The sequence below is a fragment of the Ctenocephalides felis genome, unplaced genomic scaffold, assembly GCF_003426905.1.
Source record: "Ctenocephalides felis isolate EL2017-DRISC unplaced genomic scaffold, ASM342690v1 CF-g0.4_SCAFFOLD_01886, whole genome shotgun sequence".
Classification (NCBI taxonomy): Eukaryota; Metazoa; Arthropoda; class Insecta; order Siphonaptera; family Pulicidae; genus Ctenocephalides; species Ctenocephalides felis.
In genome coordinates this window covers 67,963,800-68,035,888 of record NW_020538040.1, presented here as the reverse complement: position 1 = coordinate 68,035,888, position 72,089 = coordinate 67,963,800, and the positions used below count along the sequence as shown (strand labels likewise).

General features: G+C 30.3%; 3 protein-coding genes across 4 annotated transcripts; all 3 read right to left on the bottom strand.

Moving 5' to 3' along the window:
• Positions 1–58,197: 58,197 nt before the first annotated feature.
• Positions 58,198–60,049, bottom strand: LOC113378140 (tubulin alpha-1 chain-like). Its single transcript, XM_026618663.1, has 3 exons — positions 59,921–60,049; positions 59,569–59,788; positions 58,198–59,500 (listed from the first exon to the last, which is right to left on the bottom strand). The coding sequence occupies exons 1-3, from the start codon at positions 59,921–59,923 to the stop codon at positions 58,374–58,376; spliced, it is 1,350 nt and encodes a 449-aa protein (XP_026474448.1). The 5' UTR covers positions 59,924–60,049; the 3' UTR covers positions 58,198–58,373.
• Positions 60,050–61,706: 1,657 nt separating this feature from the next.
• LOC113378000 (glycoprotein-N-acetylgalactosamine 3-beta-galactosyltransferase 1-like) lies at positions 61,707–64,447 on the bottom strand. 2 transcript variants are annotated; one of them, XM_026618485.1, is made up of 4 exons: positions 63,516–64,447; positions 62,353–62,546; positions 62,165–62,278; positions 61,707–62,052 (listed from the first exon to the last, which is right to left on the bottom strand). In XM_026618485.1, exons 1-4 carry the CDS (start codon positions 64,240–64,242, stop codon positions 61,915–61,917), a joined length of 1,173 nt encoding a protein of 390 aa, XP_026474270.1. In that variant the 5' UTR covers positions 64,243–64,447; the 3' UTR covers positions 61,707–61,914. The 2 variants fall into 2 exon arrangements, with proteins under 2 accessions (XP_026474270.1, XP_026474271.1); XM_026618486.1 differs by lacking the exon at positions 61,707–62,052 and having other exon boundaries at positions 62,169–62,274.
• Positions 64,448–66,187: 1,740 nt separating this feature from the next.
• LOC113377887 lies at positions 66,188–69,643 on the bottom strand. The gene is made up of 7 exons (XM_026618334.1): positions 69,462–69,643; positions 68,479–68,696; positions 68,288–68,364; positions 67,787–68,048; positions 67,314–67,663; positions 66,989–67,142; positions 66,188–66,491 (listed from the first exon to the last, which is right to left on the bottom strand). The coding sequence occupies exons 1-7, from the start codon at positions 69,470–69,472 to the stop codon at positions 66,268–66,270; spliced, it is 1,296 nt and encodes a 431-aa protein (XP_026474119.1). The 5' UTR covers positions 69,473–69,643; the 3' UTR covers positions 66,188–66,267.
• Between the last annotated feature and the right edge of the window lie 2,446 nt (positions 69,644–72,089).

Genomic DNA, 72,089 nt, shown 5'->3' with positions numbered 1-72,089 from the left:
TTATAATCGTTATTGCAAACATTTTCCTCCCGAATTAAGAAAATACCGCTTCAAGTTTCAAATATGACAAAAATAGCACGTGTGACACTTGCCCTTTTCTTGTATGATTTTATATGACAAATTCATCGTATTTAAGAACAGTATTATAGTATTTTAATGTAGACGTTTTTTTCACGTTTAAATTACCTTCTAATTCACTTTTCTTCCAGATAAGAGGTAAATTAACAAAATTATTGCTGATCAAAAAAAAGTGGCACAACCGTACCAAATCTTTCCTACCTATTTTCGGAGTATGAGACCTTCTCGTATCTGAATTTGAATTTTTGTTAATATTGAATAATTAAAATAACTATTTTAGGATTTAAAATTGAATTGAAATTCTTTGAATTTTAAATCAATTCTTAAAGAATGCAATAAAATCCAAAAAACTGGATTGAAAAAAATCAAGACTTCTAACCGTAAATTTAAGAAAAAATAGAAACTTATATACTTTAAAAATAAAGTTCAATGACATATTTTGAATATCATATAAAGAAAATAATAATAAAATTATTAGTAATTACTTGTAAATAAGAACTTTGAATTGTGGTGCTTTAGGTGAATCGATAAGATAAAGTGGACAGATAAGGTAAAAAATGAAGAAATTCTGAAAAGAATCGAGAAAGTGAAGACTATCCTGAGCATAATCTTTAAAAGGAAAGAAAAGTGAATCGGACCCATTCTGCAAAAAGAATGTCCCCTACAAGATGCAGTCGAAGGTAAAATAGAAGGGCTGGAAGGAAAGGGAAGAAGAAGAATGCAGATGATTGACGAGAAAGGAGTAAAGACAGGAAACAAAAAAACGAAGCACAAGATTAGGAAGCCTGGAGACAGAAGATTGGAAAGCAAAATTTATAAGAATGAATAAAAAGTTATTAATGGTAATAAAATAGTAATGAGAATAATGAACAGGGAAGGAAACACCTGCCTTCGAGCAAACTACTATTATTATTAATTACTTGGAAATAGGTATATGAGTATTCAAAACACTTATGATATTAATGCCAAGTTCAAACTTCTTGTAAAGTGAAACTCCTTTTTGATATAAATTATCAAGCTAAATAGAATTTAAGTTTTAAATATGCTTTAAGAATCTGAATGTATTTATATATGTTAGAACAAACACGAATTATTTAGATTTTAACTAAAGAGTTAAATCCAATAGTTTCTGAAAAAACTCTTTGAATTGTTTCAAATTTAATTTGAATTAATTTACATTCGTACAGTCATTTCTTAATCACCTGACCATTGAAACCGAGTTCGAAATCCCTGAAGCATTATGACGATCCCATGATAAATTTTCATGCACGTGAGAGACATTTTCTCTCCCATGGTTTAATATGTTTGATATTTACAAGCAATATGATTTTACTAGTAGATATTGACTTTTCAATTAACAATTTCATTTCATTTCGAACATTAAATTCTAAATCACATATTGAAACCGAAATATATTTCAGTGTGTAATAGCATTAATCTAATCCGTGGGTAACGTGTCCGGCGGATCATGTGTGCGTGTTTACACGGAAGGCGTGTGAGTTGTGCGTAAGCGCACGCACAGATTTGTCTAGCGCTAGTGCGTATTTGTACGGATGTACTCGTACTCGTAGTACTCGTATAAAGGAGCAAATGCCCGTGCAGAATTTGAAAAAGTAAAATGTACTAGCAAAATCATACCATTTTTTGGTTTCTGGTTTTTTACTCGAAATGGAAATAATAAAATTTTCAAGTATTTTACCATTTTATAATCCTGATTATTTGCGCCAACTTTTGATATAATATGCCAACACACTTTAGTACATTTTTTTTAAAGGAAGGCCTCTCAAAGTTGACCGATTTTAAACATTTTAAATTTATAGTTCAACAAAAAGCCTTAATAAAAATTTGGGCAATTTTGTTAATGTTTTTGTTTGTGGTCCTAGAAATGTTATTTACGGTTACGGTTCCAAAGTTTTTACAAACAAAATTAATGAAAATTAACCACATTAACCCAAAAATGGTCATAATTTTACTAAAGCGCTAGGTTGTACTTAAAAGATCATAATTTGCAAACAAGGTGTGATTATTTTTATATTTTCGAATATTTTCAATAATAAAGTTTTCAAGTATTTTACCATATAACAAACCTGATCAAATGCGCCGACTTTTGATGAAATTTGCCAACACACTTTAGTACATTTGTTTTAAAGGAGGATCGCTCAAAGTCAACCGATTTCAAACATTTTTAAATTCATAGTTCAAGAAAAAGTCCTTATTCTTGAAAACTTTAGGCAATTGTGTTAATGTTTTTGATTGTAGTCCTAGAAATGTTATTCACGGTTATGATTCCAAAGTTTTTATAAACAAAATTAATAAAAATTAACCACAGTAACCAAAAAATGGTCATAAATTCAACAAAGCTCTAGGTTGCTCTTAAAAGCTCATAATTTGCGAACAAGGTATGATTATTTTTATATTTTCGAAATTTTTCAATAATAAATTTTGAAGTATTTTACCATATAACAATCCTGATCAAATGCGCCATCTTTTGTTGAAATTTGCCAACACACTTTAGTACATTTGTTTTAAAGCAGGACTTCTCAAACTCGACCGATTTTAAACTTGGGGCAATTGTGTAAATGTTTTTGATTGCAGTCCTAGAAATGTTATTCACGGTTAAAGAATCTAAAGTTTTAATGATCAAAATTATTAAACATTAACCATAGTAACCGAAAAATGGTCAGAAATTCAACAAAGCTTTAGTTTGCTCTTAAAAGCTCATAATTAGCAAACAAGGTGAGATTTTGTTTTCTAACTTTTTTGAGGAAAGTTTCCGCATCTACTTGACGTCAAGGTCTGGGACATACTGGATAATCCTGATTAACAGCGCCAACACACTTTAAAACATTTTTTTTAAAAAAAGGGTCTCTCAAAGTCGACCGATTTAAAAAAAAATTAAATTCAAGTTCAAGAAAAAGTCTTAATTCTTGAAAACTTGGGGCAATTGTGTTAATGTTTTTGATTGCAGCCGTACAAATGTTATTCACGGTTACGGTTCCAAAGTTTTTACGAACAAAATTAATGAAAATTAACCACAGTAACCCAAAAATGGTCATAATTTTTCTAAAGCTTTAGGTTGCACTTAAAAGCTCATAATTTGCGAACAAGGTGAGATTTTTCTTCTAATTTTTTTCAGGAAGGTTCTCGCTTCGGCTTGACGTCAAGGTCTGGGACACCCATATATGGTACAGAAGAGCATAAATGTCCCTGGGTAAAAAGGTCCACCACCAATATGTTAAAAACAGTAAAGTTAGGAATTTTTTAATAACAATGTAGAGGAAAAAAGAGGTGTAATCAGACATTGGCTCAAATCAAGCAACGTCGCTATCAGAAAATAATCAGCCCAGTCTTAAAATCTTTAACTAAAGTATTCTCTATCGTTGATAGTTTTTTAGCTTTTGAGCACAGCTGTTCAGTTTACGAAACCTTAATATAAGTTTTAAGTATACGTTATTAACTGTTTTATAAGATGAATTATAATTTTAAGTAAGATTTAACAGATAGCTTATATTATTATTTTAACTATAATAGCGTATATGTGGGTGGAGTACAAGGTCCAACTAAGCCTTTATCCTGGCAAAGGTGTAAGCAATAAAAAATAGCAAATAAAAATGTGAATTTAAAACAAAGAAATTTTACAAGAAATAAATTAAATTAAAAGTTACTCCAACTGTGATGATAAACATTTCTGGCAAAAAAACAGATCAAGGCTATATACAGTGTTATCTTTGTAAAATATGTGTTCATAAAATTTATATTTTGCATTGGTTGAATTGGCTATTATTGCATAAAATTCATTTAATATTAAAATAAGACATTGAACCTACTGGCCCTTCCATTTTCTCCGTCTATGGGACAAAAAAACAGGTGATTGTTTTTTAGAAAAACAACGAACAAAACACAATTCTAAAACGATGAATTAGCTGGGATTTTACTGAACATAGTCAGATAGTTGTTTGATTGATATGTGTTATTTGCTGCGATATAATTGGTTATTCACTATAGCATAAAAATGTAATTGGACCTTTGTGCCCCGCCCTACCTTAAACAATTAAATATTTATATAACTGCTATATATATCGTATACACCTTATATAAAACTATGGATATGATTAGTATATCTATATGCACATGTGAATAATAATTTGATATTAATTAGTGAATCGTTTCCTCTCGTACACTTCTCTGAATTTCATTTTTAAGATGTTTCTCCTTTGAAGTTTACGGTTTAATTTAAAAATAATTTGAGAGGGTTTTTCAAATATCTACAACAAGGAAGCGTGCGAAAGTATCCGCATGATGCATACGTAAATTTCGCGAATGCAAAAGGATAAACAATTACGGCAAATGTAAGTGCGTTTAGCCGGCGGCGGCCATCGGCTGGAATCTTGGCCTTTCCGTTTTCGTATTTTGGCTTTAAATTCACTACGTCCGGACATTATCACTTCGAAGAATTTAATTTTCGTCAGTGCTTTTATATTATGCGCATCGGACAGAAGAAAGTAACGAATGTTTTGAAAACACAGTATTGTAACTACGAGGGATAGCTTTGAATTTTTCTTAGCCACTTCAACACTTTTTTGGTCGCTGTATTTTAATTAATGTGGAAGGTTTTTTATTACTGAATTTTGCAGCGATCAGCACTATGTGCTCTATAAGCTGGGATTGCTAACTTAACTCATAATGTCGTATATTCTACGAGAGGCCCACCCCGTGGGCTAACCTTCTTTATATAACTATGTACTACATACATATTAGATTTGTACATTTAATAGTGTTAATTTGCTTGTGATGCAAAAATGTCCATAAAATGCAATTTTTGCAATTGCGATTATATTTGAGATCTATAACCTCAAGGAAAAATTTGATGATTTTAAGGTTAAATCACACACGACAATCCCCTTTAGACTTAGTCTTAGATTAGGTCTAATATAATAGTATCATTTTAATTGTTAAACTGAGAAGATCTCATTGGAGTTCTTCTTAGGCATTGTTCTTAAAAATTGTCAATTTAGCTCATAGGAATCTTTATGTATTTCTGATTGCTGAATAAAACAGAGTTAGAAAAAAAAATATACATCTATCTCCCCAAAACAAAATTTAATTTATTTTATCTTATTCTCCGATGAATAAGATCAAAATTTGGTTTATTCTACAATATAGCTTATAAGATCATACTGTTGAATCCTACTTAAAAAAATAAAAACAAATAAGTTAAGCGTAGGTAATAATCCAAACAGCAAGTCAGCAGGTGGATTAGAGTAAAATTAACAACTTCAAACTTGGAAAAAATGTAAGAAATAAAAACTATTACAGATATTATCATATTCAAGAATAGTGATAAATTATGCACCAGCGCGATGCAAAATACAGCACAAGTTTTATCAAATGATAATTTTATTTTAGCTAACGTCGACTTTTCTCCTTTTTTTGCTTTTCTCCTTTTTTTGTCCTTATTTAATATATATAAAATATTGTATAAATATAAATATATAGGCAATGATGTAAAACTAGAAATTTTTGGGTAGAATACCCCAGGGTAGAAAAACTCATATGTAATTCACTGTATTTACCAATATTTTGAAAAAAAAGCTAACGTCGATTGAAAACTTTTATAATTTTTGTAATAGTTCAGATTACAAACATTTGTAAAAAAAACTTGGTTGTGATAGGTGGTTAATTAGCCATATGTAATGGTTACCGAGAGCAAATGAACATGCATATTTGCATTTTTGCACACTAGCAAAAATACTATGTATCATATTTTGTGAATCTAACTGCATTCTACAATTTTGGAAAACCGCATACAATTATTTGGCGTATTAAATATATTACGTGAAAGCATTCAATTCAGAAGTAAGAAATAAATACTATCTAATTCAATCTGATTCAACAATCTAATTTATTTGATACGAGTAGATGAAGATGTGATACAATGATCAATATTTACTCTAAGTAGTAGAGTGGGTATTAAAAGAGATAGTATATATATATATATATATATATATATATATATATATATATATATATATAATTTACATATACATTTGTTTCACAAAGATACTTTATAATTGATTTGAGAGAAATGTGAAAGAAAGATAACTCGATTTGCACGTACAACGTTGTAGTAAACTATATAAGTACATTTAGGAGTCGGGATAACTGTGAGAGAAGAGATTTGCCTCATATGTTTTTTGCAGATAAATCATATTCAAACCTGTCGCAGCTACATTGCCAACGATAAGATAATCATCCTGCTTTATTTCCATTCACATCTGCGGTGTCTCGTTCGCTCCTGGGCCTGTGGTTAGAGCAGGGGCGGTCATCCGACAGCCCGGGGCACGAAAAACGTACGAATCAACTAGCAGCAAGCGTAAGTGTCAAGACCAATGGTGAATGATATTAATTTCCAGTACCTGAAAATAATCAAAATTATATAAATTTTAATACATTATAGTGAGGTAATTACATTATAATTTTTAGAAATAATTCTTTACTTGCATCAGAAACATAAAACTGAACTTGCAAATTAGCATTAAAAATAAAATGTATCGCAAATGTACTTAAATATTTCATTCACGAAAAACACTTTTATCAAACATACCAAATCAACTGCCAAAATTATAGCACCTATTTATATTTATGAGATAGAAAGTTTCTACTAGGCTGGCTAGCCCGTATGTTAATGATCACGTTGGTTTTATTTCAGAGATCTCAGGTTCGGGAAGTCTGGTGTCAAGCAGTAGTGACATCGGTTTTTACTTGAAAATATAGATATAAGGCAATGCGTTTCCAAGTGAAACCGGCATTGCTTTATCAATAAAATTCATCACTATTACTGAAATTGTATTTAAAAAAATCATCATTTAGAGAACGGACAACTGTGAGAATTGCCATCAATAAGCCCGTCGATGTTAGTTACAGAACCCATAAGATCCAATTGCTGTTCTTTACCAGCAGATAGGAATTTTATTTCTGAAGTATTGAAATGGCAAAATAACTTCTCCCGCCAATAAATAACGTGATTAAAAATAAATTTGCTACAATATAAAATAAAAACATAATCAAAACTATAGCAACATTTCAAACTATCGCTGATTTCTGTCACAAAAATTGCTATACTTATTAAATGTTGTGCCATTTTAGAAATACTTCATAACCTAGTTTTTTCATATAGAAATAAAATAGTAGGCAAATATTCAACACATTGACAATTACAGCTAAATGATATTAAATGCAATGAGCGTTGAACATTTTATGTGGATCAAATAGCATAAAAATTAAAGAAACAATTCAGAAAATACAATTTGGCATTAGGTGTAACATAAATTAAAAAAAAGATATCTTCAAACACAAATACACTTTGGATTTGAGACATGACTTAACATCAAATCTACTGTTTCACAAGTAGAAAATATGCAATTTAAAGAAAAAAATGTTTTTCAATATTTATTATATTAGATTACCGAAGGCAGAGTATTCAGTTTCCTTTTTATGTCTCCTTTTTTCAAGTTATTATACATTTTTCAACATGAAAAGTGGGTGCGTTAGTATTTAAAAGCAAAATTTAGGTTTTCACAATTTAAACTGCTCCATATATAATACTTTTCATTATCATTAACTAGTCATTTGTAACGAATGACTGCTTTTTTGTAAGTAAAAACTTATATTTTTACATAAAAAAAACTTGAAAATCGGCCATGGCAGATTAAATAGTGTTGTAGATTTTTTTTATTCACATTTTTAATTAAAATCTATCACACTTAAGACATTCAGTAATTGTTTTGACTTTATTATATGGATTTTTGAATGAATGGCAACCCAGTAGTTGTCCAATCCTATTATGACTAATTAAATATACTCGAAGCATTTGCTGACATTTTTATTATGTATGCAACTATACCCACGAGAGGCGATTTTCACTGGAGGCTATATTTGAGATCTATAACCTCAAGTGGAAATTTGATATCAAAGTTGCCTGATGACGGGCTTTGGCGGTAGCGGAAATCGAACCAGCAAACCCGGGTTTAGTACCACTAGACCTACGTTCGAACCGATATCGCCACCGGTGCCCCAGTGTTGTAGATATGGCATAATTTCATTAGTTTGTAAAAATATGCGTGCATGTGTATGTGAGCTAAAATTTGACTTTTTAACAAAGTTTTCTTAAAGCGACTGCATCGGTTTGAAATATTTCAAAAGCTCCCGGGACTAAAAGAACTCGACGACAGATCCCGCTGCCATCGTAGGCCTTATGAGTGACCAAGAAGCAAGGATGATAGATCTTTGCATCTTCAAATCGCTCTCTCCCAAACCAAGTGTTCTGATTAGTAAAGTTTGAATTTTAGTCATCGTTCTGCTCCAAGGGTCTTATAAACCTGGTCCAGCAAAAAGCCTGGCAGAAAAGGCCGAGCTCGTTTCGACCGCCGCTGGAGTACTCGGTCGTATCGAACGCGCAATTTTATCCGGGAGTGCTGCAGATGCTGAACGTTATTGTAAGACAGGCTGGTGACATGCGTGTATGTACAAATTATATATTATATTATTTATACAAACATGTTCCGCTCAGAAAATCACATTATTAAGAAATATTGTTTTCAAATATTCATAAAGAATCACAAAGATTATTACAAATTTATTATTTTAAACAAATAATGGCAGAATACAAAGTTCTAATTTGACTTTGATCAATTATATTGTAAAAACCAAACTTATTATATCACAACAAATAACACATATCAAACGAACAACTATCTGACTATGTTTAGTAGAACTCCCAGCTAATTCGTCATTGTCGAAATGCGTTTTTGCTGTTTTTTCAAATATTTGTCTTTTAGTTCTGGCGCGGTAAAATGAAAGGGCCTGGGGCAAACAGGCCCAATGTCTCATTTTTATGTTTGAATTAATTTTACGTAATAATAGCTACATAATTCAACCAAAGCAAAATATAAAATTCACGGATACATTTTTCACAGAGATGAGACTGTATATAATCTCGATCTGGTATATTGTCAAAAATATTTATCAGCAGATTTGAAATAACTATTTATTTATTTTATCTCTTGTAAAATTGTTTCATTTTTAATAAAATTTAATTTTTTTCTTTACTATTTTTTATTGTTTGTATCTTTGCCAGAGTAAAGGTTCAGTTAGTCCTTTTTACTCCACCGACGTGAAAGCTTTTATAGAGGTTATATAAAAAAAAAACTTTTCAATCTAAATTAAGTTTAACAATACAACTTATAAAACAATTAAATAAGTTATACGAAAAATTATATTAAGGTTTCGTAAACTAAACAACGATGCTCACGCCACAACCAGAACAACTAACAACGAAAGAAAATACATTTATTATGGATTTTCAAACATTGCCGTTCATCTCCCGATAGCGCCGTCGTAAAAATAAATACGTAAGTGATGCTTTAAACCCCGCTCTACCCTATATAAGTTATATAAATTATAGTTTGTTTTTCTAAATTACTTCTGTTTTTAACTTTTCATGGGGTAAGTTATAGCAATCGCAAAAAAAACGAAAATGAAAATTTTCGTATATTTTCACGTTTTGAAGGTTTCCGAGCATTTTGGCATACCTTAGAAAAAATGGATGTATGTGTGTGTGTACGTATGTATGTATATTTGGATACAATTTTTCGTCCACGATTTCGGGCGCACGAATCAACCGATTTGAACTATTCAAAAAACATTCGATTCCTCTTGATGAGATGCCATGCTGATTAGTTTTTGGTGGAGACAGGTCCTGCCGTTTCAGAGATACGGGGCAAACAGTGCCAGAAACAGTAAATCATAGAGAACGGGGTACCCGATTTAAATGATTCAAAAAACATTTTACTTGTATTGGGGAAATGAAGAATTGATGAAACTTTTGGTAAGGCAGGTCTAGCGGTTTCGGAAATACAAAAAAAGTAAAAAAATTGATATTTGGCAAACAAAAATTATCATTAGACATATACACATCCGATTATCAAATATTAGTTAAAATTTTTGAAAATCTGTACTAACTTTGTTAAAATTTTGTTGGGTTTTGTACCAAGATTGTTAATTTTTAATGTTTACTTATACGGTTCGAACAAATTTCAAAATTTTAAGAGTTTTTTTTTCAAAATTTTCAAAAATATACAAAGTTATATACTTTAAATATAAATTTTCAATTTACAATTCAGTTTAAAAATGTATATATTTCAAATTTCGTCACCTCTTGCTTATGTAAACTTTCTCAAGTGTTTTGAGCGATAAGATCGTCACTGTATTTTTATAAAGAATAAAATTTATAGTGATTATAATTATCTATTTGAAAATGTTTAAAACAATTGTTATTACTCATTGATCAATATTCATTGATTACTGATTTTTTTCTCGAATATTTAATTCTGGTACGGGAAGTTCCAGCAATATGCCTTAAGGTACGATGCGATGCACCGCTAGTTCTCTTATTTATAGTTTACAAATTTATAATAGAAAATAGATACTTCTTGTAATCCTTACTTTTCATTAGATTAGTTTTTAACTGCCCGTAGGGCAAGTTATAGTAATCGCAAAAAAAATCGAAAATGAAATTTTTTATATAACTTTACGTTTCAAAACCTTCTGAACATTTTGGCATACCTTAGAAAAAATGGATGTATGTGTGTGTGTGTGCGTGTATGTATGTGTGTGCGGATACAAATTTTCGTCGACGATTACGGGAACACGGATGAGGCAATTTGAATAATTCAAAAAACATTCGATTCGTATTGATAAGGAGACGTGCTGAATAGTTTTTGGCAAAGGCAGGTCTAACGATTTCGAAGATACGGGGCAAAAGTGCTTAAAATGGTAACTCGGTTTCTAAGAAAACGGAGCGTCCGATTTTAATAATTCAAAAAACATTTCACTTGTATTGATAAGATGAAGAGTTGATCAAATTTTCATGAAGGAAGGTCTAGCGGTTTCGCAGATCTAGTGAAAAATGAAAAAAAAGTGCCGTTTGGCGGTAAAAAATGATCATTAGACATATGCACATCAAATTATCAGATATTTTATAGAGATTTTAACAATAAGTATAAATTTTGTTTACATTCCTATAGGTTCCGTACCAATGTTTATCCGTTAGACTGCGATGCGGCGCTTACGCGCTTTGACGTTTCGTCTCTATGCAGTCAAAGCAGTACGATTGCTTTGAAAAAAAGTTCAAAATTTCCAAAATATGTCAAAATAAAGAAAACATTTTTTTTTTAAAAAGTAATTTTTTGTCGAATTTATAGTTTCTCAAAAATCTAATTTTTTCGAAGTAAAATTTGTTCAAAAATGTTAATCGTTTTTTAAAAAATAATAATTTTTGGTACGGAAAGTTCCAGCAATTTGCCTTAAGGCACGATGCCATGCGCCCCACTAGTTATTACCGTCTTCGTTAGTGACTAAGCCTGCTTTAAAACACCAAATATATTAATTGATAAATAAAAATAATTTTAATGTGTGAAGACAATCGTTGAAAGGTGACAATCGGTTCGCGAGCTCTGCAGAAAGCGCGAACGTTTCTAGTATAGAGGCGGTAATCGGCAATGAATTGATCTCGCAAGGAATTCTCGCGGTACCTCGAACCTCGCCTGAGCGCGGCGTTCGCTGTTCGCTGCTCTTGGCTGCCGACTGGATGCCAAGTCCGAGTCCGGTGACGGAGTATCCTTTCCGCATTGCCGACGCAGGCGATCGCGCCTCATGCGATGTCAGTATGCTTCAGCCGCGCTTGAGAGCTCTCGCGCTCACGAGTTCACTGGGACACGAAGGGTGAACGAACCAAAATAGAACAGAGAGCCGAACTGGGCGACGATATTCGCAATCGGGAATATGCGAATAATAACTAGCTGTAAGTGGAATTCTGTCTTAAGGCAATTAAGGCATCGTGCCTTAAGGCAAATTGCTGGAATTGTGAACCAAAAATTATTATTTTTTTAAAAACGATTGACATTTTTGAAAAAATTTTACTTCGAAAAAAAATAGATTTTTGAGAAACTATAAAATTGACAAAAAATTACTTTTTTTTGAGAAAAAAAATGTTTTCTTCTTTTTGACATATTTTGGAAATTTTGAACTTTTTTTCAAAGCAATCGCACTGCTTGAACTGCATAGAGACGAAATGTCAAAGCTCGCAAGTGCCGCGCCGCCGTCTAACGCATAAGCATTGGTACGGAACCCATAGAAATGTAAAAAAAAAATATACTTATTGTTAAAATCTCTATAAAATATCTGATAAATTGATGTGCATATGTCTAATGATCATTTTTAACCGCCCAATGGCATTTTTTTCTACTATTTTCATTAGATCTCCGAAACCGCTAGACCTGCCTTTATGAAAATTTGATCATTTCTACATCTTGTCAATACAAGTAAAATGCTTTTTGAATTATTCAAATCGGACGCTCCGTTCTCTTAAAAACGAAGGTACCGTTTTTGGCACTTTTTGCCCTGTATCTTCGGAACCGCTAGACCTGCCTTCGCCAAAAACTAATCAACACGTCTCCTTATCGATACGAATCGAATGTTTTTTGAATTATTCAAATCGGTTGATCCGTGTTCCCGAAATCGTCGACGGAAATTTGTATCCGCACATACATACACACACGTACATATATACATACACACACACACACATACATCCATTTGTTCTAAGGTATGCCAAAATGTTCAAAAATCTTTGAAACGTAAAGATATATAAAAATTTTCATTTTCGATTTTTTTGCGATTACTATAACTTGCCCTACGGAAAGTTAATAATTATATTAGACCTGAGTTAAATTCATTAGCACTCGCTAGTTGTTACTAATTAGTACAGTTAGCAACGTTTATATATCATTCACAGGCAGAAGATGCAAATTTATCGAGGTTAAATAAAGGTTTTTGAACCGTGATATTTCATTTTCATGTTGTAAGAAATTTGTCAAATAATTTTTGCCACATTGTTACTGTATGATATATACATTATTATAAAATATTATTAAAACTTATAAAAAAGGGTAAAAATAGCTCGGTTAATCATTTTTATAAAATTGTGCTAAATGCTTGAAATCGGTGCAGCCGTTTTCTTGAAAGCGTCGTTGAAAAGCACATTCTCTGCGTTTATATTCTAAACAAATTAGTCAAATTTTCAGATGCTTTTTCAAAAAATTTTGAACAACAGTATTTAAAATTAGAGAGAAGTAGTCTAACGTGTAAACATTCGTACGAAACCCATGTAAATGTACACAAAATTTGAACTCATTATTATAATCTCTATAAAATATCTGATAATATGATGTGCATATGTCTAATCACCATTTTTAAACGCCAAATGGCATTATTTTTTACTTTTTTATTGAATCTCCGGAAACCATAGACCTGCCTTCTTAAAAATTTCACCAGTTGTTCATTTCGTCAATACAAGGAAAATGTTTTTTGAATCATTCAAAAACTGAAATACCATTTTTGTCACTTTATGCCCCGTATCTTCGAAACGGCTAGACCTGCCTTTGTCAAAAACTAATCAGCACGTCTCTTTACCAATAGAAACCGCAAATTTTTTGAATCACTTAAATCAGTTGATCCGTGTTCTTAAAATCGTCGACGAAAAATTATATCCGCACATACATGCACACACGCACATAAATCCATCTTTTGCTAAGGTATGCCAAAATGTTCTAAAACCTTTCAAACGTGAACATATACAACTTGATGGCAGTATGTACTTGATGGCAGTATGTTTTTAAAAGCTCTTTTCATGCTTATATAAATTACTTGAAACAAATATATACCATATATGCAAACAATAATATATTATGATAGTATAATGATATTCCCAGAATAGGTGTATACAATTTGTATCTTTATGTATAAATCAATGTATGTATTTAAGTCAAAAGAAGCAAATTTTCAAATTAAAAAAAAATTGAACATATACAAATTTTTATTTTCGATTTTCTGCGATTACTATAACTTACCCTACGGGAAGTTAATAGGTAATAGTAAATAAAAAAGTATTTTATGTTAAAAGAATCAATTGTACCAGAGATATGATGATAAAATAGTTATTCCAACTGTGCTAATGATTATTTTTAACGAAACACCGGATCAAGGATATATACAGTGTTATCTCTGTGAAAAATGTAACCATGAAAATTATGTTTTGCGTTGGTTGAAAATTGTACCTATTATTTCGTAAAATGTTTCAAATTAAAAATAATATGTTCGACCTGTGTGCTCCCTGGCTGTCACATTTGCCCTACTCATGGGGTAAAAAGGACCAAGTGACAAATTTTTGAAAAACAGCAAAAAACACATTTTTACAGAAATTAATTAGCTACGAGTTTTATTGAACATAGTCAAATACTTGTTTGTTTGATATGTGTTATTTGTTGCGATATGATTGGTTTGGTTTTTACAATATAATTTCTCAAAGTCAAAATGGATAAGAATTATTAGAAATTTATCAAAAAAAGCAGAAAAACAATTGTAAGTGACATTCATTCTTGATATACAAAAATAATCCCGCAAAAAATTAATTCATTGTTCAAATTCATAACATGAATTTGAACTAATGAAAAAAACTATGCGAATTAAAATTATTAAAACTATGCAAATTGCCTTTATATTTATATGTCTGTACGGGCAGTATTAAATCTTTATGTATAATAAAAAAAAATTTAAAAAAAAACTATGCAAATACTATAGATGATATGAAGTAAGTAGTTTCAGCGCAGAAAATGTTACCAAAAGCACCTCATGAAACGAACACATACGAATTTGTGATAAAATACTAAAAATTCATTATAGTCAAATTTATTTCAGGTCTATTTTTCATTAACATATAATACGTTTTAAGAAATGCGTTGTTTCTTCGGTGTGTTGCAACTAATATGCAATGCTAATATCAATCGCCGGCATCAAAACATTACAAATTTGGATATCTATTTCTATCAGGAATTTATTTTTTGATGACATAAGTAGATTAGACCGAGTAGTAAATGTAGTAGAAAGCTATTTAAATATTTTGATGGAATTTGACCTTCATAATTAATAATTGCAAATTTAAAATCGATAAACTGCAACACAATTCTTATTTAGCAATACTTGTTTGAACTGAAATAGAAAGAATTTTTATTACTGATTTTTGTGAAAAATAGAACCCATATAAATGTATAATATATTTCTACAAGGATATGTTTGCATTATAAATGCATAAGAATGTCTTGTCCTTTTTTCTGAATGACTGAATATAATATATCGACTGTAATCGAAAGTTTTAAATTAATTATTGTAAGAAAGCTAGCTATAGTTATTTGTTATTAACTTATATATTTAATGCGTTTGTTCGAATTGGACACTGGCCAAAAGTATTTAAAACAGCAGAAACTATAATGATTCAAAAGCCAAATAAAACAAACAATATAGTGAGCTTCTACAAGCACATAAGTTTAAAATCTATATTGTAAAAAAACTTATAGAAAAACTACTGTATGCCACATTTCTTTAAAATTCATATTTAAAATTAAAAGCCAACTAGGTGTAACTGACATTTTGCCTTGAGGCAAGGTTGCAAAAAGCTCTCGATATATGTAAATAAATAAATTATTTAAAAAGAATTGTGCTTTAGCTAAACCTAAATTGTTGCTAAAGAATCTTGATATTTCAAATCGGCTCCTTATTCCAAACATTGATAATTTTTATATTATATTTTCGTTAAGACAATAATCTCCATCTTATTTACGAATAGCCAGGACGATATTTATTTAAATCTAATCAAGCACTTTTCTTAACAAATATTTTTCGAAGAGTTTTTAAATTTTCAAAATGAGAGTTTTTTGCATAAACGTTAACGAAATAAAATGCACTTTTTTTCTAATTCTATATAAACGGTTTGACTGGTTGTGGCGCAAAACTAATATACTAGAGTCCTTATTGAGTTTCAAAAAAGGATTTTAAATTTTTTGAATTGGTTTAGGTGTTTTTGAGAAAAGTTTGACAAAAGGTAAAATTTTAGATCACATAAAGACGCACACATATATACACATATACTTTTCAATTTTAGTCTCAACTGATTCAGATTGTCTTGAAAGGTCGAGAACGCGTAAAATTATCAAATAGTATTTTCTGTCAAAAATAGAATCTCCTCTTTTCGGGAAGTTAATTAACATTAAAAAATCATTTCACTAAATTGTAATCCTTTAGTTTTGCGATGGATATTCGTCATGAAGGAATATCTCATATTTTCAACATCCCGTACGGTAAGTCGGTTCTAGTACCTAGTCGCTCAAAAATCGAAAATGAAAATTTTTAAATATCTTTACGTTTCAAAGGTTTTTGAACATTTTGGCATACCTTAGAAAAAATAGATGTATGTGTGTGTATGTATGTGCGGATAGAATTTTTCGTCGATTTCGAGAACACGGATCAATCGATTTGAATGATTTAAAAAACATTCGATGCCTATTGATAAGGAGACGTTTTTCAAAAAAATATTTCAAAAAGTTTTAAAAAAAGTCTGAATCTTTTTAAAAAAAATAATTTATACTACGAGAATTTCCAGCAACTTGCCTTAAGGCACAATGCTATGCACCACTAGTTAAAAAATTAAATGTTATAAAAATTAAATGTTTTAAATAAATAAATCGTGAGAAAAACAATTATTTGTTCAAGACTATAGAATGTATTTGAATATGAATAAGGGTATATGCATAAGTATGTAATTAAGATTCTGAGCGTAATAAATACATTACATTACATTTTCATAAATATATCATAATTGTGCATCATTAATCAAGGACATTTATCCATTAATAATATTTTATGAAAAAATGGCAGCATCATTTATATATTTTGAAAGCTCGGATTGTATTGCCGTAGTTGGCCGGACAAGCGAATACATAAATATTTAAGAGCGAAAAATGAATGATTCTTTAAATGGAAGCGCTTTGAGCGATTATGGCATGTTAAGTGGTCATTTTAAACCCTCTTCACACCGAAACGATAACAAACGACTTAATCACGCTCGGACATCCTGCGAACGAACAATGAGCTACGATGAAATGTGCATATTTTTCGAAAAAAGAGATTCTGCGACGAAATCCGCTTAGTGTCGTCCTCGCATGCAAATGCAAATCTGTGCGAGCATTACAAAAGGGCAACTGCTGACCCTTTCGACGGCAGAAAATCATATTCAATTTTTTGCACGAATGTTGACCACTCGCTATTTAAAATAACTCAGTTGGTTGGGACCATCATTTTTATGAGGAAATAATATATGCTAACTGGTACTTTTATAAAGCTGCAAGACTTCAAACTATGATATACTATTTTTTTTAATAATAAATTATTTTTTATTGTCGCTGCTTACTGCATATATAGGGTAGTGCGGGGCACGAAGATTCAATTTGACTTTGAGCAATCAAATTGTCAAAATCAAACCAATTATATCACAACAAATAACACATATTGTGCAACTATCTGACTATATTCAGTAAAACTCCCAACTAAACCATCATTGTAGAAATCTGTTTTTTGTTGTTTTTTCAAAAATTGTCACCTAGTCTTTTTCACCCCATATGTGAGGTAAAATGGGACAACTAGAGGGCACCAGGTCCAATGTCTTATTTTTAATTTTAAATGGATTTTTAAGACATAATAGCTACGTTATTCAACTAATGCAAAATATAAATTTCATGGGTACATTTTTACAGAGATAACACTGTATATAACCTTGATCTGATTCATCAGCAGCGTTAGAATAACTATTTATTTTATTTACTTTTTTATTTACTATTTTTTATTGCTTACATCTTTGCCAGGGTAAAAAGTCAGTTGATCCTTTCTAACCCACCCGCGTGTAATTTTTATAGAGGTTATATAAAAAAACTGTTGAATTTAAAACAATTAAATAATCTAAGCAAAAGTGCTCACAATCAAAAAAACTAACAACAAAAGAAAATACTTTTATTGTGGATTTTCAAACATTGTCGTTTTTCTTCCGATAGCAACGTCGTAAGAATTAAGGTGATAGCTGGTTATACATCTCTACTTTCAAATATTGTTGTTAAAAAAATATTAACTTTACTTGTTTTTGATTCGAGATATTTGTTTTTCACATTTTTATTATAATTTACACAATGTAATTATATGAAAAATGACTCAATTACAAAATAGATTTAATTTTTTTGTAAATTTAATGTATATGCCCGTATTCATTAAAAGAAAGAAAGATAAAAGAAAAAGAAATAGTCATATGTTAATATAACATTTATTTGATACTAATTGTAGGTGCAGAGAATGTTACTGATAAAATGTTAGAAAGTTTCACGATCAAAGTCTTATCATAACCACTATTTTAATTAAAAAAACTAATCAAACTACTCAAAAAATTTTAGTTACATAATTAGCTAATTTGATAATAAAAAGTAGACACTTAATGTTTGCACATAAAGTCCCAAGATTTTCACAGACATTGTAACAAAATACATAATTTGTTCTAATATTTGCATTGCCATATAAAAAGATAAAAATTTCTATACACAAATAATTATAGCTTTATTAGAAAACCATTCAAATTTTGTTTAAGAAAATTAAAACGTAATGTCTTTATAATTTATTGTAAGAAATATAAAATAAATTCCAATTGACGTAGAACTAGTGGTGCAAAGGCAAATTGCTAGAACTTTCCGTATCAAAAACGGAATTGTTTAAAAAAACTTTACAAAACATAAAAAGCTTTGAAGAAATTAGATTTTTGAAAATTTTGAATTTTTTGAAAAAATTTACTTTTTTGAAAAAGATTTTTTTTCATCTTTTGATTTTTTTGAAAATTTTGAACTTTTTTTAAAAGTAATTGCGCTGTATAGTTGTTTTAGAGTCGAAATATCGAAGTGCGTAAGCGCCGCATTTGATAAGCATATGTCTCATGAACATTTTTGACCGGCATTTGTCTTCTTTTTCACTCGATCTCTAAAACCGCTAGACCTGTCTTCGCAAAAATTTAATCAGTCCCTCAATCTTTATTTGTCAATACAAATAAAATGATTTTTTTAATTATTTAAGTCAAACTCTTTGTACTCTCAAAAACTGAATTAACATTTTTGGCTCTTTTTGCCCTGTATCTTCAAAACGGCTAAACCTGCCTTAACCAAAACTAATCAGCACGTCTCCTTATCAATACAAATCAAATGTTTTTTAAATTATTCAAATCGATTGAATCGTGTTCCCGAAATCGTCGACGAAAGTTTGTAACCGCACACACACACATACATAAATCCATTTTTTCTAATGTATGCCAAAATGTTTGGAAACCGTTGAAACGTAAAGATATATAGAAATTTCCATTTTCAATTTTTTGGCGACTACTATAGCTTACCCTACGGGAAGTTAAATATATAAAATTTGGTTTGCATATAATTTTTATATCATTTTGGACTCCATAAATATTTGTTCTCAACATTTGTTTATCTGAAGAGGAAGCATATGAAAGTTTGAGAAGGCCTGTTCTAAGCCTATTACCTACGCATTATTGACTGTCAATTGAGTCGCCTTCGGAGGGCAAGCACGGGGATAGCCTGGCGCGTTAGGCCAGCACAAAAGCAAAAACATATTTAAATATTCATAAATTTTTGCTATATATCACCTAATTGACGTGTCCAGTTCTTTTGACCTCGTTTCCATGCAGATGTTTGCACATTTCATGTTTTGTATGTTTTTGTCAACGAGCCTATCTAACACGAAGGCTTGACCACTCGTGAACCATTGTGTTGCCCATTTCTGTAACATTACATTCGTATACAAAGCAGATATTATTTATGAACAGCAGTTTGCTTTCTTGAAAGCATGAAATTATTTTTCTATATAAAAGCTGTGCTTTTGGTACAGGAAATAGACATAAATACTGACCCGCTGCTTTATTTTTAGAAATGAAAAAAAGGCGTTTATTGGTGTTACTATTTTGCTCTACGAAGTCGTCATTTTGCAAACCGCAAATATTCAAACAAGTACAAATATTATTTTTCAAGCAAGTACAAATATTATTTGTACTTGTTTGTTTTGCATTGTTTGCTTTAAAATTAAAAATAGATTTTTTCATCGTTCGTTTCTAATAAACCCTTTTCAGTTGGACCACGCTCGCTGCGGTTTAAATTACTCATAAAACGTGCGCGAATCATCAATTTGGAATTTTGATGAATCGCACACGAGTTGTAGAAATTATATAATAAATAAAAAGAAAACTAAATTTCGAAGGTAACCTTTGTAAGCAACGTGCAAGATTTATTAACTTCCCGTAGGGTAAGTTATTGTAATGGGCCGAAAATCGGAATTGAAAATTTTAACATTTCTCGACGTTTTGAAGGTTTCTGAACGTTTTGGCATACCTCAGAAAAAATGGATGTGTGTGTGTGTGTGTGTATGTGTGTGTGTGTGTGTATGTATGTATGGATACAAATTTCCAGTCACGTTTTAGGGCGCACGGATCAACCGATTTGAATGGTTCAAAAAACATTCGATTCCTATTGATAGAGAAAAGAGCTGATTAGTTTTTGGCAAAGGCAGGTCCAGCCGTTTCGGAGATACGGAGCAAAGAGTGCAGAAAATATAAATCGATTTTTTGAGAGAACGGAGTATCCGATTTGAATGATCTAAAAAACATTCAATTAGTAATGATTGGGAGAAGTGCTTATTAGTTTTTGGCAAAGGCAGGCGCAGCCATTTCGAAGATACGGAGCTAAATATGTAAAAAATGGCAGTTTTTGAGAGAACTAAGCGTCGGATTTAAATGCTTGAAAGAAGTTTCTGCTTGTCTTAACAAAATAATTGATTTTGGAAAAAAAATTTTGTTCCATTTTTTTTTTTTTTTTTTTTTTTTTTTTTTTTTTTTTTTTTTTTTTTAGTTTTTTGTATATCGAAAATATTTCAGATTTTATTTTTAATTCTGACTATAGTTCTAATATACTCTGCAATTCAGTTTATATAATTCTCATAAATATTAGACAATGTTACAATATTTATAATAATCTATTTGAAAACCTTCAGTATTCCTCGAACATTTTGTTACGGTACGGGAAGTTCCAGCAATTTGCCTTATAGCACAATGCCATAATTGCCTCAAGACAGAATTCCACTTACAGCTAGTTTTTCATATAATATTACATTATAAAATAAAATAGTTAAATCAGAGTTATTTAGTTACAAAATCTATTTGCTAATTAACATATTATGTTTGAAACCCAAAATCGCTTTATTTATGAGTTATGTACTATGAGTACTTTTTGATTGATGTATTATGAGTAATAATTTTTTATCAATCGTACTCATTTCTAAACAAAGTAAGCAACATTGATAATTGGTATGTAGTACATGTTATAAAACGCATAATTATAATATAATTGTCTGTATTATATTTATTAGAGTTACCTTATTTAAACTTTAGTCAAAGTTATCTTATATTATAGCAGAAAATTTATTCATATCTTGACTGATATTTTAATGTAGTTGTATCAAAAATAATTAATTATAAAATAGAGTCTATTTTTTTATTAAAATAAATCAACTGGTCAGCATTTATTTAAACAAATCAATTTAGTTTCGATGTCAATGATACACTTTTTAATACAGATTGTAATAAAATTTACAACTATTTTAGTTAATTATATTACATATTCAAAAAAATATTAATTTTATTTTTGACGATCACCCGATAAATTACATGATCTGCAAATGGCATTATAGTTCTGGTATCAAAAGTATTTTTTTTAATTTTGGTTTCAATAGTCATTTCATCTAGAATTGGCAAGAAAATCCAAATTTGTCTTGTTTTACAAAACATTTGTATTGATGATTTTCTAAATCATTCGAAAAAAAAATGGATTCGCGAAAATTTTAAGACAATTCAACGTGCATTCGAAAAATGAGTGCGCTATTTTCTTTCTTGAAAACTAGATGTAAAATATTCGTATTTTTCTTTGGATTTTTATTAGTTATAATATGTTTATCATATAGTCTTTGTAAATATAAGTAATTATTATTAAAAGCATCTGTAAAGTAAAATATATGCTGAAGGAAATAATTTTTCTTGAAAAAAAAGTATATCTTTAAGAAAATGTTTCATTTTGTGGTTTAATCTTACAAAGTGTTAATTCAGTGGTTATATTGTTCATTAATTTTTATAAAAAAAAGATTAATACATATTAAAATATAAACAGCGTAATTAAAATTGTCCGATAATTATTAACAATCAAAAAAAAATTTTTCCACATATCGTCAGGATTCAAAGGTTTCTGCACATATTGGCATAACTTAGAAAAAATAGATGTATGTTTGTATATGTGAGTTAGCGGATGCAATTTTTCGTAGACGATTTATAGAGCACGGATTAACCAATTTCAATGACTCAAAAAACATTTTACTTGTATTGACAGAATGAAGAATTGATGAAATTTTTGTGAAGGCAGGTCCATCAGAAATCCAGAAAGTATCCTTACAAAGATTTATGTTTTGAGTTCACTTATATAGTTCAAGCAAATTTTCACGACATTTTCACATTATGGATCAACCGACTTAAGTGAGTTTCAAAACTATCTATGGCGTCTCCTGACACCTAGCGGTGAGAGTAACAACTAGAAACGCCAATACCAACTTCATAGACACGTTGCGTGTGAAGAACGTCGCAAACTGTCAAGTTGGCGACGGCGCATCGTGCAACACTTGCGTGGGCTCGAGGGATGCGAAAAATGCAATCTCACCCTCTTGTGCATCAACCCTTGGAAGAGTGAAGATATAAAACCTAACCTAAATACACTTTATATCAGTGAGATGCTTTATACTTGTTTTGTTATTATAAATTAAACTTATATACACGTTATTCAGTTCTTTTAATTATAAATATAAATTATATATAGACCCAACATCTATATAATTGGTGACCCCGACTGAGAAAACACGTGGCTGAATTCTGATCTTGATACTACAAGCGAGGTATACTATATCATTAATAATGTCTTCACCCGCAAACACTGAAGCCTCACAAGATCTAAATCGATCGCTCATCGATTTTGACGAAACTCAAGTTCGCACGCCATGTGCGAGCAACTCCAACCAAGTGAACAATGATTTAAAAACGGAACAAATTTACAACGTGGGCAGGCATACAATAACCCCGTTCATGGAAGATGCTCCTGATCTATGGTTCCTGTTGATTGAGACAGAGTTTCTTGGAGATAGGATCAAATCCGACCATGCGAAGTACACGGCGGTATTGCGTGCTCTGGACAGGTCTACTTTACACCTGGTAAGCGATGTGTTGCGAAATCCGCCAACCGAAAATAAATACAACACGTTGAAGAGCATAATCCTAGACCGAGTATCCGAGTCGAGGTCAAAGCAAGTAGACAAATTGTTAACAAACGTTGTCCTAGGTGACAAAAAGCCATCCCAGCTACTACGGGAAATGATTGACCTGGCTCGGAGTGAAATCTCGGAGGATATCATCCATAAACTTTGGTTGGACAGACTCCCACAACACATCCGGCCTCTACTGCTTGTATCGAAAAACATTGGGCTACAAGCCATTGGCGAGATGGCAGACAGGCTTGTAGATACTTGTGGACTGCCATCATCGGTGATGGCCACAGCGAGCAGAGCACCTGAACCAAGAAGTGACCGCACCCAAGAAATTCTGCTTGCCATGATGCAGAAACTAAATGCCTTGACGACAGAAGTGGAGAATTTAAAACATAGCAGAGAACATGACGAGAGAAGCAGGACCAGAAGTCACTCCAGGCACAGGAGAGGGAGATCAAAGACGCCGTCCAAATCACAGCTATGCTTTTACCATAGCAGGTTTGGAGAGAAGGCTACCAAATGCATAGAACCCTGTTTGGTTAAGACTCTCCTGAAGCCGGAAAACTAAAGTCACCATCAGCACCAGGAGCAAGTAATGATGGTGATATTAATTCTGTCTGTCCAGAGCTCCGACTATGTGTGACAGACAGAAAAACACGGATAAATTTTCTTATAGACTCTGGCTCCGTTCTCTCGATTCTTCCAGCTAGCAAGTTTGCAACCGGTCGTGCCAAGGAAGAGATTGTTCTGTATGCAGCCAATTCCAGCCGAATATCCACCTATGGAAAGCGGACTCTCGAGCTGGACCTTTCGCTGCGCAGACCCTTCACTTGGCAATTCACAGTAGCAGATGTGGCAACAGCCATAATCGGTGCAGATTTGCTAAGCTACTACAATCTACTAATAGACCTGAAAGGCAAAAGACTAATTGATTCAACGACAGGCTTAGCCTCTGATGGCAAAGTGCTGAAGACCCAGAACATTAACATTTCCACAATTAACCCACACCAACCTTTCAGGAGCTTACTAAACAAATATATAACAATCACTAGAACGCCACAGAGACTAACAATTAAACCAATTTTTTCAACAATAGATCTTGCAAAAGCGTATCATCAGGTGCCAATGCATGAAGAGGACATACAGAAGACTGCCATCATAACTCCATGGGGATTATATGAGTACCTCTGCATGCCTTTTGGACTGAAGAATGCCACTCAGACATTCCAGCGCTACATAAACCACATATTCCAAGACATTGACTTTGTGTTTATATATGTGGATGATATTCTGGTTATGTCTGAGAACATGGAGCAACACCATCGCCACCTGCAGATAGTTTTTGAGCGTTTGCAAGAACATTCTCTAACCATCAACACCAACAAATGCGTCCTAGGCAAGTCCCAAGTAGATTTTCTGGGTTACAAGCTCAGTGAGAAAGGCTATTCTCCAGCTACAGACCGGGTGGACAAGATTTTGAACTTCCCACAGCCAACAACAGTTCTGGAACTGCGTAGGTTTCTGGGAATGCTGAATTATTACAGGAAATCAGTCCCAAAAGCAGCCAAACTGCAAGCACCGCTGAACAGTTACCTACGTAGTTCAGTCAAGAAGGATAAAACACCTGTCATTTGGAACCCAGAATCTCTGCAAGCCTTTGTGGACGTAAAGAATGCTCTTGCAAACGCTGCTTTACTTCATTATCCAGCTGCTGCAACAAATATATGTTTGGTAACTGATGCCTCAACAACAGCCATTGGAGCCACTCTGGAGCAGGAAGAAAATGGTGCATGGCACCCTATAGGTTTCTACTCCAGAAAGCTCACATCCACGGAACAGAGGTATTCAACATATGACCGAGAGCTTCTAGGCATCTTTGCGGCCATAAAATATTTTGAATACCTGCTGGAAGGTAGGCATTTCATTATCAAGACAGACCACAAACCCATCACATATGCATTTCAGCAGAGACCTGAAAAGGCGTCGGACAGACAGCGTAGGCAATTGGAATACATATCCCAGTTCTCTACTGAAATTGTGTATGTGAAAGGTGAAGTGAAGTAGTGGCAGATACATTATCAAGAATTAACACTATTGAAATGCCTACCAGACTGTCGGCTGAACAAATATGTATAGAGCAAAGCTTGGATCCAGAAATGCAGGAGCTGCTTGGTGGAGAAACTTCTCTTAGATTACATAAATTAACATTGGATGGTTTTCCGATCTATTGTATAATTGAGTCAAACTTTGTTAAACCTTATCTCCCATAGAGCCTCCGCAAAACTGCATTCGACGTAGTCCATGGTATTTCTCATCCAAGCATCAGGACCACATCCAGGGAGGTACGCAGCCGGTATGTTTGGCCTGGAATTGGAAAGGATGTTGCTACTTGGACTCGTCAATGCATATCCTGTCAAAAGTCCAAGATCCATAAACATAATCATTTCAATCCTTTGCACATCCCTATTCCTGATGAAAGATTCTCTCATATTCATATTGACATAATTTCCTTACCCAATACTAATGGTTATCCTTACTGCTTAACAATTATTGACAGATTTACAAGATGGCCGGAAGCCATTCCACTGAGAGACATCACAGCTGAGACAGTCACGCAAGCATTGTTTACGTGCTGGATTTCCAGATTTGGTACACCAACTACAATAACATCAGACCAAGGCACGCAGTTTGAGTCATCTCTCTTCAAGTCCTTGGCACAGGCAGTTGGTGCAAGGAAAGCACGTACGACAGCATACCACCCTCAAGCAAATGGATTGGTAGAACGTTGGCACAGAACCCTAAAAGCTGCACTGATGTGTTCTTCTGAACCGTGGATCAAGACACTACCCTACGTACTACTTGGTCTACGGAATTCATTCAAAGAAGACATCAAGACATCAGCAGCAGAGATGGTTTACGGGACCACATTGAGACTTCCAGGTGATTTTTCAATAATCTAGAAATGTTTCATTTTGTGGTTTTAATCTTACAAAGTGTTAATTCAGTGGTTATATTGTTCATTAATTTTTATAAAAAAAGATTAATACATATTAAAATATAAACAGCGTAATTAAAATTGTCCGATAATTATTAACAATCAAAAAAAAATTTTTCCACATATCGTCAGGATTCAAAGGTTTCTGCACATATTGGCATAACTTAGAAAAAATAGATGTATGTTTGTATATGTGAGTTAGCGGATGCAATTTTTCGTAGACGATTTATAGAGCACGGATTAACCAATTTCAATGACTCAAAAACATTTTACTTGTATTGACAGAATGAAGAATTGATGAAATTTTTGTGAAGGCAGGTCCATCAGAAATCCAGAAAGGATCCTTACAAAGATTTATGTTTTGAGTTCACTTATATAGTTCAAGCAAATTTTCACGACATTTTCACATTATGGATCAACCGACTTAAGTGAGTTTCAAAACTATCTATGGCGTCTCCTGACACCTAGCGGTGAGAGTAACAACTAGAAACGCCAATACCAACTTCATAGACACGTTGCGTGTGAAGAACGTCGCAAACTGTCAAGTTGGCGACGGCGCATCGTGCAACACTTGCGTGGGCTCGAGGGATGCGAAAAATGCAATCTCACCCTCTTGTGCATCAACCCTTGGAAGAGTGAAGATATAAAACCTAACCTAAATACACTTTATATCAGTGAGATGCTTTATACTTGTTTTGTTATTATAAATTAAACTTATATACACGTTATTCAGTTCTTTTAATTATAAATATAAATTATATATAGACCCAACATCTATATATCAAAATACTCAAAAATTTTCAAATGTCAATTTTTTCAGAAATCTAAATTTTTTTCTAAAAAGTCGATTTTTTAGGAACGATGGCATGTCCCACTAGTTGCAAATAGTTTTCACATATATGGAGTAATATATAATTTAATATTTAGGCTTTTCAATGACGAACCAAGACGAATGTATTACACCAAAAGATATTTGAATGTATAAACCTTATAATTTTCATATATAAAAGATATTTGGATCAATAGATTTGATAAATTTTTTTCCATGAATAGTAAAAATTCAAATGTAATTAAAATAGTATTCAAAAAGAGTATTTCAATAGATTTGTATATGTTTAAATGAAATTTATACATTTATGTGGCTGTGATCAACTACATGCATTCAGTATATTAGTGTACGTTATGTACGAATTCGTGAGGGCAAAGACCTGGCGCGGGTCCGCGGCCAAAACCGCGCGGCACATAACCTATCGTAAGGCTAGCAGCCACACAACGACGGCCAACAGCCGTACAATAATAAAGAGCTTCTTCTCATTCTCATTAGCAAACTTACGAAAACGTTCAGCAATGCCGACGATTCGGGCCTAAACCAGGCGCTGACGACCTGACCACCAAAACGATATCGCGGAAACATTTCGAGAGGCGGACGAAACACCCGCCGGTCACGACGCGAACCTGGGAAAGATATCGTGAACAAAGTATAGAAAACTAATGTAATAAATATATTATAAATAAACCCAACTTACGATTTTTTTTTTAATTCTTACTATGGTAATATTCTTTTTTTTTTCTTTATAATATATTTTAACAGCAATCAGAACCTTACTGAAAGTAGTTGTAGATGAAACTTTTTTTTTAGTTTTATATGGTAACCTAATGTAAGATCCACGTCCAATGACTGAACTTTCTTTGTATAGATGTTACCCAATGGTTAATCCATCCATATTTGATGATTTTTTGTTATTAGATTTAATCTAATAAGGCTGACTTTTTATTGGTGCAGCAATGCCGGGCAAAGGCTATTTTCACTTGGAAATATATTGCTATCTATATTTCCAAGTGAAAATCGTTGTCACTGCTGTCTGACAACAGGCTGCTCGAAGTGGGTATTGAACCCTGGACCTCTGATTCAGGTCCCGTCGCTCTTAACCGCTTACCTACGGGCGAGCCCTATGATAATATAATATGATAATACTACTAAAAACTAATTTTTTATCGTTTCATGGTTCAGATCGCAAAAAGCTAATAACTTATCGTTAATCTTATAAGCCTCGGAAACCATAGCTATTACATGTTTCTTTGCAAAAATACTTTAACTTTTTCTACATTTTTGCGAAACAAAATTCTCATTATTTTTCCTGTTTACATAAAAATAAAAAAATTCATGATTATTGGCTGGGCAGATGTATCAATGTTAGTGCAAACTTTTGTGCTGTGTACACATCTTTAGATGTAAGATACCAAGTTCAATATATACTGATGATGACATCAAATTGTATGTCGAAACGTTTGAAATTAAAGATTATTTTATCAATCTTTGTGTTTTCTTTATTTGATATATCGCCTTTTAAAAGCTTATACATTGTGCTTTCTGAACAACCTGACATCGTGCAGCAACGATGTTTATTTTTACTTGAAAATAAAGATCAATAATATGTTTCCAATTGAAAATAGCCCATTTCTGGCATGGCGGTGTGAAATGGCAATGAAAAATCTTTTACACTATTTTTCTATGAATCGAGTTGGAGTTTGACTCATCTAACGGACCTGCCCTAGGGCAATACTACTCATTATCTTATATTAATTTATGGGTGTCCCATGGCGTAACGGTTAAGCGCACTTCCTTGTATGAACAAGGTTGTGACTTTGAGCTTCGCTCTGGACAGCCTGACATTGGGCAGTAGCGATGTCCATTTTTACTTAAAAATATAGATTAAAAATATGTTTACAAATGAAAATAGTCTCAATGAAAAATGTCTCACGCTATTCTTCTCTGAATCGAGCTGGAAATTAACTGTATATGAAATTTTGTTCATTTATAACAAAAATATTTTTTTGTTTATAAAAACAAAGATTTCTATAACTGGGTGTAATGGGGTGCTTACTACCGGTTCAAAAGCAAATTTGTAAGCTAATATAATATTAATTTAAAAAAATATGGTAGTAAATTTTTTTTGTAAAGGATTAATTCAAAAAGCATTTTATGCCAATATTTGGTATCTCAATTTCCGGCATTATGTTGGGTTTGGTTCTCACCGGGGAACGATTGCGGGGTTTTGAGCAATCGAAGAAAATTCAATCGCCACGATACCGGTACACGACGAGGTACGCACACTCCATAAAATGCAAAATCACATTATTGAAGTTTGTTTAAATCGATCTTGAGGTTTTGCGACAACAGAATATATATATATATATATATATATATATATATATATATATATTGTATGATTCTGAATTTGATGTTGACATATGTATTAACAAAGTCTAATAATCGGGCATAACATCAATAAAAAACATGAATTTCTTTCAAAAATTTATTTTAAATCCATACGTTTCGGCTATAATCCCAGCCTTCATTCAGTGGAAAAATTAGTTGATCTTAGTGTTCCAAATTAACACTAAGATCAACTAATTTTTCCACTGAATGAAGGCTAGGATTATAGCCGAAACGTATGGATTTAAAATAAATTTTTGAAAGAAATTCATGTTTTTTATTGATGTTATGCCCGATCATTAGACTTTGTTAATATATATATATATATATATATATATATATATATATATATATAGTACTACATACACGCACAAACTACTTCCAGATTTACGTCGAAATGTGGTAAAAAAAATCAAAAGTCAAAGAAATCAAAGTGGATTTCGATAACTCTTCCTATCGAATTATTTAATCATTCAAAAATCTACGTACTGTAATAATTTCATCAATATAAATCATGAATATCATGACCATAAATAAAATAGCTAGCAACGACTAATATCTTATATCTTGTGTACTCAAGTAAAAGTATAAAAGTTTAGCAAAAATAATAATTTTTGCATTGTTTTTACATATTTCCATAATGAAAAAAGTTTCTGAAACTCCTAATTATTAAAGAAATAGCAGATAAATTAAAATAAAACATTGCACTGATATACACATTGAATCAAAAGAAATTGTAGAAACAATCAAAAGGTATTAAATTAATACAAATTTTAAATATTGGTCAAAATTTGATTTATACAACGTATATCAAATCCAAAATAGATCAAATCTGAGATAGATTTTTGAATGAATTTTAAAATAATATTGCTATGATCAAAAATGTTTGTTTGAATTTGAAGCGTATAATCCAAACTTTAAAGCTCATTTTATATATAGTACCGAATTGTAGATCATATTGAAAATCACTGATTTTTAATATTCCAAAAATAGTTCTAATTCTATAGTATTTTTTTCAAAAATGTTTATGTGTTTGTCAAAATCACAAATTAAATAAAGAAACTTAGTTCAGCTTTCTATTTCTAAGTTAGAAATGGCTAAGCAGTTGGTGCTAAAGTTGATAATTAGATGCTGTAATTAAACTCTAAAGCAATGACTTTATAATTGCTTAATTTTGCACTTATTATTGAATTAGAAATAATAAAATATATGAAATAGAAACAGAAATTATAAATTATCAAATAATTTGTTATCCTCTATAAAGCTAAATTATCATTTATCATTAATATCATTTAAAAAACCGACAGCATCAAATTATCAATTATATTATTTTAAAACAATTATATACACTAAGTACAAAATTATATGAAAAAATTAAACCTAATTTTAATATCAATAAAATATTTTTTATTGGTTTTTAATAAAAGGTGTTATAAATATAATACTTTAATTTATCACTTTAAAAACTCGCCCTATTTGAAGTGTAAATATCTTGAATACTTATAATTTTACAAAAAAATAACAGTAAAAGTGCATATCCATAATTTTTACATATTCGTTTTTTGCACATTATATATTTACTTCAACGGGTTTAAAAATGAATACGATTCTATAATTTTTAACTTTTGATTTTTGTTGATTTTTATTTATTATAATATAATGTATTCTATGTCTGTGTCATAGAGTTAGTGAGAAAACTTCGTGGAAATATTGTGATTAAATTTTTATGTCGCAGGTGATTCGATAAAATAAAACAAATTTTTATGTTCCATTACAATACAAATTGATATATATATAAGCTAAATAAGATTATCTTTAAGCAAACTTACTGAATGTCTTTTGTTTTTACTAAATAATTTTTTTTGTATAAAGACAGATTGTAATTAATAAAAAAAGCAAATTGTAAATTAACATTATTCATCCGCATAAACTTTATAAATGATAATAAACGTCAAAATTAGTCATTAGGAACAATAAGATTTAATTAAAATTTATACACATCATAAAGCATATTAATTTTCATATAGAATAAAAAAGTAAATATCATAAGAAATTAAATTCACTATTTAAATTATGGAAGCTGGTAGGAAACACCAATTTTATAATAGATAGTTTAAGCACTTATATGGTATTATTTGGATGAGAAAAAAACACGTCAAATTTTTTCCGATCAATGACGATAGATTTGTCCGAATAAATTTCAATTGTCAACAAATTTCAAAATTCTAAATAAATTGCAGTAGGATAGGGCGAGGCACAAATGTCCAATTTAACTTTAAGCAATTATATGTTTGAACCAATGCAAAATATAAGTTTTGTGGGTACACTTGTTTTTTACAGAGTTAAAACTGTATACAATCTTGATCTGGTATTTTGTCAGAAATATTCATCAGCACAGTTGAAATAACTATTAATTTAATCATTACATTTTTTAACATAATTTACTTTTTTATTTACTATTTTTTTATTGTTTTACCAAGGTAAAGTTTTAGTTGATCCTTTTTAACCCCTACATGTGTAAGCTTTTATAGAGGTTATATAAAAAAATCGGTTGAATCTAACTTAAAAGTAACAATACATCTTATAAAACAATTGAATAACGTAGACTTAAAAATTATGTTAAGATCTCGTATACTAAACAATAGTGCTCAAAGCCAAAATAACTAACAATAAAATAAAATACTTTTTGAAGATTGCCGATTTTCCTCTGGTTTAAAATCTTTCATTAATTTTTGTGAAGATTCCCGTTTAAACGAGATGAAAATTTAATGTTTGACAAATCAAATGTTTGAGTAATCATTCATTTGTTGTACATCAGAAAATATTCTAATGTATCAATGAATGAGAAATTATTACGCATTGTCAATAAATTGGAAAGGTTTAGTCCGCCTGATATATGCGTATTAAGACCGTCCCAAACTTGCCAACACTGTCTGGTCATCCAAGTTCATTCAACTTTTTGTTGATATTTCGTCAAATGATGAAATGTTGGCGAACTCCTTCCTGCTTGGTTTTTTTTTAGATGTACGCATACTTTTTTAAAATGGATTCCTCTTCTTAATGACCGAAAAACTCGCTAAATAGTCAATTGTCCGTGTTAACAATGGATAATTGATTACTTACATATGTATTACAGATATTACTTTGTATCGGTAATAGACTAAAACAAATTTTATCTTTGCATATTTAGGTAAAAGCGCTAATGGAATAATCATTTTATATTAGAAACTTCAAAATATTGAAATATTGCAATAAAAATTTAATTAATTTATGTTAAAACAAGAATTGATTTAAATATAATTTCAAGTGTTAAGTCTTTAGCACATTCTTTCTCATGAATAAATTTGATGTCATTCAGCTGATTTCAAGGTTTCTTCCACAAAAACAATTTACGAATCGGATATATAACATATGCGATTCTTTGATTGTATCATTTAACGCATATATTTATTTGTTCTGTTTTTTTTTTGTTTATTAATAATATGTATTTTAATTTTGATTACGTAGTTTAATCGTCTTCACATTCTTATAAATTTTCACGAATATTAATTGTGTAGTACCATATTGCAATTGTATTCATACCTAAATTATCCTAAATTAAAACCTGTGGTAGTTCTAGTGTTAATAAAATTATAATAGTGTATATAAAAAAAATCAAGAGATTTAAAATAATTTATCATGCTCAAATTAAGCAAGAAAGAATTTTTGTCAAAATATACATATCGTGATAACCTGAATAATAAAATTAGATTCTATATTGAAATTTTATTATCGCGAGACATTTCTGTTATTTTAATTTATGCAATAATTATCTGAACATTAAACGTTAAAAGATAATAACCATAAAAAATTGTTAATTGGTTATATAAATAAAATAAACTGACCAAATTGTAAATGTTGAACAGAATACATGACGAATATCTAAATTGTAATGAATAACATTGATACTTATTAAATTGTAATTGTAAGTTAAGTGAAACCTACATGACTTCAGCCAAAATATAATATTTCATCGCAATAAAACGATTGCAAATATATGTGCAAGCAATTCAGCAAAATACAGTAAAACAGCATGTATTACAATCTCCCTTCGGGTATAAGAATGCTAAAAATTTACGACGTGATAGTGATAATAAGATGTAATAAAATTATTGCGCTATTTATCGTGAAAAGTGTGCAAAAATAGTTGTACGTGCGTTCGAGTTGAACGAGACAACCCAGCATCAACAGCTGGACGGCTGGATGTCAAGGGCGAAGTGAGTGCGTAACACATGATCGGGCGCGGTAAAGTGGCAAAGTGGTAATACTCTATACTCTATAGCTCTATACTCTGGCAATCTTCTAGTGCTACAGAGTAGAGAGCGCTGACGTCGCTTACTACGCTTATACCATACATGTTTAGTGTTAGAACGAAATATCGAGTACTGAGTAAATATCGATACTTTGCGGTCGATAGTGAGTACTTTTGCTATCGATTTTTCAGCTCGATCTATTTGCCAATATCGATTCTTTTCGTCGATAGTACTCAAAAAGAATCGACAGCGTAATCTATGAACACCACTCATCGACCAACTATTAACACCACTCATTGCCAAATGCAAAGCAATAGTCTCCCTAGGTAGTCATAATTGTTCAAAGAAGTGTCAAAAAATGATCCCGAAGGGTGATTAGTCTCAGAATTTATTGCTCAAAAACCCAAAATGAATATGACCACACTAATAACTAAAGATGTTTATTTATTACTCTAATGTAAAATGAAAAAATAAAATGATTTAAAGTACCTTAAATGTTTTATAAAAAGATATTCAACAATCGAAGTATGATTATTTCAAATAATAATACTTACCAATTTCAATATATTAGTATTTTACGTAAAAAAGAATCGAAATATAATTATTTCAAATAATAATATTCATCAATTTCAATATATTAGTATTTTGTGTTTATTATATTTTAAAATATAAATATATATTTTTTATATATATTGAAATGGTTGAGTATTATTATTCGAAATAATATATTTTGATTCTTTTTTACGCAAAATACTCATGTATTGAAATTTTTGAATATCAGCATGCAAACATATTGGTTTGAGTTTCTCGGAACTATTTAAACTATCCCATTGCTCCGAAGGGATGTTTTTCAAGTGCCGAAATATTATTTTAACCGTCATTAAACTGAATGTTTATTGCTTTCCAAGGAGCTTCATATTGCACTTTTATGCAAACATGTAACGGCTTTTAAAGTTGCATGCTCGCTAAAATTATTCATATAAAAATATTCAACAATTATAAAATATTATTTTACTTAAAAATATTAAAAATATTATTGTACTTAAAAATACTTAAAAATGAATAAAATTGCATTTTGAATATAGTATCAGACTATTATATTGTTTTAATCAAAAATGCTCAACTATTATAACTTGTATTTTCTTTTTTGAAGAAGTATAGAATTTGAAATTAGTATTGAAAAATTACTGTTAAATTTTTACAATATTGAAAATGATTCTGATTTAACACATCAGATACAAGCAATAGAATCCATTCTAATATTGTGATATGATATTTAATGAGTTTTACATATTTCTTGCACTTATTTTTGATTTTGATGAAAAGTACTCAAAATTCGATATTGAGTACTATCGATACTTTCGCCACGATATTTTTTTGGCATCGATATTTTGATTAGATACTTTTTAAAGTACTCAATATCGATCTTTTGCCTCGATACTTCTAACACTATACATGTTACGTCGAACGCAGAAGCAACCCACGACGCGAAAGCCATCGATATCAGCCCGGTCCCGCGGCGGAGCGCAGCGTCGAGAGCGCTCGGTCCGGGCATCGGCGTCGGGTTCGCGGTGACGTCAGGCGAGGCGCGTCACTGGGTCAGGGAGCTTCCCAGATCCTCCTCACTGGATGATGGGCTTCCTCGTTGCGATTCTCTTCCTCGTTCGGCACCAAGTATTCGCATTGCGCATTGCGCGCGTACGCTGGGAACATCTCTCTTTTGTAGCAGCACCCCCCTGGCTGCACGTCTCTCGGGCATCGTGCCGTCTGTACGTTTGTTGCCTTGTTGCCTTTGCCGTTCATAAGAGCGCGGAGTCGTTGAACCCCGAGATGCTCGAATATCATATGCCGAAGCAAACGCGACGGGAACAGAGAGGAAAACTCGCTGCACACAGATACAACGTCAATCACGAGAGGAGGCCGCAGATCAGATGTACATTTGCGGAACTCCACGCAAATCACCACTTTACGCAACATTATTTCGACTACGCAATCAACCATGGGTACCGGCGACCTACACGTTCATTCGACTCAAACTCCGAAATTGCAACCCATAATTTACTTCCCGTAGGGTAACTTATAGTAATGGCAATAAAATCGAAAATAAATTTTTTTGCATATCTTTACGTTTTTTCAGAGGTTTCTGAACATTTTGCCATACCCTAGACAAAATGGATGCATGTGTGTGTGATCGGATACATGCACCACAAGTTTTATTAACTTCCCGAAGGAGAAGTTTATGTTGTCATCAAAAAATCCGATTTGCTAATTTTATGTTTTCTCGACGTTTCAAGCCATTCTGAATCGAATGAAACCAAATTTAGAAAGAGTATGTGTGTATGTATGTGAACAGATTTTTTTATCATTGTTGTCATGTAATCGGTTTCCTAGAGCGAATATGATCAAATGTTTATATTATAGTGCACAACAAGTGCATATCAACAAACGACTTTACCGACAGGTAAAAATGTTAGCTTTCTTAAACTGATTCAAACTAGTAATTTATCTGTCATTACTTCACTACATTTTCGGCATTTGTGTAACTTCAATTTTAATATATTAATTGTTGAACTAATTTTCTGTGATATCCATGTTTACTTACTTTTACACTAAACTTATATATACAGGATGCCCCGTAACCAGTGGGGTATAGTATTAACTGTTACTGTCCTGAATAAAAATAAAAAACAAATTATCTCCCGTTGTTTGGAAATTATGACTTTTAAATGTAACCTAGAGCTGTGGTAAATATGTGACCATTTTTCTGTTATTATGGATAACTGTTATTAAATTTGTTCATTTAAACTTTGGAACCGTAACCCCCAAATTTTCAAGAATCAAGACTTTTTGTTGAACTATATATTCAAAATGCTCAAAATTGGTCGACTTTGAGAGGCTCTTGTTTTAAAAAATGTGCTAAAGTGCATTTTACTTCATTCAAATGTATGTTGTAAGTGCAAGTTACAAATGTGCAAACTTAAAAGCTCATAATTTTCAAACAACGTGAGATATTTTTATGAACAGTTACGGTCAACACTATCACTCCGTTTTGGCTTCACGTTGGGTTCTGAGACATCCTGCATATATACATATATATATATATATATATATATATATATATATATATATATGTGTGTGTGTGTGTATGTGTGTGTATGTATGTACATTGATTATATAGGCAATTAATTTTTAACAAGGCTAGCAATAATCATAAAGTGTTAGAAAATATGAGCCTTGTTGACATAATGCTCAAACTTAATTGAATAATGTAATTTGTAATTATATTATTGATATATGCTATATGATATATGCGAAAACAATTCAATACGTTCAATAAACAATCGTTTAGCATCATAGGCACGTATACGGCAAGGATTTGATCTTGATCACTAATCTTGATTATTTTATTGATTTCCTCTTGCAAAATTATTGGTCATTTACTTTAAATACTTGTATTATGTATTTATTCAAGGTGTATTATTATTAATATAGCAAAATTAACAATTAGTTAACAATAAGTAATGTTGATTTATCATTATTACTACGATAAAAGGTTGTATTTTTATAAATAACTTTAATGAAGTTATGAGCAATAACGAGTACATTAATATTTATATCGTTCCGAAGTAACAAATGAAACGCTTCATGCAAAACTTATGGAAAATAAACTTGAATTTTAATTATGTTTTGCTCTCTCGGTTTGCATAAATAAACTGATTATATATTACACATAAAAAGGACGGCGTGTAATCGAGAGAAACAAACATAAAATAATTAATATATATTCATTAGTCAACATTTAATGAGACCACAATATTATTTACTCATTATTAATTTTATAGTGCGTCCTTAGAGGGTCTGAATTGAAAACAATTGTTTTCGAAGCATAGCCAAATCGTCTGGCAATCAAAATAAATAAAAGTGAAATTCTTGTAGTAATAAAAAGTATTTCCACCTTCCTTTGTTCTTTATTAACTTCCCGCAGGGTAAGTTATTGTAATGTGCCAAAAATCGAAAATGATATTATAATTTTTTGCATATCTTCACGATTTAGACGTTTTTGAACATTTTAGCACACCTGAGAAAAAATAGATGTGTGTGTATAATTGTGTGTCCGCAATTATTCGTCTACATTTTTGGGCGCACGGATCATCCGATTTGAATGCTTCAAAAAACATTCGATTTCCATTGATAAGGAGATTCCTATCAATATATGGAGAGAGTCCAGCCATTACGGAGATACGGAGCAAAGAGTGCAAAAAATAGAAATCGAGTATTTGAGAGAACCGAATACCCGATTGCAAAGGCAGGTTCAGCCATTTCGAAGATACGGAGCTAAATGTGCAAAAAATGGCAGTTTTTGAGAGAACTAAGGCATCCGATTTGAATGATTATATATATAAAACTTGCTGGGTAGGCAAAATAATTGCTTTAAATAAAATCTTATTTCAATTTTTTTTCTAAAATAAATCAAATTTTGTTTATCGAAAATAATTCATATTTTAATTTTAATTCTTACTAAAGTTCTAAAGCTCACTTATATACTTTAAATAAATAATTTTAACTTTGCAATTAAATTTATATAATTCTTATAAATATTTGACAATGTTACAGTATTTATAATAATCCATTTGAGAAAATTTAATATTTTTCGAGCATTTCGTTACGGTACAGGAAGTTCCAGCAAATTGCTTTAAGGCACGATGCCATACACCACTAATTTATTTAATGTTTCAACAACAATCTGAACTAATTAGCCTTACATGTCGAACATGTTGTTTGTTGAAGACTTATAACCTAATTTTTCATGAGAGGCAACTCATCGGTTTACCATTCTTCTTTGTGTGGGGTTAATATTAGCTTTTACGTAGAATAGTTACCATATGATTGAATGCCCGCAAAGGGCGATTTTCACTTAAAATTATATTGAGATCTATAACCTCAAGTGGAAACTTGACATCAAAGCTGCCTGATGTCGGGCTTTGGCGATACCGGGAATCGAACTAGCAAACCCGGGACTAGTTGGTGCTAGCCCACGTTCGAACCGATATCGCCACCGCTAGGCCATCTGCCTTTGAAAGATTCATTTTAGAATGCTTTTGACAATGGCAGTATGTTGAACTTAGCATTTTCAAATAGTAGATTCTGAAAACAAACACAATATTATAAGTCTAACAAAGGAAAGTGATTTAATAGATTTATATTTTTTGTTAGGATAGAGTGCGATGTACACATGTTTTAGGGGCCTTATTCACAGGCCCAAGCTCTATCAATTTTACGATCAGAAAATACGAATCGCTAATTTAATGTTTTCTCAACGTTTCCAGTCAATCTGAATCATTTGAAACTCAAATTGGAAAATGTATGTGTGTGTGCATGAGCATTTGTATGTAAATCTATTATGGACATTTGTCGATGTTTTTTCAAAAACGGCTGCAACGATTTCAAAATTTTAAAAGCCAATTGATGAAACGCAGTAAAGACTGAATAGTTGGGTCTGCCGATGCGCAACATCGGCAGACCCGCTTCTTTATGATGAACAGAGAAGTGCAAAATTTTGGGCCACTGTTCGCAAAAGATCCTGAACCAATTTTGAAAATTTATAAGTTTTTTTGTAATTAATTGTTGACGATTTTGATAAAACTGTATGATTATAAAGGGCATGGTCTTGACAAACACAGTTTGAGATAATTTGATGAAAAAAATACTTGGAAACAAAACGTTTTTTTTTTTCAAAAATAAGAAAAGAAGAAATTGTCAAAGGTATTGAGTGTCGTTTTTTGCCGTACTCCTATAGGACAGTCGTATTCTCTTGCCTTGGTAGATGTTACAAATTGCCCCAAACACGGGGTAAGTTGTAACACTGCACTTTTTCTTGAAAATGATTAATTGTAAAATGATGAACAACAGTTGTGGAATTATTTTCACTTGATTTTATTTATTTCCAAATTGATAAAAAAAAATTCTGAACGGTTTAGATCTTAGTATTAACTTTAAGATAGTCCGCACTTCATCCAAAGTTTTTTATTGAAATAACATCTGTAAAATTCCATTTGTTTATAAGAATTTTATAACAACTTCCCGTAGGGTGAGTTATAATAATCGCAAAAAAATCACTGATAAAAAATTTTATATATCTTTACGTTTCAAAAGTTACTGAACATTTTGCCATACCTTAGAAAAAACGTATGTGTGTGCGGATACAATTTTTTGTCGACGATTTCGAGAACACGGATCAACCGATTTGAATGATTAAAAAAACATTCGATTCCTATTGATAAGGAAACGTGCTGATTAGTTTTTAGCGAAGGCATGTCCAGCCGGTTCGTAGATACGGGGCAAAAATAGTAGAAGTCAGTTTTTGAGAGAATGGAGCGTTCAGTTTAAATGATTCAAAAAACATTTTATTTTTATTGACGAAATGAAGAACTAGTAAAATTTTTGAGAAGGCAGGTCTGGCGGTTTCGAAAATCCTATAAAAAAGTAAAAAAAACGCCATTTGGCAGACAAAAATGATCATTAGACATATGTTCATCAAATTATCAGATATGTTATAGATATTTTAATAAGAATTTTGTTGTCATTTCTATGGGCTCCGCACCAATGTTTATCCGTTAGACTGCGACGCGGCGCTGACGCGCTTCTATATTTTGTTTCAATGCAACTAATATATCTCGATTGTTTCGAGTAAAAGTTCAAAAAAAAAGTATAAAAAAATATGAATTTTTCAAAAATGTAATTTTTTTTTTTAAATTTTAAAATTCTCAAAAATCTCAAATATTTTATACAAAGTTCTAAAACAAAATTGAATCTTTTTTAAAAAAATTAACTTTTAGTACAGAAAATTCCAGCAATTTGCCTTAAGGCACGGTGCCATGCACCACTAGTTTTTTTAACAACTTAGAAACATTTGAGTCTCTAGGAGCAAGAAAATTTAAAAACATCCATATGAAAGACCACCCGAAAATTAAAAAAAATGTTTTAGGTATAACTTAGCGACAAATGAATGAGTTTTATTTATTCATTTGTTCGCTAAAGTACATCTAAAAAACATTTTGAAAATTTTTGAAAAATTTTCCATGCTATTTCCATACAAAACTTTGATTGAATTGCGCTCTATCTAAACGTTAATATTAAGAGCTAAAACTTTCAGAGAATTGTTTTTTATCTATTTGGAACCATTTGAGCCCCTGGGAGCAAAGAAATTCGAAAATGACCATTTTAAGGACCACCCTAATATATATATATATATATATATATATATATGTGTGTGTGTGTGTGTGTTTTATATATATATATATATATATATATATATTAATTTAAAAATATGAACAAACGATATGAATTTGAAAATATGAAGAAAAAATATTCTATGAATGAGACGGTTTGTTCATAAAATTTGTTTTAAATTGCTATAATTATAATAATTATAACAATTTAAAACAAATTTTATAAACAAACCGTCTCATTCATAGAATATTTTTTCTCCTAACGACATCTATTTTTCAACTGGACCCTAATCCTTCCTTTCCTATCTGATTGCGTGACTATTCAATTTCAAGTGGTTTTCAAGTGGTTAGAGAATTCGGACACCGACGATCGTTGGCGTGGCAGAAGACAGTATATCGAGCGACTTGTAATGGATAACACATAATGCTAATTTAGGTTTTCATATTTTAAATTTTAAATTATAACACACTGATGATGAGACAAACCTAGTCTCGAAACGTTTGTGAAAATTATTATTTAATAAATTAGTGCAGAAAAGAGTGTTGTTTGTTCATATTTCCAAATTAATATCTATATATATATATATATATATATATATGTGTGTGTTAAAGAAGTTATATATATATATATATATATATATATATATATATATGTATATATATATATATATGTATATATATATATATATATATACGGAAGAAATCTTGAATGTGTTTGCGCGTATGTCCGTATGTCCGTATGTACGAAAGTATCGTGTGAGTTGTTAGTGCATGTATCCACAATCCACTCTATCCACAATCCACAATCCACAATCCAGTATCCAGTATCCACACACGCATATTTCGTTTCATAATATCTTCCGTCATTTCCGCAGCTGTTCGCTCGCACGACAGACATTGCAAATCCAATATGGGTCACAATTTGCCATTGAACTAATGACGTAATAGGAGCATTGAACTCGACGAGCGAAGCCCGAACCCGCGGACGATCAACCAGACAGGGCTGGCAGCAGCGGAGTTAACGCCGACCGCGCAATTCTCACTGCGGCGGACTCATACTTTCCATTGCTAATTGTTCAACATTTCAATTAAACCTAACATCATGTTAGCGTAATTAGCTTCAAATCACGCCTCGCTAATGACTTACAGATTACAAGCAGATGGAAGAAAACAGTGGGGTTGGCGACGAAACCAGGGATTTCTCCATACAGCCGCCTAAAAGAGTTCAAATAAAAAACGAGCAACGAAAATTGAAATTAAATTGATATGAAGGCTTTCCTGTATCTTAGTGGTTGGAGCTTTGATCTTATAATCATGTTAAGCTTTCAGGTTCGATATCCATCTCTCATAGTCGGAGGTCGAGGACTAGTGACATCGGAATCAAATTAAAATATTCAGTATTACAGAAATTCTAATATAGGGTAGGGCAAGACACGAAGGTCCAATTGGACTTTGAGCAATTATATTGTAAAAACCAAACCAATTATATCACAACAAATAAAGAATATCACATATCGAACAAACAACTATTTGACTATGTTCAGTAAAACTCCCATCAACATTATCATTGTAGAAATATATTTTTAGCTGTTTTTCAAAATTTGTCATCTAGTTCTTTTTACTTTATATGCGGGATAAAATGGGACGATCAGGGCGCGAATAGGTCCGATGTATGATTTATAATTTTAAAAAGAATTTACGAAATAATATCTGCATTATTCAACCAATGCAAAATATAAATTTCTTGAGTACATTTTTTACAGAGATAACACTGTATATAACCTTGATCCTGTATTTTGTCAGTAATATTTCTCAGTAAGGTTGAAATTATTATTTTTTGATTTATTTCTTGAAAATTGCATTTTTACTAAATTACTTTTTTATTTAATTTTTTTTCTTTACCAGGGTAAAAGTTCAGTTCATCCTTTTTATCGCACCCACGTGTAAGCTTTTATATACTTTATATAAAAAACTATTGCTTCTAACTTAAAATTAACATCTTGTAAAATAATTAAATAATGTATACTTAAAAATTATATTAAGGTCTCGTGAACTAAACAACAGTGCTCACAACCACAAAAACTAACAATGAAAAAAAAACTTTTGTTATGGATTATAAATCATTGCCGTTATGTCCCCAAGTTGTACGTGTGAATGAGGTGATGGCTGGTTATACATCTTTTTCCTTCTACCTTCAAATATTATTGTTAAAAAATTCCTGGGCTCGCCCATAGGTAAGCGGTTAAGATCGACGGGAGTTGTTTCAGAGGTCCCGGGTTCGAAACCTACTTCGAGCAGCCTGTTGTCAGGCAGCAGTGACAACGATTTTCACTTAAAAATATAGATAGCAGTATGTTTCCAAGTGAAAATAGCCCTTGCCCGGCATTGCTGCACCAATAAAATGTCAGCCCAATTAGATTAATTCTAATAACAAAAAATCATCAAATATGGATGGATTAACCATTGGGTTACCTATCAAAAAAATACGAAGTAAGGAGAAGTTTCAGCCCATCAGCTCATAGGACGTAAGGTTCTGATTGCTGTTCAAAAATAATAATAATAAAAAAAAATCCTAACTTTACTTGTTTTGGAAATATTGGTGGTGGACCTTTAGGCCCTACCCCACTTAATACAATAACTAAGCCAAAAATTATATTTTATTTTAATTTGTTGCCGAAACGTCAGATGAATTTATCTAACATGCGTGCATTATTTTCTCTTCATCCGTGTTATTTATTTTTACATTACATCTAAATATAGTAAGGTTAAAATTCACAAGTCAATATTACAACATAAATTAATGAATCAGTATAGGTAGATATAATTATAACACGAAACTATAAATAAAATGTTTCGAATCAAGGCGAAAATTTAACCGTGCGACTCATACGTCGCAAAGTTTCCTAAATTAACAGCTGTTTCGAAAAGTGTAATGACCGCTCCTCACAACAGCGTCGAGTTATAAAGAAATTGTTTCATCACGTTATCTGTGGAATTGAATTAGGTTTTCGCATATTTCAAGGTGTTTAATTGAAATAGAGTAAAATATTGAAATTCATCAAATAATTATACTTCTTAATATTACTTAAAATTTATTTTGATACTATTACGTTTTTAGATCTAATCCGCTAAATTTAAATTTTGTTTAATTTAGAGTCATATTTTTGTAACATCTACGTTGAAATCTAATTAGCACTATATGTACTGATTGCTACTTCCATTATACAGGTTATATTAGCGAGTTTATATTTATTTATTAGATATTGTATATTTATTTTATAAATCATACGTGAAAATGAAAATCGACATTTTCAAAACAAAAAATATACTAGTGGTGTACGGCATCGTGCCTTAAGGCAAATTGCTGGAACTTTCCGTATCGTAATGGAGTATTCGAGGAATACTAAATGTTTTCGAATAGATTATTATAAATACTGTAACTTTCATTATTCGTATTTTATGGACAAAATATGGGAGCTTATGAGTTGGACGATAACGTTTATATATGTTTATAGAAAAGTATATAAACAAAACTTAATCGAAAAATTAAAATTAAAATCCGAATGATTTTCATTTTAGCAATAAATATTTTTAGAAAGTAAAAAAAAATTGAAATTAAAAAATTAATTCATCCCCCAACAGCAATTGTTTCGTCAACACAAGCAGAAAGTTTTTTGAATCATTCAAATCGGATGCCTAGTTCTCTCAAAAACTGCCATTTTTTGCACATTTAGCTCTGTATCTTCAAAACGGCTGGGCCTGCCTTTGCCAAAAACTAATCACCGCTTCTCCCCATCATTATAAATTGAATGTGTTTTGGATCATTCGAATCGGATGCTCCATTCTCTCAAAAACTCGATTTCTATTTTCTCACTCTTTGCTCCATATATCCAGAACGGCTGATCCTGCCTTTGCCAAAAACCTGCTGAATCCTGAACCTGCTTTTGCCAAAAACTAATCAGCATATCTCTCCCTATCAATGGGATTCGAATGTTTTTTGAACCATTCGAATCAGTTGATCCGTATGCCCGAAACGTGGACGAAAAATTGTATCCATACATACACACACATCCATTTTTTCTTAGATATGCCAAAATGTTCAGAAACTTTCAAAACGTAAAGACATGCTAAAATTTTCATTTGCAATTTTTGGAGATTACTATAATTTATTCTACGGGAAGTAAAAAATATAAAATAGGCTGAGGTAATAATTCAAGATCTGGAAGATGACCATTTTAATGTTTGGAAAATATTTTTAATGAATACGTGTATTGTACAAGAGACACAACTGAAACCTGATTTGGGATGCAAATAATATAATACTTCATGTAATAGATGTAAAAATAAAAATTAAAGATAGGATCTCAAAGAAAGACTAGCAAAAATTACCTTAAAATCGAAAAAGATACAATAGACCGATAAAATGACAAATTAAAAAAAAACTACAAAGTGTGGGAGTAGCGTGAGATTTTATTTATAAGCGAAAGGTAATCCGAAATTCTTAAAAAGTAGAGTAGAAGAAAAAAAGTGATCTTTATACAAACGAGTAATGAAATAAAAAATGTGATTCTTTCGTACAATAAACCTGCCTTCGAACAAACCACTAATAATAAATAATAATATATAACGGCGCGTTGTTTGATTTTTATGATTATTGCATGAGACGAAATCATCGTATTCTGCGAGTTTACGATCGTTGAGTTTCACACCCAAAAATGCGATTTCTTTGTCGATAAATTCGAATTGTAAATTAAATAGAAAAGAAAAATGTTAAAAAGCAAAGCTTGATTTTTAAAATTTTTAGAAACATAGGTTGTCACTTAATTTTGAACGGTAGTTGTATTACACTAAATATAAACTAATGTAACTAATCTTTTTCTCTTTAATTTTTTGACAATAAAATAAATTACCTTATACATTGAATTTAGAATACAATTAATACTCGGAATATTTAAAAACTAGTTGTAAGTGACATTTTGCCTTGTGGCAAGTTGCATGAACTTCCCTTAATTGTAACTAATTTATTTATTCATTTTTTTTAATTTATATATAATATATATATCTACCTATCTACCTGTTGGAAGGTCTGCATGTCCATCTCTCTACGTGCCTAAATGTATCTACTTGTTTACCTATCTACCTGTTCTAATTCTATACCAGTGTACCTGTTTATCTGCCTATTTGACTTCATTTTTGTTTTTCTACCTATCTACCTATCTACCCATCTACCTGCCTAACTGCTCTCATGTTTACCTATCCACCTATCCACCTGTATACCTGTCTTTCTGCTCACCTGTCTACCTGTCTATTATTCTGCCAGTCTATCTGCCTACCTTTCAATCATTCTACCAGTTTATTTAGCTGCCTGTACTTTTTACTTAGCTAATCGCCTACCTGTCTACTTGTATGACTGTTTACCTGTCTACCTGTCTACTTGTCTAACTGTCCACCTGTATAACTGTCTACCTGTGCAACTTTTTATTTGTATAACTGTATACCTATCTACCTGTCTATCTGTTCAACTGTCTACCGGTCAATCTTTTTGCAAATAATTCTATTTGGATATGAATCAGTACTAAAGATTTTCAAAAAACACATTTGACCAACAAATGTCATTTTATGCCTTTGCTAAATCAGCATGTCTTTACATCAATAGAAATCGAATGTTTTTTTAATCATTCACATCGATTGATCCGTATTCTCGACGAAAAAATGTATCCGCACACACACACACACACCAACATACATCAATTTTTTTATATGTATACCAAATTGTTCAGAAACCTTCGAAACGTAAAGATATATAAACATTTTCATTTTCAATTTTTTTTGATTACTATAACTGACTCTTCGGAAAATTATTATATGCTCTATAGTAACTCTAAGAGCTGAATTCGGGTTTCTAAAAAATCTCAACGATGAAAAACATATTTTTATTCAAGTAGTTTCATTACTAAATGATACTACTTTTATATATGTGCAAAATCACACATATAAAAAACTTGCCCTTAAAATTCTGACAATTTTGAATAAGTATTGAACTCAAACAAATAAAACCAAATACTCAGTGAGAACTAAAGAACATAAATTTACAAATAATTCACTTTTAAAATATATCATCCCCCGTATACCTGTGCGAAAGAATTTCTTTTCGTCATTTTTTGTGCATTTACCTAAAATATTTTTCTGCGGTATTACGTCTATTAATGTCAATGTTTGGTACTAAATGACGACTTATTAGCTTTCTCGGAAAAGGACATATGACATTTATGTCTTTCACCCATAGAATTTTACGATCACGTCTATTGTTTTTTATTCTTTCTTCTGAAAGACAATTTTTATCAGTTACACAGAGTTCGTGTTGTAGGAGTTTAAGATTCACATTACTACTTTTTTTTAATATTAAGTTAAATTAAAAAGTATTAAATTACTTTTGATCGAGACTATTTATTTCCTACTGTATTTGTTGACCACATAAAACAACATAAAATAGCTTCTGAAAAATTAATAATAATTCAAGCCAATAAGTAGGTCATATTATTATTATTGGAAATTCTTCTTGTTTTATTATTTTCACATTTCCAAAGTATGCAAAATATAATTTCTAATGCAATTATGCGCAAAATGAAATCATTTGTGAAAAAGTTCGTTCGTTAATCTTGCGCCGATTTTATATATTATTTTTTTTATTATTTTATTTGGCAATGTTATATGATTGAGTAAAACAAGTACTTCTCACAAGTATTCAATTTTTTCTTTAATATTATTTACTGACTTTGTTGAACAATGCATAAACAAAAAACTAGTTGTGTTCATACCTTCATACCTTAAGGAAAACTGAAATGAAGTATTCGAAGAATGTTAAATGTTGATTATTAAATGTTTAAATATAAAATATTATATGTTTACAGAAAAGTAAATAAAACTAAAAATCTAACAATAAGTAAAACTCAATCAATCGAATTTAACATAAAGGACGTTGTCTAATAATTTTAGGAATTTTATAAACTGAATTGCAAAGTTAAAATTATTTATTAGAAGTATATAAGTGAGCTTTAGAACTTTAGCTAGAATTGGAATTAAAATTCGAAATATTTTTGATATTCAAAAAAAATATTTTTTAGGAATTAAAAAAAAAATGTTTTTTCCAAAAGCAATCGTTTCGTCAATACAAGTAGAAAGGTTTTGAATCATTCAAATCGAATGCTTAGTTCTCTTAAAAACTGCCATTTTTTGTACATTTAGCATCATCTCCCTATCAGTAGAAATCGAATGTTTTTTGAACCATTCAAATCGGTTGATCCGTACGCCCGAAAACGTGTTTTTAGGTATGCCAAAATGTTCAGAAACCTTCAAAACGTGAAGATACGCAAAAATTTTCGTTTTCGATTTTGAGACCATTACTATAAATAACCCTACGGAAAGTTAATAATGATTAAAATTTTATAAGCTATTATTAACATTTATAAAAAAATCCTCACTGAAATCAATCATAAAAGTAACATATTAATGAGTAAACTTAATAATTATTTATGTAAGAAAATCTAAAAAGTTATTCCAATTTATCATATTACGTTTTAAAGAAGTACATTTTATTAAAATCTCAATTATTTTACAATATACATGTCTGTAAATTTAGCAAAAAATAAAGAATTTTATAAAAATACTGGAAATAAAAAGAATTTTAACACCTAATCTGCAATTCTTTTGAAGCATAAAATATTTGAAGAAATTCAACCATAATAGTTATGGAATACCTTATTAAGTCCTTATAATACCTAAGACAATAATCTCCTCTCCTTATAACTTCATGAAACGAAAAGCATTCAATAGCACTGGCAAACAGGCACCTGAATGCAACTTAATTAAAATGAAATTTATTGAAAATGTGTAATTTTGATGTTCGCATAAAATAGAATAGGTAAAACGATACACAAAGGCAGATGCCTCCGCTATTGCGAGCTATCATAAAATTGTTATATTTATGGTTAGGATGTTCACTTAAAATTTCTTTCCATTTCTTTGAACTCGATCACAATTTCTTCCAATTCTTCCATTTCTAATTTATAACCATGATATCTACAAGTCAAAATTATCTCAGAAATGAAACAAATGTCACTACATTGGCAATTGACGACGAAATATGATATGAAATTCTTGGTTATCATTTTATACCATTTATTTTTTATTTTGCTGCACGTTCATAACTTTTGTGTTTAAATAAAGTTTTATTTGAACTTCTTCAGTTATTACTATTATTTACTATATTAATTTACTTTCTCATCATAAGGAAAATTGTAAGCATATAAATACTACAGTCAGTATGATAAGAATACAATTACAGTGATATCACACGGGAAGCCGAATACGAATACAATATTATATGATAGATCAATTTTACATTGCCTGTGAAAAATGACGGGCCTGCACAGTTTTGTATATGGTGTCGGCCTGCGGAACAGGAGCTATGACAATATTATGCAGGACGGTTTACGTGTCCAATCGGGGCAAAAAAAAATTAATACTGTTCAAGAACCTATTGAAAAACGCCTGTTACTACTTTCCCCCTGTTTCAATAAGCCCCTAATTCCCATATACATTAACTAGTCAATTTTTCAAGTTTGATAGAATATATTCGGCAAAGAATGAACCTTCACTTAATATACTAAATTTTGGAAATAAGGAATTCAGTTCTGGTTTTCAATAGTTGACTTGTTGTAAAAACAATATTTAATGGTTTTTCTCGTTCATTTTTAAAAGGAATTTCATATTTTCTTCATTTATTATTATAATTTTCATATATATCTAACAGTTTGCATTTAACACTTAATATTTAATTATACTTAACATTTTTAACTTTCCGAAAGGAAAGTTCAGTATTCTTGGCTTAAACGTTGGTTGACAAAAAATTTTGCAATTTTTTGCTACTTCTAAAGGAACACCTTATCCGATCTTCTAAAAAAGCAGCTTTCGTCAAATTTATTAATAATTTTCATCGTGAAACTCATGACTTTAAATTAAATTTGAAAAGTTTAAAATTTTCCGCCCACTTTTTCGCACAAAATATTGAAACGATTTTGAATATCAGTTGTATATCGTGCTGGTTAATCTTATTATGAGGTAAAATTCGACCGAACAGTTTCAATGTAATTAAAAATTACATTAAAAATTCTTTTTTAACAATTCTAATAAAACTTTGGACATCCTAAAATATTATAAGCTTGCAGAATGTGATTTAATTAAATTTTGAAATCATGGAACACGTCCAAATTTCAAAGTCGTATCGTCAAAATTTAACAGTTGCTAAGTCATAATTCTTATTGATTAATTCAATTATTTACACATATTGGAAAAGACAAGTATGCAATCACCCACTTATACTTATTGTTAGTTTAGGCAGGTATAATTTCGGTAATGATTTTTTTTATTCGTGTATGATAGTTTATTTTTATTGCACATTTATATATAAAAGTTATACCAATATATTGAAACAAATAGCCCAATTCTAATTAATTCCAATGAAGCATTTATATACGAATGTGCAAGACGGAAAATTTTGTGGTGCCACATTACTAAATTGCATAATACTAAATATTCATATTAACACAAGAATATATAACTACTCTGTAATATGATAAAAAATATATAACTACTCAGCCTGGCTCGAATCATTTGAAAACATATCGTTTCAAAAAACATTCGATTCCTATTGGTAAGAACACGTGCTGATTAGTTTTTGGCCAAGACAGTTTCTGGCTGTAATCATTTGAAACCATATCTTTATGTTACACTTCGCGTAATTTCTTTTTATTATTCAAGAAGAAAATAATAATACAAAATATGATAAAAATAACTATTTTTTTTATGCGAACTGATTAATTTCAGAGGTTATCATTATTTCATTACTAATTAATTAAAGAGCTTTTAGTGGCGGGATTAGCTCAAGAGTAGCGTTCCTGATTCACATGCTGGAGGTTCCGAGTTCGATTCTCCGGCAAGGATTTGAAAAAAATATTAACTAGTTAAGTTGGAATAATAATAGAATTATGAATTGTAATAAAAAAGATATGTATGTAAAATCAAAATGTATAAAAATTAGAGAATTAGAATTAAAAATGAATTGAAATGAGAAGAATTTAGAAAAAGAAATGAGAAGTATAGAAAAAGAAGAAATATGTGGTTAGAAGATGAAATGAGAAGATAGTTAAAGAAGAATGAAGATAAGTTAAGAAGTATAGAAAAAGAAGATTGTATAGGATATGTGATTGTATAGAATAATGTAGGTGGCTAAATGCTCGAGTTTTTATTGGCTCGAGCCAATAAAAAAAAATAATAAAAAAAATAAAGAGCTTTTACCTTAAAAATATTAGGTAAATCAATTTGGATCAATACACAAATAGTTTTTAAAGTTTGTTCTGGTCAATCTGGAATCGAGCAGTAGCGATGTCCATCATCACTTGGAAAAAAATTCAACTAATTGGTATTGTTATTTTGTCTTGAGGCAAGTTACATAAATTTCTCGATATGTGTAAATAATTGACTTAATCAATAAAAAAATAAAATAATTTATGAGTAATTAAAAGTATTCCGATGGATTTATTACACATAATTGAAAACGAACGAACACGTTAACTCGGAGTATTTTCTAAAAGCAAATTTTCAAAAATCAATCATTTTTATAATGGAACCACGTTCCGTAGGACTTTAATGGGTTAGTATGTGCATTAAGACCAATTACTCTAGTGTTATACCAAGTAAATCATCTAATTTTAATTTTAACAAACGTCAAAAAAACAACTCATTTTCTCAAACTTTGATGAATTTTTAAAATTAAATTACTAGTCGTGAGGCCGTAATATTTCAGTAAGTTCTATAAGACTATGATATATATCGCTAAAAAAAGTTCCATAAAAATCGGTTAAAATTTTTTTTTTCAACAGTTAATTACAAGAAAACGGCTCCGTAGATTTTCACCTAAAACTTATCAGTATCATTCCAAACTAATATCTTTCGAACAGTTTTTGTATTTTTAAAATCGATTTGGTAGTATGAGCTTAAATGTGGACGAAAAGTTTAACACTTTTTTCCAAATTACAAAAAAACGGCGTTATACTAAGATCGTCGCACATAACTGCTTTTAAATTTTAAAAATCTTACTTTTCCAAATTTGGTCTTATTCGGCCTGAAACGTCGCAAAAACATAAAATTAGTGAATCGATTTTTTTAATGAAAACATAAATTTCTCCTTCGGGAAGTTAAAAACATTTAAAAAACGATATTCCAATGCAAAAATTCACGGAATAATAATACTCCTAAACATTTAGCAACTGTCTAATCGTGTATGTTCTCATGATGAATGAAATATGTTCAGGCGTTCAGTTGGTTTAAAATCAGTGATAATCAACCAGCGGTCCCTATTTATTGTAATAATAGAATTTTATTGTAATTCATTTTTAAACTTTTCTATAAATATTGATAATTACCTAAATAAATTATATAAAATGTAAACTTTTTCTGATAAAGTATGAATGCACAAAGACTTGGTTTGCAAACAAGTATTTAAATATTTTTATAATTTCATTCACCCTGAGTGAATAAACTTAATTATAAACTTTATACTCAAAATGTAAAATAACGTATTAATTCTTGATTAATCAATTGCTTGGTTAATTGAAAGAAGGCAAATACTTGATTTATCGAATGTCGTTGACTTCAAAAAGTTTAAAACCTAACCAAAATTTTCTAAAAACTTTCAAATTCTTGAAATCTCTTGAAAATGTTTCGAAAATTTCTAATTGGTAATTAAACTCTGAAGTTTAATCAATAACTTCTAATTCGAAAGAAATTAATATAACCAATTTCGCATATTTTCAGTAATATCTCATAATATTTCTTTTTTATTTTCGAACTGCAATGAAAATCTTCTTATGAGCTGATGTGGTGATATTACTTAACTACGTAGTAGTAGAAATTTAGAAGGCAACTCAACGACTGCCATATTTATATTTTATAGATTTTTATTATTACAATTTATCAAATATTAATCATATATATTCAATTTTAATACAAAATGCTCGTAAAAGGTTAATTTTACTTGATCATACTTCCTTCTATATCTTTAAGTGATGAAAATGGCGTATAAATTGTTCTAAAACCAGGGTGAGACCGATCCAAAAAACATTCGATTCGTAATGATAAGGAGACGTGCCGATTAGTTTTCGGCAAAGGCAGGTCTAGTCGTTCCAGAGATTCGGGGCAAAAAGTTCTAAAAATGGTAACTCAGTTTTTAAGAGAACGGAGCGTCCCATTTCAATAATTCAAAAAACATTTTACTTGTATTGACAATATGAAAAACTGATTAAATTTTTGGGAAGGCAAGTCTAGCGGTTTCGGAGATCTAATGAAAAAAGTAAAAAAAAAACATTAGGCGGTCAAATATGATCATTAGACATATGCACATTTAAATTATCAGATATTTTATGAAGATTTTAATAATGTATATCAATTTTCTTTACATTTCTTTGAGTTCCGGAACGTCGTTTGTCCGTTAAACAACGACGCGGCGCTTACGCGCTTCGATATTTCGTCTTTATGTAGCTAAAGCAGTGCGATTGCTTTGAAAAAATGTTCAAAATTTCCAAAAGATTTTAAATAAGAAAAGACTTTTTTTTCCCCAAAAATTCAAAATTTCTCGAAAATTTATTTTTTTGTTTCAATTTTCAAATTTGCCTTAAGGCACGATGCCATACACCATATATTTATATTTTTATTCTTATTTTCTTCTTCAATTTCCTGCAATAATTTTCTTCAATTTTGATTTCCTCATTCTCTCTCTTCAATTCTTGCTCTTTCATTTCAAATTTCTAATTCTATTCAACTCCTTTCACTCTTCATTCTATTTTATTTCTTCATTCTTCTTTTAATCTCAGCCAGTTTTATTATTTTTCTTCTTACTCCTACAACTCAGCTATTCGATATTCTGTGATTTCTATTCTTACTTTTAATTTTTATTCAAACTCTACTCAACAACAACAAATCAAATTCTACTTATTATTAATTATTATTAATTAACTTCCCGAAGTTTATGTTTTCATCAAAAAAATCCGATTCGCTAATTTTATGTTTTCTCGACGTTTTAAGTCATTCTGAATCGAATGAGACCAAGTTTGGAAAAAGTATGTGTGGGTGTGTATGTGTGTGTGTGTGCGTGTATGTGCACAGATTTTTTGCCGTAAATCGACGTTTTCTCAAAAACGGTTCGACCGATTTCAAAAATTTAAAAGCCATTCGATGTATCTCGATGACGACTAGCGTTTCTGAGTTTTGTGCGACGATCGACCAAGCCGTTTCTTTATAAATAGCAGAAAGGTGAAAAAATTTTCGTCCACGTTTTAGCCCGCAATTCTGAATCGATTCTGAAAATTCAAAAACCGTTCGAAAGATATTGCTGATTAGTTTTTGGTAAAGATCAGCCGGGCCGTTTTCTTGTAATAAAGTTTAAAAAAAAATTTGGACAATTTTTATTTTTTTTTTTACGGAAGATATCATAGTCTTCTAGATCATACTACAATATTATCGCCCTACGACAACTCGTTCAGCTTTAAAAATTCGTCAAAGTTTGCAAAAATTGGTATCGTTTTTTGGCATTTGTCAAAATTAGACCTTTCATATACGTTTTCTCAAAAACGCCTGAACCGATTTCAGAAATTTAAAAGCCATTCGATGTATCTCAATGAGCACTATAGTTTGTCAGTTTTGTGAGACAATCTGCCGAGCCCTTTCTTTGTAATTTGAAAAAGAGTGTTAAACTTTTCGTCCACATTTAAGCTCATTCTACCGAATTGATTTTAGAAAATCAAAAACTGTTCGAAAGGTATTTGTTGGGAATAATACTGATTAGTTTTAGGTGAAAATCTACCGAGCCGTTTTCTTGTAATTAACTGTCGAAAAAAAAATTAAGCCGATTTTTATGAAACTTTCTTTGGCGATGTATATCATGGTCTTATAGAACTTACTGAAATATTACGGCCTTACGACAAGTAGTTTAATTTTAAAAATTCATCAAAGTTTGAGAAAATGAATAGTACTGTTGACGTTTGTTAAAATTAAAATTAGATGATTTACTTGGTATAACGATAGATTACTTGGTCTTAATGAACATACTATACCATTAACATCCTACGAAAACTGGTTCAATTATGAAAATTATTGATTCGTGAAAATTAGCTTTTAGAAAATACTCCGAGTTAACGTGTTCGTTCGTTTTCAATTATGTGTAATAAATCCTCTCGAAATACTTCTAATCACTAATAAATTAATTTGTTTATTATTGATTAAGTCAATTATTTACACATATCGGGAAGTTCATGTAACTTGCTTCAAGGCTAAATACCAATACCAACTAGTTTGAAATTAAATTTCAATTTAAGTATAGACATCTTTTTTTTTCTTAAATTCCAAGTCAATGACAGAATTCGATCCAAAGATCCCTGTCGTATGAATCGAACACGCTGCTAAGTGAGCTATATTTAATAAAAACTTATGTTATTTTCAATTAGTATAGTATCAATTCAAGCCGATAAAAAATTTAAAATTAATTTTACGCAATATATGATAACTCCTCGGACAAGCATTTCTATTATTCTGACTGAATCATAATGTATACAATAAACAAACACTAATATTTTTGTAGATTGATATTTTTATAAATGGATTTGTTCCATGCCTTATTGGTTTTAGGGTTATTAAAATTGTTAATGCAAAAATGCATTTACATATTACCAAATATAGCACATTTTAATAATTGATAAAAACATTGTGTTATTATTTATCTTAATCTCGTGTTATATAAAACTGATACTGTTATTTATATACAGTAAAAATGAAAAAACCCTTTTGCCCATATGTTGTTTATTTTGACAAAATTTTAAATTTGGTTATATAACATTGATAATAATACTATAACATCATGCGGTCTTTTTATATTTTTATCAACAGCAAACACTACCTAATAGTAGTGAAACCTTTTTATGGCGACTTCTTAATAAAAATGGCTTTATAGAAAGAAACCCATTAGGTGGCATATCTCTCTTCGATGAATTTATTACTAGAATGCAGCAATGCCCCGAAATGTTATTCTTACTTGGAAATATATCGCTATCCATATTTGTCAATACTGATCGAGAGACTCTCTGGTAATGCTAACCGTAAGGCCACGAGAAAATTCCAAGTATGATGTGCTCCCATAGTGATAAAACAATCATAATAATCTTTCATGTTTTTAAACAAACGACGACAAAATTATTTTCTTGTGTTTCGAGTAAATGAAAAATTTGATACTTCATACAAATTATTATTTTATTTCGTATAAAATCTGATGATACTGTCGCCCAACAGAAAATTGTGATTCAATAGAAGTAATTAATTAGTTTCTAATTATTTTATTGTAAAACTTACCAATCAAAACAAGCAAATCTTTCTTATAGGTGATATCATTTACTCGTGCCTGCTTAACGCGACTGCAAGCGATGCACATGCAACTAAATAAGCCTTCTGGCCACTTCGTCACGTTTCACTTCGATTCGCATGGAAAAGATACTCGCATTGAAGGACCGAACATAACATTATTACTTTACATAAATATTGTAACTAGTGGTGTATGCACGATACCGCTATTTAGGAATTTTGAATACTTTATTTTTTTTTTGAAAATTTTGACAAATTTGATTTTTTAACTTCCCCTAAATGAAAATTTTTATATATCTGTACATGGCATCGTGCCTTAAGGCAAATTGCTAGAACTATTCCCGTACCGTAATTAATAACCTTGGTACGGAACCCAGTAAAATTTACACAAAATGTGTACACATTATTAAAATCTCTATAAAATATCTGATAATTTGATGTGCATACGTCCAATAAACATTTTTGATTCGTTCATCTTATCAATACAAGTAAAATGTTTTTTAATTTATTAAAATCGGACGCTCCGTTCTCTTGAAAGCTAAGTTACCGTTGTTGGTACTTTTTGCCCGGTATCTTTGGAACGGCTAGACCTGCCTTCGCCAAAAACTAATCAGCACATCTCCTTATCAATATGAATCGAATGTTTTTTGAATTATTCAAATCAGTTGATCGCTGTTCCCGAAATCGTCGACGAAAATTTATATCCGCACACACACCTACATGCGCACGCACACATACATCAATATTTTCTACGGTATGCCTAAATATTCAGAAACCTTTGAAACGTGAAGTTATATAAAATTTTCCATTTTCGATTTTTTTGCGATTACTATAACTGACCCTACGGGAAGTTATAAAACACACACAGGACACACTTACATCCATTTTTTCTAAAGTATGCCAAAATGTTCATAAATCTTTGAAACTTAAAGATAAGCAAAAATGCTCATTTTCGATTTTTTGCGATTACTATTACTTACGCCTTGATTATGTGGGCGTTTTGGCAAAAAAAAATCTGAACCGATTTTGAAAATTGAAATACCGTTCGAATCGTTCTAATAATTAGCTTTTGGCAATTGTTGAAACGAAAAATTTGGCATTTTCAATTAAATTCAACATTACGATAGATTCTTGCATAAAACGAACATCTTAAAATAAGAGAAGCCTACGAAATAATGATTGAGTTATATAAATTAATTAATATTAGGATATCAATTGGAATGATATGTAATCAAAGCAAAAAGTTTATTTTTTAAATAAAGGGAATTTTCTCTCTAAATCTCAATTTCTATCGTTTAAGCGGATTATTTACGTATAAGGGACTATGTAACCTGCTCTTAACACATGCCAGTTACATATAATTTGATCATAAAATCGGTCATTGTATAGCAATCAGTTTCATAAATGAATGTACAATTTATTTGTGTTATTTAAATAACAAATAATTATTTTATTAATTAATTCATATTTTGTTGATAACTTTTCTATATTATCTTTTAGTATTATTAAATACTTGTTTTTAGAAGATTTTAGTAAAATTAAATGATTTATTTACCCAGAAGTCCAAATGTTAACATAAATGTTTTTGGTTTTTCAAAGAGCATGTATTAGTTCAAAGATATTTATCTTTCATATAGATAAATGTGTACAAAGAGAAATAGTGTATGGAATGCAACTTGTATATTCACAGAATATACTAATTATAAAATATACATAAAACATCACAGTGGAATTATAAATAAAAACAATTAAAAGACAGGTTAGTATTCATCATCTGCCGCGCCGTCACTCTCAACAGAGTCTGTTGCAACCTCTTCATAATCCTTTTCAAGTGCGGCTAAATCCTCTCGTGCTTCACTAAATTCTCCTTCTTCCATACCTTCTCCAACAAACCAGTGTACAAATGCTCGTTTAGCATACATCAAATCAAATTTGTGATTTAGCCTTGACCAAGCTTCTGCAATTGCTGTTGTATTAGATAACATGCAAACAGCTCTTTGCACTTTTGCTAAATTTGCCCCGGGCACTAAAGTAGGAGGTTGGCAGTTTATTCCAATTTTGAAGCCAGTTGGGCACCAATCAACAAATTGAACACTTTTCTTGCTCTTGATAGTTGCAATTGCCGAATTAACATCTTTAGGTACAATATCACCTCGATACAGCATGCAGCAAGCCATATATTTGCCAAGACGTGGGTCACATTTTACCATTTGATTAGCTGGTTCAAAGCACGCACTAGTGATCTCTGCTACAGATATTTGCTCATGATATGCTTTTTCTGCAGAAATGATAGGGGCATATGTTATTAATGGAAAATGTATCCGTGGATAGGGCACAAGATTGGTTTGAAATTCATTTAAATCCACATTGATAGCTCCATCAAATCTTAAAGAAGTTGTTATTGATGAGACCACTTGGCTAACTAGGCGATTCAAGTGTGGATAGTTAGGTCGCTGAATACATAAGTTGCGCTTGCATAGTTCAAAGATAGCTTCATTGTCAACCATGAAGGCGCAATCCGAATGTTCCAAAGTAGTATGTGTTGTTAATATTGAATTATATGGTTCAACAACTGATGTAGATACTTGAGGAGCAGGATATATAGCAAACTGTAATTTTGATTTTTTTCCATAATCAACAGATAAACGTTCCATGAGCAAAGATGTGAATCCAGATCCAGTGCCACCACCAAATGAATGGAATACAAGGAACCCTTGTAAGCCAGTGCATTGATCTGCTAATTTTCTAATTCTGTCCATTACTGGGTCAGCTATTTCTTTTCCTACAGTATAATGCCCTCGAGCATAGTTATTTGCTGCATCTTCTTTGCCATTAATAAGTTGTTCAGGATGATACAGGTCCTTGTAGGCACCAGAACGAACTTCATCTGCAAAAATTTAGGATGTTAATTGAAGGATGTATAATGCGACTATTGCCCAAAATATCAAAATTCACCTAAAACAGAAGGTTCTAAATCCACAAAAACAGCTCTCGGCACGTATTTTCCAGAACCAGTCTCACTGAAAAACGTGCCGAATGAATTTTCGGATGCAGGTTTAACAGATTCACATCCTTGCCCATCAGGTTGAATATTATGTTCTAAACAATAGAGTTCCCAACAAGCGTTCCCCATCTGCACACCTGCTTGTCCAATATGTATTGAAATGCATTCCCTCTAAAAAATAATATTAACAATAATAGCCTAGTAAATACACAAAATATGGTTCCTAAAACTATGGAGAACTCATAGATAAAGTATAATATAATTAACTCATAAATCAAATATAAATGGTATGATAGAACTTACCATAATGTCAAGTGATTTTTTCAACAGTTCGGCAAAGGGGTAGTATGCAGAAACCACCTTCTACACCCGACGGAGATGATGAATCAACTAACGATTGAAAATAATATTACTTGATCTTTTATAGGGTCAAATTGCAGTAAAATTATCAACAAAATATATGTAATAAGTAATACCAATGTTTGAAACACGGTCGAATATTAACCGCCAAAATTTGACAGTCGGCTTGGTTGATTTTCAATGTTGGTAAACTACATATGACTCATTGCTCTTCTTTCATCTTTATGACTTGTCCTCGGAAAAATTTGTTTTGGTCTAACACGTGCATTTTTAGGTTATTAGAAATTTGTTGTCGTTTTTATATCTTACATTTACTCTTCATTGATCTTTTATTTGTTTACAATAACAGAGGTAACAATAATGAAATTCAAAATTTAAATATTGTTTGTTATTACTAATATGTATTGTATTTACAGTCAGGATGGATTTTATTTTAAGAAGTGGCTTCGAACCCGTGAAAACAAGTTTCGCCTTTGGTGCCAATACGCTTAGAAAAGCCAAAAAACTTGTCGCCACGGATTATGTGAAAAAAGTCGAGGAGAAGAGAGGTGTAGAAAACATAATTACATGTTTTGTTATACCTCAAATGTTTGGCTCGACACCGTTGCCATATAAAGTGAAATTGCAGGTAAAAGAATAGAAATAAATCAGAAAAATATGAAATGGATTTAGCATATAAATTATTTATTTCTTGTAGCTTGGTGAAAACCGTAATGTAGTTGACGCTTTCTGCACATGCTGTACTCGACTTCGAAAACAGTGCGAGCACATATGTGCACTTCTTGTATTTTTAAATACAACAAGAAGTGCTACAAAAACTAGTTTCGGACAAGGTTGGGGCCAGCCATCGGTTCGTAAACTAGCTAAGCAAATGTACTCGGAGGGAAGGCTGGTGAAGGATGTATTCCCACCTAGAGTATCTCTTCCTACACGCTGTGTTGGGAAATTTGTGACGGATCCTGATCAATTGCCTAACTGCGCTTATAGAAGATACTGTAGAGGAGCTGGAAATTCAAACAAAGATGAGAATAATCAGCTCCTTCAGGAAAATAAAAAAGAAGACTGATGCCTGTGGAGCAAGATTTAGTTTCTCTGAGTTTGGATAAAATTTTGAACTGTGGCCATAAGAAATATTTTATTTTGTATTGTCAGCTAAACAAATATTGGAACTTTCTGTTTGATGTGATATGAATGAATGATAATGATTAATAATAATATGCCCTAGACATGTATTGACAATATGTTAAATTATTATGCAAAATATATATTTATGTTTATCTATAATAATGATATTAAGAATAAGGTACATTTTACATCAGAAAGTTATAATAAAAAGCTAGAATAAAATACATTTCAACTACAAAAGTAAGAAAGTTAATTTTTTTATTTGTATTTACAACAGTTTATTTATTATAATGTATTTACAACATTATACAGTGAATATGATAAAAAAAAACAGTAGATAAACTTTAGATTTATTTCTTTTTTTTCTTTCCTACAATAATAAATTATTTCATATCTGTGGACGGATTAGATTTCATACAACCATGCATACAATTATTGAAATATAATACAAATTCATATAATTTTTCTTCATACAAAAGAATCTGCACCTGAGTACATAAAGACTCAAATTTATTCTATTGCACGTCAATTAAAGCTCTGTATTTATATAAACAAAATATTTGAATAAAATATAGTGTAATAACATAAATTAAATACTCCCAATTTTCAAAGAACTGTTACATAAGGCCGAAATAAATTTTATCAATAAGAAAATCAATTTAATAAATAAGGAAACACCTAGTATTTCCTCAACCCTGTTAATTCATATATGTATAATCTATAAGATATTTTAAAAAGTAAAGCATAGAATGTTAGCATAACTGTAAAGTTAATCAATTACATCTATAAAATTTAAAGTAGTAAATTAGAAATTAGTTTCCTTTCAATTTTCTTATATCATTGGAGTTGTTATTTAATGTCTTTTCCCACATCTTTGAATACTGTACAGATGATATAAATCCTTCAGAGTCCAAAGTTTCTGAATATTCTTTAACAGCCGAACGCCATACCTGCACAGTGAAAAATTAATAAGCAATATGTACCAGAAAAAAAAAATTATAAGAAATATTGTTTTATATATTCATATAACATACATTATATCATGAAATAAACATAACTTACTTGTTCCTCAGTTAAAGGTATAAATGCAGGAACTAATCCAAATTTACCAGAGGTAAATAAATGTAGGCCATATATTAAATAATTGTATTGGTAAATTTTATCAGCTTCAACTGCCTATTGAAATCAACATTATATAATCCATATATTATTATTATTATTATTATTATATATATATATATATAACTAACATTAAATGTAATTGTTTCGAAACTGCAGCAATCTGCGGGATGAATCCAGTTTTTATAATATTTGCTGAGTACTTTTTGTGATCCAGGAAACATTGATTGTTCAAGACTGTATCCATGAAATCTACTAAGATTTTTATTAGAATTTATATTATTAGGATTTACAGGAAAAATTTTCATTGAAGCCAAATACTTTCCTGTAAAAAAAATGAATTATTAATATAGTGTATCGTGTTTGTTGTAAAATAAACTATGTGTAATACACTAAATAGTGTCATATAAATTATGTAATATATTTGTTTTAAATAGATGTGATCCTTTAATTCCTCGTTATTAATATATTAGTATATTATTTTTTTACACAAATTTAGTGTTCAATAAATTTTACATCATTAATTAATTTTTACTGTTGTTTTTCCTGGTTTGATTACTGAATGATGACACACATCAAGTGTCAAAACGTTTAATGGAATAAATAATTTTTCTATTTAATTTTGTTTTTATATTAAAAAAAGGTTAAATTCGACGATTGGGCTGCAAAAATATTACAAATATATATCAACGTCAACAAAACTATCATCATATATATATATATATATATATATATATATATATATATATAAGATTTAGATTTTTTTGTTCGATGTTGAGACATATCTAGAATGTAAATAATAAACTATTTTATATGTTTCGAGATGGTATGTGTGTCATCATTCAGCAATTTTTTTTAAATTCATACAGTATCACACCAGAAAAAACAATCACAAAATTTGAACTAACAAAATTGAAAATAAAACATAATAATAAAGTAAAAAAAAATATTTTAAAGTTATATATATAAATCAAATATGAATACTGATTTATCTTTATACCTTCTTTAATAACAAATCTCAGAATTGTAAAAAAAGTTTGAGAAACCTCTTAATTATCTTGCTTAAATATACAAGCTACATACATACACAAGCTAGAATTTTCTAAGGTAAAAATAAATAATTGAAAAAAAAATATTGAAAAGTTTACTATTATATTTCGATATTAAAGAAATATTTGTAATATATATAAAGTGAATATTGCCAAATTACTTTCTGTATTTTCAATTATACATTCCATTCATTTAATATCATTAATATGATTATAATAAAATTTATTCCAAATTTTAACCATACCTAAATACCAATCTTCCTGTTTCCAATATTTTCCACTATTTTGGCATTCTTCATTGTTTTTAAACTTATGTGATAATCTTTCAATAACATTCATTCCCAAAACAATTCCAGACTGCGCTACATTGTATGTGACACCCCAAAAAATAATAGCATGACCCATATAAACGTAAAACTCTTTTTTGAAACCTGCTAAAACCATTCTCAAATTTTCAGGGATCACAAATGTATCATCATTTACAAAAATAACATATTTTACTTTATTCTTATAAGTATTTTGTATGTGAATTATTGTATTGCACAGCAAATGCCAAGATGAAGATACCGAATTGTTGAATTTTAGTGAATTATTAGCATGTCTGATATTTCTAGGTGGCAATTCATAAAACATTTGTTCATTGCAATGTCTTAGCCATGTGTTATTTGCAGCAATTGCATTTTTAATTTTGCTAATTTTCATTGCGCAGAGAATGGGCACTTGGCTAAATAAAAACGATGACTCTAAGCTATATTCTTCATGTCCATATAAAAGATCGTCATTTGATATTTGCTTTCTATTGAAATTCGTTGATTTGCGGAACCAATCATCATATATATTATTTTTAACATTAATATAGTGGCGATTGTTAGGAACAGTTCTCGGTTTTGTGGTATGAATTTGAATAGCTATTGAGGCGAAGTAAAGACCGATTACGACTCCGGTTAAAAATACAAAGAAAACAGAATACATTTTTCAATTCAAACATTTCTTTAAGAGGAAATGTTTCAGTTTACTTGATAAGCATGATTCTTAATTTATTCACTTTTGTATATGTAAAGAGCAACAAGTGCTCTGCTTCCATTTGTTCCAATCTTATTAATCCTGGATTAAATAAATATATCTAATAATATAAAACAGAAGAGCATGCCTTCCTGTCTATATTATTATTTAACTGCTTTCGACGAATAAATAAATAACAAATGACACGGACATCAAAAGAATTTGTAACATAACCAAGGTTTAAAACAATCTGAGAATTTTGACGTTTTACAAAAGCAGTGTCAGGTGAGGTGTGAAGTTACCGTTGAAACATATTTCTACTAATTCAAATCCGCAACCGTTATGTGCGAATTTTGTCGTTTGAGTTTGAATGAAAATAACCCTAGATAATATTATAATAATAGACCATGAATAGAACATAGGCTGTAACAGAGCACTACCAGTTAATTATTATTTTATCCATCTTTTGCAATTAAAATCTTAGAAACAAAATCTAAAGAAAACTTTTTGTAAAACTCTCATAAAAGCACTTCAATAATTTTTCAAACACCCCTTAATTGAAAGTTCACATTTCTTCTATTTTAAGTGCGTTTTATATTCAAAAGTAATTTGTACTTTTACAAAATTATCAGATTTTTAAAAGAGTAAACAATATATAGTACTTGAAACCCAAGAAACCTATTTTATATACACGAGTTAAAATAAAGGATGTTATGAATGAATAAAGAATGTCATGAATGAATAAATTTGTGGGCATAAACATTTAAAAAAATTAATAGTAGATATGAAACATATGATTAATAATATGTTAAAATATAATATGTACTCTAAAAAAACTTTCAGCTAGGATTCTGTTGGTGATCCATACAAAACAAAAAAATTAAAATACATACATGCATTTAAGAAAATTGTCACAAACGTTAATAATTATATTATTTATTATTATATTTATTATATGAAACAATATTAGTAAATTCCTGCTAATATTAAAATAATACGCAACAACATACTTACTACAAACTGCTTGAAAATAAACTAACTATGATGGTTTAAAAAGTGATTATTATGACAATTGTAATATTGATTTTCATGTCATATATCAATAATGATGAGCTAATTTTTTATGACAATGTGCAATATCCTTTCAGCACTATAATCTGAAAATACCAATTTAAAAGAATTAAAACTGGTAAATTACCAGTTTATATCTTAATATTACCAGACAATTGTTTAAATACTGTTTAAAATGAAAGTTTAAATACTGCCAATCCTCAGTCTACTACATATTAAAAATTCAAAAGTTCAAAACAAAACAACTAGATATAATTCGTAATAAAAAAAAAAAAAAATACATAATTATGAATGTCCCAATAAGTTTTGCTTTCCAAAATTTGAAGGAAGAATGTGACTGGAGACGACGTGAAAGAAGACATTATATAAAAATACACAATATCAGCAATGTGTTTCCTAGGGAAGGTTGTAATTATTTTGAGGTATTAATACTTAATACTTTATTTTATGCAAAAGGTTTTTATTTTCAATAAGTTCCAACATTTAATAAAATTATGATTTTATGTAAAAATTATATATTACAGGGTTCATCTGTCTGGCCTGAACTTAAGCCGATTTTAACAGAAAAGCGTCATTTTGGAAATCTACCAACAAAGTCGTTCCTAGATAATTATTTCTAAAACAAATGAAATAAAAATGAGCCTCAATACTGTAAAATATTTTTATGTGAACCACATGCAAAATAACAAATGTACATAACATCTACAAAAATAGAAGTTCAAAACAATATACAACAAAATCACATAAATATTTGGAATAATATAAAATTACCATAAAAGATCAGTCTTAAAAAATCATGTATCATCACAAAAATAAAATTAGCACCAAATCTAGTTCAGTTTCTACTCTTCATTGCAACTTATAGTACAATATTATACTATGTAATATTATTGAACTAGTGATGCTAAAAATAAATAAATATATTTAAATAGCAACATCATTTAGTTCTTTATTTTCATCGTTGCTAACTTCTTCCTTTACTTTCCTGGCTCTTAACATTTTATTCTCGTCTGCGCATTTAGTTGTGATTGCACTTCGAACTACACTCTCCTTCACACCACAATATTTTGACACGGTTTCTATTATATCACAGATAATTGACGGATCCAAACGCCTCTTCTGTGGCTTTGAATTGGCACCATTAAAAGCTAGAAGAAATTATAAATTAATCAATAAAACTTATATTATTGCAATACTTATCGAGAACAGTGTTAAACCCTTGACCATTATACAAATGCCAACACAAATGGAAAAGCTATAGATGTATTTAATTATGTAGAACATGCAACAAAATAAATATTTAATTACAACTTAAAAAAAAAATTAAAGTAATGACTACTTTCATAGATTCTCGCAAGCAGGATATAGATAAATAAAGCATCATGAATATTACAATCTGTAAATTATGCATTAGTCATACTAAAACAAATCCAATTACGTGATGTTAGAAAAGGTTTGAGATAATATAACTGAAACCAAATCTAACTCCAAAACACAGTTACAATTCTTTATAGTTATACTATTCTCTATAGTTATACAGATTGTTTACAAGTTAGCATATTTTTAGCTTAAGATATTTGTCAGTGGCAAAATAGATTAATTTTAAATTTGAAAATAAAATAAATTAAATAAAGTATCTCTTTACCTGGTGAAGCCTTTCCTGTGAGAGTATGTGTAGCAAGAGTGTGCCTGTTAAAGAGCGCCATCATTAATCTCCTAGTCGCATTGCTATGCGAGGTCCAATTAATTTGATTCATCACATGCAATGGCACTAATGTTTTTCCTGATCCAATAGGTACCTAACACAATATTACAATAGTTATTGGAATAATGAATAACATTAAAAGTTTATAAAAAAAGACTGCATTTATAAAATGGTCATTAAAGTATAACTCAAAAGTAATAAACTAGAGAAAACAATTACTTATAGATTTCTTTCTTAAGGACTTATTCAATATAAATTAACTCACCATGTCATTAGGATAAGTTTCTGACTCCCAAGGCTTCACGTGAAGATTAGCTATATTATTTGAAAATCCATTGAAGGTCAAATTCATTTTCTGGGAATTGCCTAATGGATTAAGATACTTGTAATCCTCATAATCAGCATCAGAATCAACACCACCACTTATATTTTCATTTGGCGACTGAGCACCATTGGAAATAGATGATTTCCTTGGTTCTTTCGCGCTAATTGGTGTACTATTTCGTGGTGGAGATAAGCTTGTTCGTGATATAGATTTAAGTGGTTTAAATTCACTGCGTGTCACAAACAACTGATTGATAGAATTTTGTAGGCGATCGGTCTTCCTTATTAAACCTAAAATAATTATCATATGTAAAGAAGTTAATAAAACCTATGCTATATAAGTATGATTAATTTGATATTCTGAAAATAAATTATATTATTAATTAATCATTAAAATGAATGTTAAAATCATACCTAGTATTTCCTCTTTCAAAAAAAGTTGATTTTGTTTTATTTCTAACAAAATAGAATTATCTACAGTAACATTATTGTCAATGAAAATTTTTGATTCAGTTTGCGTCTGCTGATCAAAAGTCATGGGAGGAGCAGTTCTGTTGAAATGAAGTGTTGGTGCAAGATTTGAGGGTGGTGGTGATGGTGAGCACAGTCTAGAAGTTGACATACAATCTGATTGACTATCAGCTGACAAGTGCAATTTTCGTCTCTTTCTGTTCACCTACAAAGAAAATAATGATTTATTCTATAATTTTCACTAATATAAAATAGCATAATAATTTTGAATACTGTTTTGCACAATTTTAAGTCATAGGGTTTAGAAAAATGAACTACTTATTTCTTTCTTTAATTTAAAATAAAAAAAAATTACTAAAACAAAATGAAATATTTTTTTTTATCAAAATCATATTACATTTTTATATATATAGATTTAGTTAATAATTGAAGAATCCACACTACCTCGCCTTTGTTCTGAAGATTGGCCGCTGCAATAGAGCGCAGTTGTTGCAATTCGGTGTCTAAGAACCTTTTGTCATCTAAGGATATACCAGAAAAGTAAGTGTAAATATTATAATTTATTTAGTTCAAGATTAATTATGAGATTATTACTTATGTCTACTTTACATTTACAAAACTAAGTAATAACTTACCAGACATAATTACAATAACAGCTTGCTTCATATCTTTCCCTCTCCTTACAATAACAGTTTTACCAGTACAAAGCTTTGATCGTGCTGGTTGTCCCACCAAGCTGGACCAATTAACAACAGCGTAAGTGTTCGGGCCATCAGAATTATCCCATTCCACCAGGAACCAAGATTTAGACAATCCATGCATACGGTCCTCTCTGTCAGATATGTCTATTGATCTAAAAAAAATAATTTTTGTATCATCAATTACCATTTAACTAGTATAAAAACAAGACATAATTACCAAAGACAGGAGCCAATAAATTAATCGAAATATTCTTTATAATTAAACACATTCAAGCAAAATAATAATACTATATGACCAATCTAAATTATTAGGAAACTAGTATAAAGACAAGACATAATTACCAAAGACAGGAGCCAATAAATTAATCGAAATATTCTTTATAATTAAACACATTCAAGCAAAATAATAATACTATATGACCAATCTAAATTATTAGGAAACTAGTATAAAGACAAGACATAATTACCAAAGACAGGAGCCAATAAATTAATCGAAATATTCTTTATAATTAAATACATTCAAGCAAAATAATAATACTATATGACCAATCTAAATTATTAGAAAAACAAATTCAAATTTTGCAGAATAGCTCGAGAAACTAGCAACTTGCCTTCTTTTATGAAAAATGATAATAAAGTAATAACTAATCACTAATTTCTAGAAATATGCATAAATTTACTAAAGTAAAAACTGATCTATAGCAATGATGTACTTCTACCTGGTAAGTACATTCTCTTATATGGGTTAGAATTAAATTCAACGATATACTTTCAACTAACCCATTGCAACTTAAAATAAATTATAAAGTAACACCAGTAAAGTGTCATAAATCATTAATCAACTTAAGGTAGTTACGCACTAATCTAATAGAAAACCCAACAACCGACATTAGTTTCTTCAATCATCTTCGACTTACCTGTTACTCATGTCCAATGCTTTTGAAATAAACACGAAATCGTAATTCTCACGTTGTCACAAACGAAAACTGTGCTTATAATTATAATTAATAATAATTTATAAATAGAAATAGATAAATCACATAGCTTGACTAGACCAACTACTCCGCCAAAAAATCTTTTTTAAACTGGAAAGGTACGAATATCGTTTGCAGAATCGGCACGTTTCGAAGTTCATCCAATAAGAAGCAACCGCGCATCCCCTCCACAACGAACGAACTCTTGTGAGAATGTGCGCTGAACGCTCTCGGAAAGGACGAAAACAATATCGTATAACAATAAATTCAGGTAGAAAATTTGTAGCTTCATAGTCCTACGTAATTACAGTACCGTAAGAGCAGGAATTCTCACTGGGAAATCACTATCGAAATTATTACAGCAATGCCCAAAAAACAGTACATTGAACATTTAGATCACAATTCAGTATTTGATATCGAATCTTCGTCAAATTAGCCCGCCTTCAGATTCGAAGCGCGCAAAATACAAATTTGTTTAATCAAATCAATTAGAGATCAACATAAATGAACTAAGTGTAAGTGGTATTTTGCCTTAAGGCAAGTTGCAAAACTTTTCGATATGATAAGCTCTATCATAAAAAGATTCATTAAAAACTTTAGGGTAAGTTATAGTAATAGCAAAAAACTAGTTGTGTATGGCATCGTCCCTTAAGGTAAATTGCTGGAACTTCCCGTACCGTAACAAAATACTGTAAAATTGTCTACTTAGTCTAATATTTATAAGAATTATATTAACTGAATTACAAAAGTTAAAATTATTTATTTAAAGTATATAAGTGAGCTTTAGAACTTTAGCCAGAATTAAAATTAAAATCTGAATTATTTTCGATACAGAAAAAAAAAATTAAGAAAAAAAAAATTGAAATATTTTTTTTTTCAAAGGCAATCATTTTGTACAAGCAGTAAGTTTTTTTGAATCATTCAAATCAGATGCTTAATTCTCACAAAAACTGCTATTTTTTGCACATTTAGCTCGGTATCTCCAAAACAGCTGAACCTGCCAGTGCGAAAAACTAATCACTACTTCTCCCCGTCATTACGAATCGAATGTTTTTTAGAGCATTCAAATCGGATACTCCGTTCACTCAAAAACTCGATTTCTATTTTCTGCACTCTTTGCTCTTTATCTCCGTAACTGTTGGACCTGCCTTAGCCAAAAACTAATCAGCACATCTCCCTATCAATAGAAATCGAATTTTTTTGAACCATTCAAATCGGTTGATCCGTGCTCCCGAAAACGTGAACGAAAAATTGTATCCATACATACATTCACACACACACATACACATCCATTTTTTCTGAGGTATGCCAATATGTTCAGAAACCTTCAAAACGCTAAGAAATGTAAAAATTTTCAATTTCGATTTTTGGACGATTATAATAACATACCCTATGGGAAGATAAAAAACAAAAATTGTAATTTTTATATCTTTACGTTTCAAAGTTTTCTGAACATTTTAGCATAGCTTAGAAAATATGATGTATGTGTGTGTATATATGCGCGGATACAATTTTTCGTCTAAGATTTCAAGAACACCGATTTGAATTATTCAAAAAACATTCGATTCCTATTGACACGTGCTGATTAGTTTTTGGACAAGGCAGGCCCAGCTGCTTCGAAAATACGAAGCAAAAAGTGCCAAAATGATAATTCAGTTTATGAGAAAATAGAATTTACGATTTGAATGATTCAAAAAACATTTTACTTGCATTAACGAATTGATGAAATTTTTGGGAAACAGCTTTTTCGGAGATCCATTGAAAAAAGTAATAAAACGCCATTTTTTGGCCAAAAATGAACACACATTTGCGCATCAAACTATCAGATATTTCGATGAGAATTTAAATAACAATTTTGATTACATTTCTATGGGTTCCGTACTAAAATTTATAATGTTTCATTAGACAGCGACGCTGCATTTCTTTTCTAAAACATCTACGCATTGCGATTACTTTGAAAAAAAAAATCCAAATTTTAATATAATTTCAAAATATGAAATAAATCATATATTTTACAAAAATCTTTTTTTTTTCAAAAATTTCAAAATTGTTAAAAATTTAATATCTTCGAAGTATTCAAAAAAATTTTAAAGCTTTTGTTTACTCTCTAATTTTTGCAATTTTAGTGTCCTAAAAAATAAATTTAAAAAATGTGATAAAAAACAGTAACTAGAAAAATGAACTTTCCTCAAACTGTATAATTAATAATTCACATAAAACGTTGTAAATAGCAAATCATACTTATAAAAATATTTAAATAATATTATATTTTGGAACAGCTATCACAACGTTTCTACTTTTGTTTAGAAGCACATTTTAGCTCTAATAATTTTAAATTACATATTTTAAATGTATGCTTCTAAACCCTCGAATTTTCTCAGTGCAAGGAGTTTATAGCATTATATATCACTAAACCAGTAACAAATTTATACCTGCACGAAATACGACAGCACCTTTTAACGTACTTTTCTGGGTACAGAGGCAATACAAAAGATTTAGGCAAAAAAAATCATATGTTTAACACAATAATGTTCCCGATGTCTCGATACATTTGCAACAATGGAAAATACG

What these genes read in the sequence shown, in the direction of transcription:
- LOC113378000 (XM_026618485.1), bottom strand. Translation starts at nt 64,242, where the DNA reads ATGTATTCTGTTTTCTTTGTATTTTTAACCGGAGTCGTAATCGGTCTT. An exon ending in ACAGGAAGATTGGTATTTAG is followed by an intron (nt 62,547 to 63,515) that starts GTATGGTTAAAA and finishes TTTTTTTTACAG; the next exon opens with GAAAGTATTTGGCTTCAATG. An exon ending in TCGAAACAATTACATTTAAT is followed by an intron (nt 62,279 to 62,352) that starts GTTAGTTATATA and finishes TGATTTCAATAG; the next exon opens with GCAGTTGAAGCTGATAAAAT.
- LOC113378140 (XM_026618663.1), bottom strand. An exon ending in TTTAGAACCTTCTGTTTTAG is followed by an intron (nt 59,501 to 59,568) that starts GTGAATTTTGAT and finishes AAATTTTTGCAG; the next exon opens with ATGAAGTTCGTTCTGGTGCC.
- LOC113377887 (XM_026618334.1), bottom strand. An exon ending in TGTTATTGTAATTATGTCTG is followed by an intron (nt 68,365 to 68,478) that starts GTAAGTTATTAC and finishes GTATATCCTTAG; the next exon opens with ATGACAAAAGGTTCTTAGAC. An exon ending in AAACTTATCCTAATGACATG is followed by an intron (nt 67,143 to 67,313) that starts GTGAGTTAATTT and finishes ATATTGTGTTAG; the next exon opens with GTACCTATTGGATCAGGAAA.